General features: G+C 36.3%; 1 protein-coding gene across 1 annotated transcript; it reads right to left on the bottom strand.

Moving 5' to 3' along the window:
* Positions 1 to 17,435: 17,435 nt before the first annotated feature.
* LOC150094986 (nose resistant to fluoxetine protein 6-like) lies at positions 17,436 to 70,242 on the bottom strand. The gene is made up of 15 exons (XM_090411168.1): positions 69,909 to 70,242; positions 64,232 to 64,449; positions 61,178 to 61,292; positions 50,577 to 50,670; positions 48,764 to 48,849; positions 47,706 to 47,870; positions 45,424 to 45,517; positions 44,891 to 44,983; positions 38,050 to 38,215; positions 37,837 to 37,916; positions 36,438 to 36,560; positions 34,118 to 34,238; positions 24,657 to 24,843; positions 23,089 to 23,231; positions 17,436 to 17,753 (listed from the first exon to the last, which is right to left on the bottom strand). The coding sequence occupies exons 1-15, from the start codon at positions 70,240 to 70,242 to the stop codon at positions 17,502 to 17,504; spliced, it is 2,271 nt and encodes a 756-aa protein (XP_090267294.1). The 3' UTR covers positions 17,436 to 17,501.
* Positions 70,243 to 72,089: the final 1,847 nt, after the last annotated feature.

Raw genomic sequence — 72,089 nt, 5'->3', positions numbered from 1 at the left:
GTTCAACGCGACCTACTTTCCCAATCCTTTTCTGATATTTCACAATCAGTTTATATGATTTGCGCATTTATATTGTTCACTGAATACTTTCTGAAATTGACATTTTATTGTTTGCTTGTTTGTATGTCCTTTAATATTACAGCAGATTCAAATTTAAATTCTGAGCACATTAAACATCCGCGATATTCAGCTTCTTTTATTTCCCCCACATACACTGAGGGAGTGATCCTTTTATTAGGAACACCTCCCAGTTAGGGGAATGGTGTTCCTAATAAAGGAACACCTCCACGCAGTGTATAATTCTATTATAATTTAATTTTAATGAATTAAATTTTCAGTTTCTTTATATTTCATTGTCTTCTACGCAACTTCCTCATAATACGAACTATCATTCATTATGTTAAATAACCGCTACACTACATCTACTGAATGCACATCATCATCATCATCATCAGTGGCTTTTAACAGGCACTTAAGTGCCCATAACCTTCCAAACTGTAATACAAGGGTAAGGTGGTTACCCCCTATGCCTCGAGGTATTCTTGTCTGTAAATTGCATGGCTTTTAATGACCGGTTTGCCTGTTGCGTGGGACCAAAAACCCGAGTTTACGGGTTAGAAAACCCCTACCCTCCGTATGAGACCGACTAACTCACCTTTCGTCGAAAGAGACCAGATAAAGGTTCCTCACGTCACTGACGGGAATCGAACCCAGATGTTTCCGACCAGCTCTGAATCTACAAGATTTTCTAAAATAGAAACTAGAAAACTCATAACTCGATCTCGATCTGTCATTAACTTAGTAAGCATTTGTAGAACAAATCATAGCAATCCAATCTGGAAGTTGTGATTCTTTAGTATTAAAACAAAAAAAGTAAACCCATCAGTCGTCTTGGTTTTAATACTAACAAGAAACAAGCAAATCCAATATTTTGTCTGCTAACTGCATGTGTTCTCCAGCCGTATTGGTGATTATTTTTCCATGAATTAAAGCATATGATTTTCTAAAAGGATAAGTTGCAAGCAACATATGAAATTAATTAATTAATTTACAATCTGAAGCTCGTATAACGCTTCCTTTTGTCATTAGGTTTGAACTTAAATCTTTCCACCGAAACGACACGGGCGTTCTGATTGACTTGAGGACTTAAAAAATGGGAAATTTTGCCAAGATGTTTAAGAAAAGGAGAAAATACAAAGAATTTGTTGGTATAACTGTATACAGAAAGTACGCCGTGTTACTGAAAGTGTTGACAAAAATCTTAGAGGAGTACTGAACTGGAGAAGTTGATTTCGATGGTTTTATTCATTTTTTTTAATTTCATTTCTGACCTATTCGCAGACCGCTTTTGGAGTCGCTTCTAATTATGAATGTCATTTTAGGATGCTACAAAGTGTTCTGATTAATGTTTTTCCTTCTCTAAAATTTACAGGAATTACTCAGATTTTTCTGAATATATCTGAAAAAGGTTTTCACCATAAGTCTTCAGGTACCTTCCCACAACATCATGACTTTCAGGTGCACCGTATATTTTCACCATTTTATCATATTTATTTATGTTCATCATATATTAATCCCACGTAGGAAAGAATGCAAACTTGCGACATTCATTATCATCAGGAACTATGGCATCTGTTGCAAAGAACCAACATTCTATGATTTAAAAGAAGGATGCGAATTGAGTGCTTTGGCCATGCTGGATGACAGATGACCAGTTTGACCAAGAAAATGTTTACAAATAAAATTGACAAGAGACCACGCTGAAGGAAGAACCTAAGCACGACCGGTGGATGTCGAGATCAAACACGTTAGTCAATTGGATGAACGGTGTCCTTCAAATGTAAACTATGACAGTTGGAGAAATCAGTTGATGGGTGCATACAGTGGCAGCTCGTCAAGCGTCGAGCATAATAGACACTTCTACTCGCTAGGATACTCAACGCCTGAGCAGCACTGAAAGCAGTCCTGCAGCTCTTATGAACGAGCCGCCACTGGCAGGTTTAGACCTAAATACTCCATTAAATTGTTTGAGATAAAGAGGGCTATAGTACATAGAAACTCTGTATAATAGACAAAGCATGGAACTTTCGTCACGATATTTCAGGCATCTGGTAAGAAGAATGGTCACATTGTGCGATGATAAACTAACCAACTAAAGATATTCACCAGTATCCATGGTGTGGGATTCGAAGAGAGCCTGTTGGTTAGGAGAGTAGGTAAATCAGTTGGCCAACAGAGCGTGCAGTATAGTACTTGAGCAATACAGTGCATTTTAGTACTGTGAGCAAACTAAGTATTGAATAAATCGAAACCCCCGCCAAAATCGCTTTATGCTACTTGGGATCTCTAATGTGCAAAGGAGAGAGGTATCACATCAGACTATAAAAATTATCTTTTACTAAAGATATCAATTTACAACTATCGATGCAAAGCTGGGATTCAAATCCATAACCTCCAATTATTAGACCGATCGTTTTTCCCTCCCAGATGAGGGGATAAAACGGGGACGCCAGTGATAATTTAATGTTAGAAATAACCTTTTAAAATTAATTATATTCTCAATTATTCGAAAAATCTCTTCTTTATTCTTCAATAATTACGATTCCACACAGGAATCGTAATTATTGAAGTCCTCTGTTCAATTAGGGCATTGAACAGAGGACTTTTCTTGTCTAAAGGTTACTAGCTGGTTTTTGATGAGAACCAACGGTTCGAAACGGCTGTTAGGCCAATGAAATCTGAAAGTACTAATAAAAGGCAAATATACGGCAATATGGCCAGAGCTCGGGATTTTAAGTAGCGCAATCCAAGAGAACTCTGATGCAGAGGATTGCATGATCATAACTGCCTGGTCTAATTTCGAGGTTTATATACGAGTACAAGGTTAATATAGAAATTTAAGTTATTATAAAAATTATGATATATAACATATTATCAATAATTATTGTTGTCTCGTAAAATAATCCAGGAGAATTTGTCTAACTGGTATATATAAGGAAAGAAAAATTATGTAGGAGAAAGCAGCATTCGAACCCAATTTGGTCGAATGACTTTGTTAGTTGGAACAGGTTGCTAGTTGACCAATACGGTAACATAACGGAGGTGTTTACTGAATATTGTATGAGGGTATTTGATTCTGGTGAAACAAGTTTTACTTCTACGGGACTGGAGAGGAGTGAAGAATTAGAAATGAGCCAAATATATGTATTTAGAATATTAAGTAGACCAGATTTAGCAAAGTTGTGACATTGGATGAGACTTTGCCATGTGTTTCAAGTGAATGTGTGCTAAAAAATGTAAAATGCCACTGATCCGGCTGTTTAATGTAAATCTAGCAAATGGAGAAACCTTGAAGAGTGGAAAAATAGTACCAATGCATAAGCATGATTGCAAAACACGGGAGAGACATTTAAAGACCAGTTTGTATTTTTTTCTTTTCTTTTTCTGTGCATGTTAAGATTTTGAAGAAATTAGTATGAATAATGAAGGGGATACAAATCCTTTGATGTTTATCTGCCAGTAAGCGAAACTCTAAGAACTAGGACTAAGATCTATGAGTTTCATACCGAAAAACTATCGGTAAATCCAAGTGTAAGTAACCACTTGATAGTACAACACCAAGGCAACTCGTATCAAAGGTGGAGCGAGCCCCCTCACTATCCTTGATATTTTCTCATAATGTAAAAACACAGCCCATAGGGGATGTGATACTGTCATTACATTATGACGAAAGGTCACTACCCAGATCGGTTTCAACATTTTTTGAGGTCTCATCAGTGAGTTGGTAGACCTGGAAGATAACAAGGTTAACATTAACATAACATTAACATTTCTGGCTAGATGGATGAAGCAGAATTGCTTTTCATATTCCCCTTTGTCTTGTAATGGAAGAACTTTTAGTGGAGTGGTGAGCTATATGCTCGCCCATTGAAGGCAGTGAAGTTAGTTGTGTTCAGCTGAACTTAAAATAGATTTTGGTCTTTTATATTTGTTGATTTCTTCTTCATTATATTCCTAGGCTTCCTTGATTAACGGATTTGGATGGTTACTTGTCTTGGTAAAGAACTTCTCAGCTAGATTTATGAGAAAGAAAGATATATAAGGGATAGTAACTTCTCTATGGATCTGGGTGTTTCTTATGAACCAAGGGGCATCCAGAATCATCCTCATGCACTTATTCTGTAATTTCTGAAGTTTTAGAATGTTTGAATTTGCGGTGTGGCTCCAAGCTGGGGATGCGTAAGTGATAACCGGTCGAATTACCATCTTGTAAATTGTTAATTTTGTTTGCGTGTCCAGTTTACTTTGTCTGTTGATCATAGGGTAGAGCTGTGCTAAGACGTTGGATGTCTTTGAGGTAATGTAACTAATATGTTTGCTGAATAGGAGTTTACTATCAAGAATCACTCCAAGATATTTGACTTCAGTCTGCCATGGAATCTTTACTCCCAATAAATAAATATCCTCTATGGTATGGATTTTCTTTCTAGTAAACAACATAGCTGAGCTTTTCTGGGGGTTAACTTGGATCCCTCCAGTTTGCCATCTACTTTTCTAAAGTGCCTATGCTAGTTTGTAGTCTTTTAGTTGCCAGTTTTGGGCTCAGTGATCTTGCCATCAGTGCAGTATCATCTGCATATAATGCAGTGAATGTTGTTCTTGGGTTCAGAGGGATGTCTGTTACATAGATTGAAAACAGAAGAGGTGCCAGAAGAAATCCTTGAGGTACGCCTGCCGAGATCCTGCGTCTGGTCGAAACCGTTTCGCCTACCCTCACCTGCATATATCTATCTTTCAGGTAAGAATGTATTATTTTTATTAACTTGACTGGAAAGTTAAATTTTATCAGTTTGTAGAGAAAGCCTTGATGCCATACTTTGTCAAACGCCTTCTCTGCGTCGATGAAGATGGCAGCTGTATTAAGTTTCCTGTTAAATCCTTTAGTAATGATTTCTACCAGCCGGTGCACTTGTTGCGCTGTACTATGGGCCCTACGGAAGCCGAACTGTTCATTAGGCAAAATTCCTAACTTATCTGTTTCTGCTTGGAATCTTGAGAGGGTCACTTTCTCTGTCACCTTTCCGAGGCTGGATAATAGGCTTATGGGTCTGTAGCTTTCGGGAAGGTGAGCATTTTTTCCTGGCTTCTTCAGTGGTATGATTGTGGCTGTTTTCCATGTAGTAGGGAAATTCTGGAATCTAAAAATGGCATTTGTAATGTTGACGAGATGGACTATGGCCTTTCTTGGAAGTAGTTATACTATTCTGTTAGTTATGCCATCCGGTCTTGGAGCTTTTGTGTTGTTTAGATGGGAGATGATATTTATCATTTCTGTTGATTTGTAGGAGTGATATGTTCTGAGTTGACAGTGTTCTGTCTTAAGGTTGACCTAACATGACGATGAATCTTGTACATAAGGTTGATATTTAAATTAGTATACGATGGGTTGCACTGAGATTCTAGGTTATCTACTAGTGCTTCGGCTTTCTCTTCATCTTTGTGAACTGTTCTTTCTTGGTTTGTATAGGGGGGTATGAGTTGCTTTTTGGTGCGGATTGCTCTTAAGAATATCCATTCAGAATGATCTTCAGTATTGATGTCAGCCAATTTGGTTTCCCACTGATGGTTTCTGTGTTTTTGAAGAGCTTCTCGGACCTGCCTATTTAGATTGTTCAATACTTTTTTATCTTGTGGGGCTCTGGTATTGTGGTATCTCTTCCTGGCTCTATTTTTTGCTTTGATTAGACTCATGATTTCTTCAGGGATACGATTGGTTGGGTTGAAGACAGTGGATTGTCTGACTGATTCTATTGATTTCTGAATTTGTATGATTAAGTTATTTATTGCTGTGTCAATCTCTTCCTTTTTACTGATATTGTGCACCTGACCAGTATGATCGGGAAGAACCTTGGCAAACTTGGCCCATGGTATGAATGTGTGCAGAGGAGAGAATTGATCTGATGAACCTAGATTAAGCATTATGGGACTGTGGTCAGAAGATAATTCGTTGACTGATTCCAATTTGAATTGGGATCTTAAATTTTTAAAGATGACAATGTCCAGCACATCCGAGCCACCCGAAGGGCTGAAATGAGCGGGCTCGGTAGGGCCGGCCACAAAAACAGAGTTGAGCATTGCATAGCTGAAAAGTGTGTGGCCTTTGGTGTTAGTTGATGAGCTGTACCAAGATGTGTGTTTGGAGTTGAAATCTCCTGCTGTTATTATGTTATAGAGTTATTTGGACCAAGTATGGAGTCCAGATCTGTTGTCAGCAGAGAAATGCTTGGAGGGTTATATAAGCAAAAGCAGCATAGATCTTGAGACTCCCAGCATTAAAGGTATATACCTCCACACCGGTCACCTGCAGGTTTCCTGTTTTGGGCTTGTCTATTGTATTATGATTCAAAGATAACAAGGTGACAATTGACAATTGACATTTATGACTTTAGGGGTGAAGCAAGATGCTTTTCATATTCCCCGCTATCTGTTGTGGTTACAGTGAAGGTAAAATTTATGAGCAGAATGCTCGCCCTGATTGGGCATGGAGATTATGCATCACTGAAGGAGGCCAATATAGCTTTTGGTCTTCTATATTTGAATATGTCCGTTGGATCGTATGCTGTAGCTTGTTGAACCAAATCGTTGGGATGTGTGGACGTCTTTAGGAAAAACTTGGTGCCTAAGGATCGTAGAAAAGAGAAAATATAAGGAATATTTGTGTCTCTGTGGAGTTGAATGTTTCTAACATACCACGGGGCGTTCAAAATCATTCTCAGGCACTTGTTCTGCACTCGCTGTATTTTGATGATGTTAGCATTAGAGGTGTGGCTCCAGGCCGGAGAGGCATAGGTGATTATAGGACGAATCATCATCTGGTATAGTTGCAATTTGATTCTGTTGCTGAGCTTGCTATTTCTATTAATTAGCGGATAGATCTGTGCTATGGCTTTAGATGCCTTTGTGCATGCAGACTTGGTATGCTGATTGAAAGATAGCTTTTTGTCGAGAATCACACCCAGGTAATTTGTTTCTGACTGCCAGGGAATTTTAGTATTGAATAGTAACAAATCTCCTACAGGAGACATTAGCCTTTTTGAGAAAAGAACAGCTGAGCTTTTCTGGGGGTTGACTTCCAATCTCCACTTAGAGAACCAACCCTCCAGCTTTAGAATATTTTCTTGAAGCTTTCTGGTAATGAAAAGGGGTCTGAGCGATCTGGTTAGTATTGCCGTGTCGTCCGCATATAGGGCCAAAATGGAAGTCATCGGATTGTGCGGAATGTCTGACATGTATATAGAGAACAGCAATGGAGCCAGTAGAGATCCCTGCGGCACTCCAGCAGAGATGCGGCGCTGGGAGGATGCAGAACCGTTGATTTTTACTTGCATTGATCTGTTTTGAAGATATGAGTGGATTAAATGAACCATTTTAGGTGAGATGCCGGCTGAGATAAGCTTGTGCAGGAGTCCAAAATGCCAGATTTTGTCAAATGCTTTGGATAAGTCTAAGAAAACAGCGCCTGTGCACTGGCGCCAGTTGTAGCTGGTAGTGATGTATTCAACAATTCTGTGGATTTGCTGGGTAGTACTATGGTGTTGCCTAAAACCAAACTGTTCTTTTGGAAGGATGTTTAGGTTATTTACTGAGGTCTGAAGTCGTGAAAGGATGACCTTCTCTGCAACCTTACCCAGATTTGAGATGAGACTGATTGGACGATAATTTTGGGGTAGGTGTGAGTCTTTGCCTGGCTTATGTATGGGAATTACGTCAGCCAGTTTCCAGGTGGAAGGAAAATAGTGAAATCTTAAAATTGCATTTATTATACTGGTCAGGTACACTACTGCCCTCCGGGGCAGAAGTTTAATCACACGATTAGTAATGCCATCTGGTAGATAACAAGGTTTAAGTGAAAAGAACTTACATACCTTCACTATACGAAAGTCTTAAAGGTGTGCCTGTATATTATAATATAGAATAAAAGCCAAAAGGCTATTTTTCTGGCAACCTTAATAATAATGAAGGGGATACAAATCCTTTGATGTTTATCTGCCATAAAGCGAAACTCTAAGAACTAGGACTAAGATCTATGAGTTTCTTACCGGAAAATATCGGAAAATCCAAGTGTAAGTAGCCACTTGGTAGTACAACACCAAGGCAACTCGTATCAAAGGTGGATCAAGATCCCTCACTGTCCTTGATATTTTCTCATAATGTAAAAACACAGGCCCTAGGGGATGTAATACTGTAATTACATTATGAGGAAAGGTCACTACCCAGACCGGTTTCAAGCTTTTTGAGGTCTCATCAGTGAGTAGGTAGACCTGAAAGATAATAGACCTGGAACATAACAAGGTTCTTAAAGTTCTTAAAAGAACTGGACGATGGACTGAGTCTTTGACTCTTTATCCGGTCATCTGAATGAAGAAAATCTGTGTGGATGGGGTGTTATCGAACTAAAAAGCTCTAGTCATGGCTGGGTAACGGCAATAGCCAAGCCTCAGTTAAAACTTCATTGGCTACAGCATTGCCATTTGTTACCCTGGAAGTCCTAAAAAGGACTTTTTTATCCGCATTTCCAGATAATTCCAGATAACAAGGTAGGACGCAGGACATATATGGCGCAGAGGGTGAAGCTTGACACTTTTCATATTCCCTTTTGTCTGTTTCGGGAGCAGTGATGGGAGAGATTTGTGAGCTATTTTAGCTCGCCCTGAGTGGACAGAAGTGGTTATTCGTCGTTGGGTGTTAGGATGGCTTTCGATCTTTTATGTTTCCAGTAGTCATTACCGTCATAGTTTCCGGCTTGTTGTATCAGTTGGTTTGGATGGATGGATAGATGTCTTCATAAAGAATTTTTCTGCTAGGGAGCGTAGTAGTGGAGAGATGTACGGGATATTTATGTCCCGGTGGATCTGAGCGTTCCTGATGAACCACGGGGTGTCCAGAATCATTCGCAGGCATTTGTTCTGTAGTCTTTTTAGCTTGAGGATGTTTGTCTTGGAGGTATGGCTCCAGGCTTGGGAAGCGTATATGACTGTGGGACGGATCACTGTCTTGTACAGTAGTATTTTATTTGTTGAGCTTAGTTTGCTGTGTCTGTTGATCAAGGGGTATAGCTGGGCGATAACTTTTGAAGCTTTGGTGCATATGCTCTAGGTGTGGCTGTTGAAGCATAATCGCTTATCGAGAAGTATTCCTTGGTATTTTGCTTCAGTTTTCCAGGGAATTTTAGAGTTGAACAGGATGATGTCTCCTTTGGGGAATGCTCGTCTTCTTGTGAAGAGTATCGTTGTACTTTTCTGGGGGTTTAATTGTAGTCGCCAGTCTTTAAACCATTTTTCTAGATTCAGGATGGTGTCTTGTAGTTTTTTGGTGACGAGAAGTGGTTGACGAGATCTGGCTAGAATAGCCGTGTCATCAGCATAAAGGGCGATGGTGGATGTGAGAGGATTTTGAGGGATGTCTGCCATATAGATGTTGAACAGGATCGGGTCTAGCAGTGATTCTTGAGGAACTCCAGCGAGGATTTTCCGTTGGGTTGAGACCGTTTCATTGATTTTGACTTGCATCCTCCTGTTGGAGAGGTATGATTTGATCAGGTGTATCATGTTTAGTGGAAGGTTAGCGATGATAAGTTTGTAGAGGAGGCCTTGGTGCCAGATCTTATCGAAGGCCTTTGAGATGTCTAGGAAGGCAGTTCCAGTGTGTTGATTCCAATTGAATCCTGTGGTGATGTATTCTACCAGTCTATGGATTTGATGGGTGGTGCTGTGATTTTGACGGAAGCCGAATTGTTTTTCTGGAATGATATTTAATTGGTTGACATGATCTTGGAGTCTGATGAGGATGATTTTCTCAGCTATTTTCCCTAATTTGGATAGCAGGCTTATGGGACGGTAATTTTCAGGTAGGTGTGGGTCTTTGCCTGGTTTGTGAATTGGGATGATGTCAGCTATTTTCCATGACTGGGGGAAGTGCTGCCATTTGAGGATGGAGTTTATGATGTTTGCCAGATGTGCTATGGCTTTGCGTGGTAGTGCCTTGATGACTTGGTTAGTGATGCCATCCGGACATGGGGCTTTTTTGATCTTGAGGTGGTTGATGATGCCGATTATTTCGGTAGGTGAGGTAGGCATTATAGGACTTGGATTGACATCGGGACGATTTACTGTGAACCTGACTTTACGATGGATCTTGTATGCGTGGCTGATGTTTAGGTTATCATATGCAGGACTGCATTGTTTCTCTAGGTTTCTTGCTATGGCTTCGGCTTTGTCAGCATCTGTGTATGCAAGGTGCTGTTCTGCTTGCAGAGGGGGGAGGGATTTGCGCTTGATCATGAGGTTGTTTAGGAATTTCCATATAGAATGATCTGCTGTAGAGATAGAGGTGAGCTTGTTGTCCCATTGTTGGTTCCTGTGGTTCTGAAGAGCTTCTCGGACAGATTTGTTTAATCTGTTGAGGGCTGTTTTGTCCTGGGGAGCACGACTGTTGTGATATCTTTTTCTTTGTCTGTTTTTTTCCCTTATTAAGTTCATGATTTCTTCCGGGAGACGATTTTGTTTGTGGGTGATCATGGATACTGTGGCTGCTGTTATGGCTTTATTGATTTGATTGGTGAGGTTCTTTATTGCCGTGTCTATTTCTTCCTTGGCTTTTATATGGGGAACCGGACCAATGTGTTCTGGTAGCACTTTCTTGAGTTTCTTCGAGATGATGTAGGTTTGGGGGGGAGGTGACTGATCTTTGTTCCCTAAGTGAAGTAGGACTGGGTTGTGGTCGGATGATAATTCGTTCAGTGCTTGAATGCTGTGCTGGTATTTGATGTTGTGTAGAATGGCGATATTTAGGATGTCGGCTGTGCCAGTTGGGTTGTGGTGGGTTGGTTCACTGGGTCCTGTTACGAAAGCGTTGTTTAATCCTGTGTAGCTGAAGAGGATACGGCCATTTTTATTTGTGGTTCTTCTGTTCCAGGAGGGATGTTTGGAGTTTAAGTCCCCAGCGACGATGATGGATTCATTTGTGCCTAGTACAGCATCCAAGTCAGAAAATAGCAGGGTCTTAGCAGGGGAGTTGTAGGCGGCATAGATTTTAAGTCTTCCAGTTGAATTTGTGTGGACTTCGACACCAGTGAGTTCTAGGTTGGAGGTTGGGGGGGGGTGAGTATTCTATTGTGCCTGATGCAGTTCCTGATAAATATGGCTGTACCACCACCTCTGTAGTCCAGTCGGTCGTTTCTGTATAGTGTGTAGCCTCTCAGTTTTGGATTGTCTGCAGGTCTTAGATGAGTTTCATTAATTAGGATGACATCAGGGTTGTGTCTGTGAGAGAATTCTTGAAGTTCCAGAGTCTTGTTTTTTAGGCCATTGGCGTTCCAAGCGGCGATCTGTAGTGAGTATGGCATTAATCTAGTTTTATTCATTAACAAGCATTGATAATATGGTTTGAGTTTCTTTTAGAAATCTTTTTGTGGAGTTTGGTGAAGGGTTTGACTTACTGAAGTCTTGAAGCATGTTTGCCAATGAGGCTGTGATGACTGTTGTCATGTTTGGAAGAATTTGGTCCTGCTGGATATATTTGGATGAACGGGCTACTTCGGCATATGTCCTGCTTCGACGGTGGCTTTCCAGACAGTTGGTATTTTCCACTTGTGAGAGCTGGTATTTTGTTGTCTTTTGTTGCGTGTCAGGCAACTGGGGAGCAGTGCCTGTGGGCAGGGTTCAGAGATCTGTTTCCTTTTGTTGTCTGTTTTATTCTTAGGGTAGTGACTGCAGCCTCTGCAGTTTGCCGGGTGGGGGCCCCCGCAATTCGTGCATTTGGCTGGTGAGGTCCTGGGTTTTGAGCAGGTTGCTGTGGGATGGTTTTGCCCACATTTGAGGCATTTGTAGTCTGCTCTGCAGAGTTTCTGTGCGTGTCCGTACTTCTGACATCTGTAGCACTGGCCTGACGAGGCTCTTTTTTTTAGTGGTTCTGTTGTGATTTTCAGGCCACAGATGGTTGTTAAGTTGTTTCTTGTGTGTGTGTTAGGTATCTCTACGAGTACTAGGGGCATTGAACTCTTGTCAGCCCGTAGCATTCTGCTAACTTTGACAGGTGGGAGATCGTGGAGGCAGAGGTCTTCAGTAATTTCATCTGTGCAGATGTTTTCCGTTACTCCCCTGAGTACAACTTTTAGGTTTTTCTCTGACTTCAGTGAGTAAGTATGATATTTAATATTTGACTCGTCCATGGTTTTTATGAGGAGTCTGTAGTCGATTACTGTGGTAGGCTGGATTTTAACTCCGTCGTCTACGTTTTTTGCCCAAGAATAGGCAATTTAGTGGTTTTGCATAATAGGCCTAAGGACCGTCCAACGTTCTTTTTCCCGTAGAACAATTAGGGGAACTTTTTCGTTGTTGGGCGTGGGGAGGTCAGTGTTGGGGGCATCTTCTTCCATCCCCTCGTTTATCTGAGTCTCCGCTGTTTTACGTTTTTTCCGTGCATGGGTTTCTGTATCATGTTTTGGAGTGGGAGCAGAGATTATCAGGTTCATCTTCCCTTCTTCCCCTGATGTTGAGTTGTCCCCTTCTGTGGAGTCGTCGGTCGCTGAATATAGGTTTAGAAACCCTGGCCACTCTACCTCAAATTTCCTAAACAGTTTTTTGAGGAGGTCGAGCGCTAGCTTCTTATCCAACGATTGGATAAAGTCATCGGGACTTAAACTGGTCATGTTTGAAATATTCAAATATATGCTTACCTGAGCTGGATCTCAAGGATTTCCGTATATCCGTATAGCGTATAAACACAAAATATAACACACTAAATGACTATCGCGAGACCGCAATCACTAATTAACAACACAATCATCAGCTACTTGATTACCTTCGCTTTCCGCTTATATCAAAAATCTGATCTGAATCAACACTCCGAATTATTCATAACAACTATTTAAATCACTGATCACATATATAAACACTTGGCAACCGCTATTACGCACCAGCGCCCTCAAGATAATCCAGATAACAAGGCTCTCTGATCATGGCGGGAGGGTAGGAGCAATAGCCGAACCTCAGTTAGAACTTCATTGGCTACAGCATGTCACTCCCTACCCAGGTTTAAGTGAAAAGAACTTACATACCTTCATTATACGAATGTCTTAAAGGTGTTGCTGTATATTATAACATAGAATAAAAGCCAAAAGGCTATTTTTCGGGCAACCTTAATAATAATGAAGGAGATACAAATCCTTTGATGTTTATCTGCCATAAAGCGAAACTCTCAGAACTAGGACTAAGATCTATGAGCTTCATACCAAAAAACTATCGGCAAATCCAACCGTAAGTAACCACTTGGTAGTACAACACCAAGGCAACTCGTATCAAAGGTGGAGCAAGCTCCCTCGCTATCCTTGATATTTTCTCATAATGTAAAAACACAGCCCCTAGGGGATGTAATACTCTAATTACATTATTATGAGGAGAAGTCACTACCAGACCAGTTTCAAGCTTTTTTGAGGTCTCTTAAGTGAGTAGGTAGACCTGGAAGATAATAGAACTGGAAAATAACAAGGTCCTTATAGTCCTTATAAGGACTGGCTTAAAGGGGCGAAGCAAGAATGCTTTTCATCTTCCCCGTTATCTGTAGAGAACGGTGTAGGGATAAGGTGTTATTGAGCTATTAAAGCTCTGATCATGGCAGGAGGGTAACAGCAATAGCCGAGCCTCAGTTAGAACTTCTTTGGCTGCAGCATTGCCATCCATTACCCTCCAAGAGTATTCCTCTAAAACCTATATACATATATATCAAAATAACAAGGTGTGAAAAGAACTTACATACCTTCACTATACGAATGCCTTAAAGGTGTGCCTGTATATTATAACATAGAATAAAATCCAAAAGGCTATTTATCTGGCAACCTTAAGAATAAAATTTTTCGGTATGAAACTCATAGATCTTAGTCCTAGTTCTTAGAATTTCGCTTACTGGCAGATAAGCATCAAAGGATTTGTATCCCCTTCATTATTATTAAGGTTCCCAAAAAAATAGCCTTTTGGCTTTTATTCTAAGTTATAGTATACAGGCACACCTTTAAGGCATTCTTATAGTGAAGGTATGTAAGTTCTTTTCAACAGTTCAACAGGTCTACTTACTCACGGTTTCTGAAAGTCCTTTTTAGGACTTCCAGGGAAACAAATGGCAATGCTGTAGCCAATGAAGTTTTAACGGAGGTTCGGCTATTGCCGTTACACAGCCATGACTAGAGCTTTTTAGCTCAATAACACCCCATCCACACAAATTTACTTCATTCAGATGACGGGATAAAGAGTCAAGGACTCAGTCCATCGCCCAGTTCTTTTAAGAACTTTAAGAACTACCTACTCACGAAATCCCCGTGTGGTTGCCGGGATAAGAATAGCACCAATGTAGCTAATGTAGCTAATGCATGTCGTACGAGGCGACTAAAATTGGTATCCTTGGAGAGTAATGGATGGCAATGCAGTAGCCAATTAAGTTCTAACTGAGGCTCTGCTATTGCTGTTACCCTCTTGCCATGATCAGAGCTTTATAGCTCAATAACACCTTATCCTTACTCTGTCCTCTACAGACAACGGGGAATATGAAAAGCAATATTGCTTCGCCCCTTTAAGCCAGTCCTTATAAGGATAAGGACTACCTACTCACTGATCAGACCTCAAAAAAAGGTTGAAACCTCTCCTCATAACATAATGTAATTACAGTATTTCATCCGTTAGGGGCTGTGTTTTTACATTATGAGAAAATATCAAGGATAGCGAGGGAGCTTGCTCCACCTTTGATACGAGTTGCCTTGGTGTTGTACTACCAAGTGGTTACTTACGGTTGGATTTGCCGATAGTTTTTTGGTATGAAGCTCATAGATCTTAGTCCTAGTTCTGAGAGTTTCGCTTTATGGCAGATAAACATCAAAGGATTTGTATCCCCTTCATTATTATTAAGGTTGCCAGAAAAATAGTCTTTTGGCTTTTATTCTAAATTAGCATGAGCTCATATACGTATTTTTATAGAAGATGACAATATTATATAGGTGACGTCCTAGGTTGAGTTATTTAGTAGCCTTTTATAATAAAGTAACATGAAAGATAGACGAGAGAGACTGGAGGATGTGGAGAAGGCACTGTTATTGGAATAATGGTTAACAGAAGTTCGAAATTGAAGGTACACGTTGAAGGACACAGATCAGTAGAGAATGGTTGTGATTCCATTGTATAAAGTTCTGATTACCACATCTGAAGTATTGTGCTGATATTTCTTTACCAGTATTCGGAGGAGATGAAGCAACTTGGAAGAGAGTGTGCAGAAGCGGTTGACAACCACGATTTCAAGAATGTAGAAGGTAGCTATAAGAATTGATTGAAAGTGTGGCCTACAGAATTTGGTGTGGAAGCTGTTGAACCTGATAGATATGGAGGATAAAATGGAGATGTACTAAAACACAGGGCGTAAAGTTTTGCAAGGGAGTTGGGGATACGAAATTTTTCTCTTTCTGGATAAGAAATCGTTAGTGATTTTCATTTATTTTGGGTTATCTTTGGCTTAACAGACTTCTCTATAAGTAATGATTTTCTTTTCCCTGGCTCTAGACACAACTTTTGACATTTGGCTTCTAAATTTCTGCAATTTCAGTATTTCACAAAATAAAGATAATCCTGTTTTATAACTTTTATTCCATAAAAATACATTATATATCCATTTAAGTTTTATCGTCAGATTCGAAATTTTCCACAGAACTTATGATAATATAAGCTCATTATATGGTTTATTAGTTGCCTTTGTATGTGTTGCTTATAAAAAGACACGAACTATGCCCAGAAGCTCAATTATTAGCTTTTTTTAGTGTTTGAATTGGGTTCACTGACTTAGTATCTCCTCGTTTGGGTCTGCCTCCAACTGACGAGACCTCAATAAAGATTGAAACCGGTCTGGTCTGTCCCTTCCCTTAATGCATAGCAGTATACATGTCCGCAAGGAGATGTGCTTTGCATTATGGAAGATACTGAGATAAAGAGTGATGTGAGCTTGGTCCACCTTTGCTCGGAGTTGCCTGGTGTTGCACTACCTTACCTCAGTCCTGAAGATATTTTCAGGCGCAAACTTTGTTTGCTTACACTTGGATAAAGGATTAAACTAAATTTATTGTAAACTATTAATATTCCATGTGAGACATGGATACACGCTTTATATATCATAATGTAAAGGAAACTATCATTAAACCAGATATCAAAACTGGATATCTTAACCTCAGCTGTTTATGCAGACGATGTTATATTCTCAAAAAATCCCAGTACAAATCTAATCTTCGCAGTTATACTTACTTAATAGAGTTGTTAAGTAAGTTCTACCTACAGGCGATATGTCAAATTGCACACTCTTTGACATATATCCCTGTAGGTAGCACTTTCATTGTCAAAACGTGGCTTGAGGAATGCTGCTTACTTCCTCATTATCCTCCCACTTAAAAGGCACCTATTTGAAAGAGTCAGTGTGAGCAGGATTATGCTAGTAGATTAGTAACCTACCAATGATTTACTATTAGGTTTAATGTGTTTCCGTGTGCAACAGTAGCCAGTTTGAGGAACCACTCTACTGGTGAATCCTAGAATATAATTCTGAATTCCTGGTCAGATAGGAATATCTAGGACAAAAGTGAAGATCCGTACAGTATTATTATTATTATTATTATTTATTAACACTGTTTGTACCTTTACTTTAGATCTATGTGTTGGCTTATCAGATAAGAATTCTTTTAATTTAAATATTATATTCATGTGTATTCAGGATCGTCGTAGCATTTCTTTGGTATGCCTTTAGTATTATGTTTTGGTTTAATTTTAGATTTTTTAAGCCTTAATTTTGTCCTTTTGAGATAGCTCTATTTTGGTTGGCTTTCGTTTTAAAGCAAGGCAGAGGTTTCTAGCCTATTGACGTCTGCTTCTTCTTGTGGTAGTCTATTTATGTGGAATTCGTCTCTTCACTGTGGACTGCTTAAATTAGTGATAACTTGAGTCTGAGCGAATGGAATTTTGTCAGTAGCAGTACAGTACTTAGAAATTCGGATTCATTATCTGAAAGTGTATAATCTGACTGGCTGTGGATTACTTTGTCTGTCGGAAGTTAGAGACTGTATACATGAATGATATAACTTGTAATTCATAATACTCCAATTGAATATTATGCACTACGTTCATGCAATTTAAGTTTTTATATTTTTCATGAATGCTAAGAGACTAAAACGACGTATAGGGAAATTAAATTCAACCTATTCACCTAATTTTACCAGTGTTAATATTATTCTTAATATACTAAAATCTATATACACATCTGGATTACAATAGTATACAAACGTTACATTTTGGTTCTTACATAAAACGTTTTGTTACACTTTGCTTGATGTACTCTAAGAGATAATATAACAAAAGATGAAATAGGCTATGAGTACACCATTCGCAGCGCTTACAATTGATAATTACAGGAAAATTATTACATTAGAAAAACTTAATGGAAATGACTGGAGGTAATTTCTCTGTTTTGCTCTTTGGTTTATTACAAGTTTTAAGTGCACTGGCGACGGCCTCTTCGATATTCGTATTGTCCATTTTGCCTTTGGTTATTTTTGCCATGGGATTTCTTCCGAAGAATGCTAATCTTTCGAGGTTTGCAAAAGGGGCTTCAACAAGTAAATGACAAACAAACGCTGCAAGCAAAGTAATAGCTGTGTGACCGATGAATTCATATATCTGCAGAGAAAAAAAAAGTTCGAATAAATATATTTTCAATTATTTCGATGAAGTGCTTCCAAAATACAAAAGACAGATAAAAATGTATTTCCATTATTAAATTGAATAAAATCTTGAGTTTACGGGACGAAAAACCCGAGTTTACGGGAGAAAAAACCTGCTTTCCCGTGCCAGAGATCGACTAACTCGGGAAATTGTCGAAAAAGGCTTAAACAAAGTTACTCTACTCGGCGACTAGACTTGAACTTAAGTCTAATCTTCGGGCGGTTTAGCGATGAAGAGTGCAAACACAACTTCCACTGCGCATGGAAACTACACTATTAAAACATTAAAAATTAACATTAACACTACACTATTAGACATTAAAAATACTGAGTTATGGTCAGGGACCAAGAGATAGCGGCACTTGTTGAGTCGTCTCTTCAATGTTGGCTACTTAAATTAGTGATGTCTTCAGCCAGCTATCTCTGATTGACTACCAGTGGAAATTGAACTGCTCACTCAGTCTCCAAAATTAGATAGGACTAAAACGGCCTCACCTACTTCTTATAAGGGAACAAAAGGCGTTAGCTGACAACTGATGGAATAAAATACATTAAATGAGACTTTGAAAACTATTTAAATAATTATAAAAATGAATATTTCATTTTATGTTGTTAATAACTACCAGGTTCCCAAAAAGTACACTTAGTTCCATTAAGAAATACTAAGAACAATAACTTCAATAAGGAACTATGATGGTTCTATTGTCTATAAGACAGAGTGGAACAGAAGAGGTTTGGGGCAGGACTTTTTTTTCCAGTTTAATCCAGGAATGGTTCAAAACAAAAAGTCCGACACGATCTTTCTTCTACATCGTAATGAGATAATCATTAAAGGGTGATATTCAGAGATTGACATTTGTCTGTATCTAGACCACTGTTTGTTGATAATATTATCAGATGAGGGACTTTCAACAGACTAGTGATATATCGAAATTACTGAACCGAGAATAACTTCTACGGAGAGAGAGTCAGAGATTGAAAGCCTGTTAAAAAGTACATAATGTAGATAATATTCAATTATTAAAAACTCAAATATGTTCGTTTCTATGCTCTACTTTTTGCTGAAAGAGAATCTGTGTAATTGTAGGTTATCTTTTACAACTATTGACAAATAAGAGACTGAGGAAGCAGCTTTTGGACGAAAGTGGTGTTGAATGAGTAAATTAAAAAGAACGCAAAATTAGATGCTCGAAACGAGACCTTTTTTTGAATGGGACAGAAATAATAAAAGGGGGAAGTGCCTTCTACTGTGGCTAAACATGGACTTTTTTCAAACCACTGTAAAACCCCTATAACCGGGTGGTAGTCTCGCAAAAGGTGAAGAAATTCATTTGACATCAAAGATATTTATAGACCTTAATGTTCATGGCAGGGAGAAAGCTGTGAAATTATCAAGACGAGTAAAGAATTATGTCTCTTGTAAAGCATAGCGGGGGAAAAGGCTAGGATTACAGTTTATTGCGCATTGAGAACATGGAGAAGATGGCAAAAATAAAATTAATGAAACAGCGGAAGTGATTTAAGTGAACTGAAAAACTGTTAATTGAGATGCAAGAAATTTGGCACAGATGTTGTAAAGGATGACGAGTGTTAGGATTTTTACTTTTTTTTACTAAATAGCTTAAGGAAATCACAACCTATACTACGATATACATTAAAATAAATTTTAATACACTTCCAATATTTCGGAAACGTCACGTTTCCATTTTCATAGGACCTTAACACCAAGACACGTGCACGCAAGCACACAAACAGTAAATGAGGACGAAGCAGGAAGCTATTCTTTCTCCTAAAAGTCCTGATGGTGTCCCCTAGCAGGCAATGTTGGTATTTTAGGGCGATTGGGCTGAAGGTCTTCTGATGTAGGTTTCCCAAATTTGGGGGCAGTCTCATGCAACCAAATTTGTTGAGGTTTGGATTGTTTCTTAGTGCTGAGGCTGATTCCATGAAAAGCCTTTCGTATTTGAATTTACTACGGTGTATTATCGTAGCTTTCTTCCACCGTGTTCTATGGCAGGTATCCAGAGCATGGTCTGCAAGCCCAGAGTGGCTGTACTGGTAAAATCGGATGTAGTCCTTGTGTTCTGAGATTCTGATATTCGCTTTCTTGCCTGTTTGGCCAAAGTAGGACAGCTTACAGCAAGGGACCTGGTATACACTAGGCAGGTCTGGGGGAGGGGTTTAGTAGAGCGGATAAGGATTGTCAATTTTTTACATGGTCTGTAACAAGAAGTTAAGTCATTTTTTTTAGGATTTTTGTAATTTTTCCGAGGTGTCTCGGATATAGGGTATGGTGATGGATTTAGAGTAATCCTTGTTGTGAGGGGGGGGGGGAATTGTTGTTTATTGGTTTCAATATTTTTTGGATTTTTTTTGGGGGGAGTAGCCATTGGCTGAGAAAGTGTTGAGAATGTGGTTTAGTTCTGTGGTCAGGGCATCGTCATTTGGACAAATAATTTTAGCCCTGTTGTGTAGTATCTTAATGACTCCATATTGTTGCGAGGGGGGTGGTGGGATTGTTGGTGAATGTATCTGCCTGTATAGGTGGGTTTTCTATAGACTGAGAAAACCAAGGTTCCATCAGGCGGGTGGATGACTAGTGTGTCTAAGAAAGGAAGGCAGTTGATTTTTTCTTCTTTCAGGGTGAATTTGATTCTGGGGGTGTTGGGTGTTTGTTAAGAAGAAGAGGAGTGCATCGGAGCCATGTGGCCAAATAGCGAACACATCATCAACATAGCAAAGCCATATGGTTGGTTTTTGTGGGGCAGAGGTTAAGGCTTTCTATTCAAAGGTATCAATTTAAAAGTTGGCCAAGGGTGGGGAGAGTGGAGAACCCATGGCTGTCCCCTCTATTTGTTAGAATTTTCCTTGCCAAACAAAATAGCCTGAGTTCATTGTGAACTGAAATAGGGCTATGATAGTTGGAGGAAATTTAGTTAGGATTAGCCTCTAAGGATTCTTTGAGTGGGACATTTGTGAATAAGGAGCAGTATAGTGTGTGAAAGCTTTGCCAAATGTTCAGCAAGTTTGTATGTGGGGGAATCAATGCCATCCACTATGAGACGTAATGGCACATATTCCTTATGTATTTTTGGGAGTCCATAAATACGGGGGGGGGTATGGAGTTAAATGGTTTTAATTTGTTAGTGATTTCCACAGGGCAAGAAGTGACCTTCTTAAGGAGCCTGTGGAGTTTTCTAATTTGTGAGTTGGTGGGATTGTACTCGATAGGAAGGTAAGTAGCCCGATCTAACAATTCAGCTTACCTGTGTAATCCTTTTGGTTAACAATACTGTGGCGTTCCCTTTATCCGCTTTGGTGATTTATTATTTTCCTGTTTTTCTTTAATTCTAGTAGAGATTTTATTTCCTTACTGGTCACGTTAGTTTTTGGTGGTTTTGCTTTGGTCAGAACACAAGCCACATCCAGTCTAATATCGTTGGCGACGTGGTTTGGAAGGTGTCGTATCCCGCGTTCAATTCGTATGATAATATCTTCAGCAGGTATTCTTCTGGGCGCAATGGCGAAGTTGTGGCCATGTGAGAGAGCGTCGAGTGCTTCAGGTTTCACACTAACTGATGAAAGGATGACTACCGTTTCGGTAGGAAGATGTGGTTTCGTGTTCGAGTTCTTTTTTAAATTTTCAAAATTTTTGTGCTTTTTTAAATTCTTTCTCCGCAGAAGTGCACCAGATATCGTATAACACAGACCAAATTTCGTGGCTTAAGGTGCTTGAAAGTTTATCTTCGCGTGTCTGGATAGTTAAGTTAGCATCATTCAGGAAACGGCGAGTAGTAGCGAATTGTTCCTTGAGCAAAGCTTGGCTGGCGCGGTTATAAATACGAAGAGCCTCTTGCGAGGGGAGAAACGGTGCTTAAATTTGACACAGTTTGGGATTACCTGGTTATCCCGGCAGCGTTTTAGGAAGGCGAGACGATTCAGTTGTCTTGATAGCTTTAACTTCATTTTACCGTAATGGCGGGCCTTACGTGCGTTGGCATCTCCGTGGATTATCGTAATTCTGGGTGGAAAGGCTTAGACATTGGTTATGCATTTTTACTAAGTGTTAGGATTGTAAGGTATGTTTTGCCAAGATAAATTAGTTTGTTCATGTGTGTGTGTGTGTGACTGGGAGGTTTAGATGTGCTTGGTATAGTGAACAACTGAAAAGAAACTTGGAGAGAGAGAGAGAGAGAGAGAGAGAGAGAGAGAGAGAAGTAGAAAATGTAGAGATAAGTCGAAAGATCCATAAATCATAGCTGTTTCGAGAGTTTTATTTTCATACACCACAACACTGTTGGTCCTGACTTTGAACATGACTGCAGATGTCAAGTGGCGTGAATTGATACAACCATTTTGTTTATTCTTCTACCAATATGATAACCTATTTCTGTAGACTGGAAGGATGCACTAGGCTTACCTTCCAATTACGTTTTTAACCTCCAGACACGGTTTTTAGTGTTGAAATCGGAATTTTTTACTATCCAGTCCAATCTTGCAATACGAGCATGTTGCTTAATTAGCAGTCAGAAATAATTTGCATGTCTTCAGGGAGCATTCAAATAAATTTTGTTGGAGAGAAGGTCCTTTAGGAACATCCAAATAACATCTGTTATTCGAATGCTCCTTGAAGAGTTACATTGGTTTGTAAATTTAATTTGTAACAATTTTTGAGAAATTTTATTTTCCTCGTAACATTTGTAGCTATGCCTTTCTTGCAACTGTTATTTCTCTTTGAGTTTTTAATTATTTATTTCTTAATTATTATTATTACGTCACACCTGTAAGGAGTCGAAACACTCGTCGAGAGAGGTCACCTACTCTATAACTCTCGTCTCCACTACTCAATCGACCAACTACAGCGAACCGCATCATCTACACCAACGTCATCTGCTGCCCACCACTACCATTTGGATGTTTAATTGTTTATGCTGTTGTTTAAAACATAATTTTGAATATATATATATATATATATATATATATATATATATATATATATATATATATATATATATATATATATATATATATATATATATATATATATATATATATATATATATAATATATATATATATATATATATATATATATATATTCTGCAGTTATTAACGACTATTTTATAACCGACTTCCCCTAATAACATATTTTTTCTCATAATGCAGATCCTTAAACGTTTATGAATTAACCTCCATAAATAAATAAAAAACAACGAAACATTTATCATATATAATATAACGTTTCTTGAATATTCAATATTTTATTATGCGTCCAAGGAATGCAATACTCACCAAATTATATTTACTGAGTACAAATTTCTCTCTAATAAGTCCATATCGGATCATAATTATAGGTACATGGAGGAGGTAGGTAAAGAAAGTGAGTCTGCTTAGCACTGCCAAATAATGCATGGACAACAGCTTTGTTACTATGCCTGTAGAGAGAAATATACAGTAGTTAATCGCATCATATTTATCTGTATGTTCTAGGCCATCATTAGTTGATTTTATTTTACATGATAAAAGCTTTATTAACGAAGTAAAGGACATTTTAAAAATCCCATTATGGAGTTTACAAATTTATAAGGTCACAAAAGTTTGAGTCAGTTACACATAAATGATAACGGAAGTTAACATTTGTAATAGGTCAGGGCCTACGAACTTTTTTGAAAGAGAGCCAGAATTGCCTGTAGGTTTAACTAAAAATGGTTGCGTACCCGTGGATATTCTGAACAGCACATTATTTTTTTTCGAGGCTAATGATATTGTTTCATATGCTGTTATTAGGATTTGAAACTGCGAAAGTTCCATTTTATAGTCCAATTTTACTTCATCGTGCTACGGGGGCTGGAAGGAGATCCTTAGATACTTTACGATGAAATACATCAGCAAAGATAAAATGTCACTAGAAATAAACTAAAAAAAAATGACATAAGTCTTTTAACGTCTTTTATTTCCCAAACAGAGTAGACGGACCTTCTGGAAGCTCTGCTAACTGGTAGATCTTCCATAGAGATTGGGTCTCAGAGATGCACTTTCTTTAAGAATTGGATTCGAATCTCATTTTGACTTTAAAAAAATTGCATCTGAAGCGCGTTAGCCGGTTTCATGACATCTATGAGGTTACGAACTCTTAATAAGAGCTTTAAACTTGAATATAAATTGAACATGAGTGAGCCAATGCCATAATGAAGGTGTTTGAGTTTCTTTTTCCTTCGAGAAGTTTGCGTTTTTCATCTCGCAAAGCAGACGAACTCGTTACAAGGACACACGACAATTAGCAGGAATAATGTACTAACCTCGTAGACACTGCTGTTTCGGTTCTCATTTCAAAACAAAACAACAACAAGTATATTGGGTATTACTAACTGAAATAGTGATATTTCTTTTGCAATTTTTTCTGCACCATTCATACTTGCTTGCGATAGAAATCGACTAACCGGCATCCTCAAGAAACTCTTCGTAAAAAGTTCCTGTAATCAAACGTTGAACAGTCGTTTTTCTGATTGTCTGGCGATAAAAATCAGAAGATTTAAATCTTTTATTTAACTACAGTTCAATGTTTTATTAAGCTTTTGCTTATTTGATATACATTTTGATTTTTGAGAATTGTACATTTCTTTGATTTTTGAAACTGTCTGTTTCTTTCCGTGAAAATTTTAATTGCATAGGATGTTTAATTGATATATGTTTTCAAGCATTTTTGTGCATGCTTTTTAAAAGACGTTTTCGTCTATGATGAAGAAAATAATGGGAAAAAGTTTTCAAAATCATTTAGGAAAATTATTGATAAATGTGGCAGTACAATATACTTAGTTATTTGCAATAATTATATATAAGAAGAAAACGCGAATACCTACCTTTCGGATTTGTGACACAAACAACGCATACCCAGCATAGTCCCGCACTCCAGGCGATTCTGTGAGTCGAAGAGTAGATTGCACTTACAAGGAGAGGTGGAAAATTTCCCCTCTGTGCTTCGAATGGCCCATACAGAACACAGAAACCCACTGTTATAGCAATACAACTTCCAAAGACAATGGTACACTGTGCAAGACAGAGATAGTAATCGAATTAGGGTGGAAGACAATAGTATATTTATTTACAGTGGATTTTTTTAAATTTCAAATGAATAAATTCAGAAATCGTCAATAAAATATGATGAAAAAATATGAAGAAGTAATAGTTACAGAAACACATGTCAGTTCAATAGCAGAGATGCTGAGTTCTTTCAAGCCTTTGACACCTTATGAATTTGTATATTATTGTGCAAGACTGTGAAGATCTATTTCTGTTGGAAACAGATTAGCTCGTAGACTAGTGTCGAAGGAATTGATAAGAGTTGTGTTTTGTGATAGGCAATAATGAAAAGCATCGTCTTGATTATTTATTTCAGAGCTCCTTAGTCATTAAGATCGTTGAGGAGGCCACTTATTCTTTACTCGTTTTAATTCCATTCTCAGGAAAATTTCAACAATAGGACTTCTAATAGGTAGATGTTTGATCAACAAGATTTTGAGAAAATGGGGAAAATTTAGTAAATAATGATACAGTCTGTTAAATGTCAGTTGAGAGGATAGTGAAGGAATGTATTATGCAAATTTTATATAAGAAGAAGAGCACGAAATATGAGAGTGAGATATAAACTGATGAGAGATACTATCCGATAGAAAATTAAGTTCATAAGTTAACAGGAGCGAAAAACAAGAAGCCATTCACGAATTTATATAAAAGTGTCATAAGTAACGGCCTGAACAAATATTTTTCCATAGAGAGTACAGGAATTGGCGAACAAGATGGAGGAGTTTGAGAGTCAAGTTAAAGTACAGTAACAGAATTAAATCGGACATCCCACAATGTATCAATGATTATAAAAGATATAAATCATCACAATCTCTTTATTGTGAGCATAATGAGCTTAATATGACATCAAAGTAACGGCATGAGAGAGAGAGAGAGAGAGAGAGAGAGAGAGAGAGTCAGCTAATTATTATCCCACCTAAGTAGGTCTAGAAACAGATCATATTTCGGTATAGTGGGTTGTCTAAGCGTTTGATAATTCGAGAAGATGCTCCTAAAATCAAACTTCATACTTTTTCAAGTCATTTCAGGTTTCCTAAACTTAGTAGTACTCCATCCATAGCCATAAGTTTATAAACACCATTCGGCCATCCAAACTGGCAAAGAGACACTCATTAATGGACATAATAATTTAAAAGTAAGCACTAAAAATGGTGTGATCTAGTCACTGACTGGAATCAAAAATTCCAATTAATGTCATAAAACATTTGGATGTTTATGGCAGTTCAAGAATTGTTTGCAACCAGATAAATTTATCTGGTTGAAATATATATATATATATATATATATTTCTTGATTCTTGATTTTACGAAGTTATACAATTTGTAACTGAAGCTAACAATCTTTTATACCCGTATATAGTTAAAGAATTGAAAGAGATTTTGGTAAGTGGGAATGAGCTAGAAAAAGGTTAGCAGCCATTCTATATGTCAGTGTCTACTGTAGGGGTCCTGGCGCTCCGATACAAATTTAAGTTGAGCGCCCCTTACTTTTTTTTTCAATGTAGTTAAATTTTAAAAATTTAAAGCTCATAACACATATATTAACGACACAGCAAAAATCACAAAACATACAAAAATGCATATAGATTAGAATTAAAAATATATAAGTTATCGAATTACTGACTGTGAGCTATTATAACCGGAGAGGTACAAACTAGAAAAATTGCACAAAGACAAGAATCATCTAATTTTTAATGGAAAAAGCAATGTATGAAAAAATTACATTATTTCAAAGTTTATTTTATTGATTTTATGGAAGCAGATTCATCCAAAATTTCACTTGTTTCCAGTGAAATACTGGATCTTAGATATATTTTAATTAGTTTTAGTCTTGAAACTGATAGCGTGCCACTTGTCTAAGCTGTAACTATCCTGCATGATGTCCTTTAAAATTTCAAAAAAATCAACTAACGCCTTTTATTCCCTAATAGGGAGTAGGCTAGGCCTTTATACCTTATCTAGCTTTTGGAGACTGAGTGGTTAGTTCAATCTCCACCGGTAGCCAATCAGAGATAGCTGGCCCATGTCTATCACTAATTATAGCAGCTGCCGATGCAGAGGCTGGCAAACAAGTGCTGCCATCTCTTGGTACCTAACCCTGACAAGATATGTCACTGTCTGAAATAATGTGGGTACTAAGGTAGATTTTCTTGAGTTTACGGGACGAAAAACCCAAGTTTCCGGGAGGAAAAACCAGCTTGCCTGTGCCTTCATTATATAATTCGGCGGCACAAATATCCTTTTCTTCACCATCAGTCAGGGCAACTTGTAAATTATCATAGTGTTTTCTTAAAGCGTCCACATCCATATTAGAATTTTCCTTGAAACTGGATAAAAACTGAAATATATTAAAAGTGACTTGTAAATAGATCAAACCTTTCAGCCAAAGAATTAATAAAAGTGTCTAAAATTGGAAGGAAAAAACGTAACTTTAAAGTTAGATTGCTGATCAACTGGCGTTTCGTCCGAACATTCATAACAGAAAAATCTTTTGATACATCTGCGTAATATACTGGTTTTGAACTCTGGAGAAATTTCTAAATCTAATGCTAACTCTTTTGCCGATTCAAGTACAACATTAAAGTTTCATCCGATCTAAACTCTTCAGTAATTAGTGATGGACATTGGCCAGCTATCTCTGATTGGCTATCGGTGGAGATCGAACTGCCCACTCAGTCTCCAAAAAGCTGTATAGTGTTTAAAGGCCTCGCCTATTCCCTATAAGGAAATAAAAGGCGTTAGCTTATTATTATTATTATTATTATTATTATTATTATTATTATTATTATTATTATTATTATTATTATTATTATTTTAAGTTGCAAAGTAGATCTTTTCTTGTGAATTAAAATTTAAAGTACATCAGTGAACTCCGTTCTTCAAGACGAACATATAGATGTAAAAACTGTAAGTATCTGTTAAGTAATAAGTAAAATATAAGTATTCAAAGTTCGAAGTATACGTTGGTCAACTACGCGAGAAGAGAACAAAGGAAGTGGCCATATTAGAAAATACAGCAAGATCGTCAAACAAGAAGTATGAAGTGCTACAAATGCCAAGAAGACCTAACGGGCGAAGAAAACCACGTAACGTGTAGGAACTGCCAAAGAAACATGCATTTTTTATGTTCAGGATTGTCCGAGACTACCTGGCAGCGAAAATCAAACAAGAATCGCGACGAGTGGAAGTGTCCCCATTGCAGAGATAACAAAGGAACGTCGCCTTCGACCGCAGGCGGAAAACAGCCAACGCAGAAAACAACCGCAGGCAGTAAACAGCTATCAACAACAGAGGGAATTAAAAACAAAGAAAACAACAACAGAAACCCAGGTGAGCCATCTTTAAATGCATTACTTGAAAATAGATTACAAAACCTAAAAGACTGTTTAATCGATTTTGTTGGAGAACTATTTCAAAAACATACCGCACAAATTACAGAAAAATTTAACCAATACGAGGCATTTATTAAATTTAATAATAACTCGATAGAAGATATGTTACAGACCGTTAGAGAAATTAAAAACTGCATCAAAGAGCTAACTGAAAGACAGCATAATTTAATTAAAGAGACAACGGACCTACGGCAAGAACTAAACTCTCTAAAGCAACAGTACGAGCTCTCAAACCAACAGCAGCACAAAAATGACCTCCTCATAAATGGTCTCCCAGAAATAGCAACGGAACCTCTAAGAGACACTGTAATACAACTAAGCCAAAAAATCGGCTCCCCCATTGAACCAAGAGACATCCAGTCGGTGCATCGGTTACCACAAAAAAGGAAAAGAGAAAATAATACCCGTCCTTCTCCCGTCGTAGTGCGACTCACCAACAGCCTAACAAAAACTACACTTATAAAAGCTAGCAAGATTAAAAATCCAGTAGTAAAGGATCTAAAAGGAGACCACGACAACACCCCAATATACTTGTCTGAATACCTTACTCCACACTATCAGAAAATATTCTACCAAGCAAGGAAAGTAAAAACAGAAAACAATTAACAGTTTATATGGATAAGAGACAGCAAAATATTCCTTAGAAAGACACAAGACTCAAAACCAATCGAAATAAAATCCGTAGATGACCTCAACAGGCTGTCACATTGAAAGGAATATTGGCAACTCGTAAAGAAGGACCAGCACCCCAACCAACATGAATGCACACCATCAAGCAGACGTAATCACCCCGGAACATGATAATTGCCACATTCTGAAATCAATATCAGAATGGAAACAACTGACAATCCCCAAAAAAGGACTATCTATTCTCCACATCAACATCAGAAGCATTCAAAAATACTGGCTGACCCTGCAAGCTTATCTGAAGGAAGATATAGACGAAATAGATATTTTAATACTGACTGAAGTATCTACGACAAGCGAAGAGGCATCCTCCTACCAAATGCCACACTTTCAACAACACAAACACTGCAGACAAACAAAACGAGGCGGTGGTATAATAATATTTACCAAACATAAACTAGAAGTAACAGAAATAAACTATAAACTAGAATACGCAGAAAACATATGCATTGAAATTAAAAACATCAAACAAGAAAACTCCCTGATATTAAACGCAATATACAGACCACCCAACTTAAGCACCACAAAATTCCTAGAAGAACTAAACAGATGGCTTTCAGCCACGAAAGTAGGCACCTCAAAATACTTGATAATAATAGGAGACATTAATATAAACATTAGGAACATAAATAACAACACAGAACAATACCTAGACCTATTATCGGCATATAACATAACCCCATCCATACAGTCGTATACACGAGAAGAGATAGTCGGAAACACAACAACCTCAACCTGCATTGATCATATAAATATAAGGGCCCCTCCAAACAGCCACACAGCAGCCGTCATAACATGCAAACTAGCAGACCATTATTTCACAGCATTGCAGTTACACACTGAACCAGAACCCATAAAAATCACTGAGACTACAAAACAGTATCATAGCATTGTAAACGAAGCAACAGTGAACGATGAAATCAGAAAAACAGACTGGATGCAGATAGCATCTTTAGACTCTGCTGAAGCTGTATATAATAATCTTAAACTTGCATTTAACAAAATATACAACAAAGCATTAACAAAAATAAAAATACGCCCCCAAACGAAACAAAATCCATGGATAACAGACAACATACTAACAGACATACAAAGAAAAGATGCCCTATGGAAACAACTTAAGAAGTCACCGAACAATATCGCTTTAAAAGCTGAATACAAAAGAAAACGGAATCCCCTAACAACCCAGATTCGAACGGCAAAAAGAAACTATTACAGCAACAAATTAACAACAGCACAGAACGACATAAAGGAAACCTGGCACCTGATTAATGAAATGCTGGACAATATACACAGAACCACTGCCACAGAAACAATAAGACACAGCTTTGCCTGCGACCCCAAATCCCTCAAACAGTTGGCAAACAACTTTAATCAGCACTTCGTGAACTCTGTCCAAAAGCTACAAGAAACAACCTTTCCTCACACATGCGAACATTCTCCACTAGGTCCACGAGCAACCCAGTCGATGTGGTTCCCCACAGTAACAAAAGAAGAACTATCACTGGCAATTCAACAAATTAATCCTAACAAAGGACCGGGGATAGACGGAATCAGACCAAAAGACATCAAGAAACACTCAACCGACCTACTTCCAGTTATACAAAAACTGTTAAATAAAATCTTCGAAACGGGACACATACCTGAAACACTGAAGACTGCATTAATCACACCCATACACAAACTGGGAAAAAGAAACATAATAAGTAATTACAGACCTATCGCCACGCTGCCTGTAATCAACCAAATCATGGAGCGCATTGTACATCAGAAACTCTCCACATACGTTGAAAAATTTCAAATCATACCCAAAACACAATATGGCTTTCAAAAAAATAAAGGAACAGCAACACTCCTGAAAGATTTCACAGATCTAATAAACGCTGCATAGGATAAAAACAGAATAACATTAGTGGTATTCATTGACCTAACAAAAGCATTTGACACACTAACACATAAAACCTTGTTAACGAAACTTACCCATATCGGAATTGGAGGTCGTCTACTCCAGTGGTTTAAAGCATACACGAAAAACAGAAAGCACATCACACGTATAGGATCAGCACACAGTAAAGAGGTACATGTAACCTGTGGAGTACCGCAAGGAGCTGTCCTATCTCCCATTCTATTTAACATATACACACACGACATAAGCCAACTCCCCCTAAAAAGTAAAATCTTCCAGTATGCAGACGACACTGCCATAGTATCCATTCACAACACTGCAAAAATCGCTTACAAAAATATGCAACACGACATCAATCAAATCACCAACTGGTTAACCGAAAACGGCATATATATAAACCCTGGAAAAACAAAGCTAATGATATTCAAAAACCCCCAAACCCTGCCCATAGAAACTAAATATCTCACTATCAAACATTCATCCTCCTATACACAAAGTGCAGATCCTAAAATCACAACCATCACACAGGTGAAAACAACACGCTACCTTGGACTTCACTTCGATGCAGATCAAAGTTGAAATAGCCATACAAACTACCTACATACCAAGCTTAGGATAATAGCAAGCAAACTATACAGATTAAAAGACATTGCCCCAACCCACATAAAAATACTAATCTATAAAGCATTATGTGAAAACATTTTAAGATATGCAATCACATCATACGCATTCTGCGCAGACTACAGACTTAACAGGCTACAATGGTTGCAAGATAAAATGATAAAACTGATATTCTGGGAACAACCCACTCTTATGCAGGAAGCATGGACAAAACACAAAATATTTAAGGTGAAACACTTACGCCACTACACAGTCATGTTAAAACACTACTACAGCCCAACATATAGAGTAACCAGAACAACATATCAAATAACAAGACCACAGTCAACAAACTACATAACATATAAGTACAACAATCACGAAGGCAAAGCCACCCGAAACTTCTACATACCTGACATGATAAACAAACTGCCGTTCGACAACAGAAACCTAGGAACATACAGAGAGCTGAAACAGGCACTATATAAATATTATAGTGAGAATGAAAATTAGAGCAATTCCTGTTTCTCTCTCCCCCACCACACATACACACACACACACAAACCACGACAACCCCCCCCCTCTCAAAAAACCACCACTACAGGAACACAAAGAAACAAACACACCATGTCTAAATCCAACCCTATTTGTACAAAAAAAAAGTTAAACTGTAATAGCAGTCGAAGTCTTTCAAGCACGTACCAACAAACAGTAAAATCAACACCAGGCTTGTGACCACTATAGGAACACAACCATGAAACCACCACCCTCTGTCATCTATTATCTTCCTCAGATAAGCTCTGCTAAGCTTCGAGGAAGAAAATTACTAACTTACAAGTATCTGCTATACACACTTGTAATGCGTTATGAATATTATATATATATATAATTACAACAGCAACTATGTATGCAATTCATCTGAGACATAAAAAAAAAATTCTGTATAATCCTTATTGTAAATACTGTAAATATTATTATTGTATGTAACTTATACTGAGACATAATAAAATGTAAAAAAAAATTATTATTATTATTAATATTGAACTGTGTATGCTACATTACTGCATTGTATCGTGAATTGTGTGCACATAGGTGCCAATTCATATTTAGCTAGTTTAAAAAAATGTATATTCATATTTATAAAATGTACTCTGCATTTTGTATATCGAATTTTCGTACTGTACAGAAAAGATAATATGTTTTTCATTGTGTGTGTGCAGATACTCTGTGTGATAGTAAATCTTATCATTTTCATTGTAAAAACAAATAAGTCGTTTATAAAAAATAAAAAAAATATTATTATTATTATTATTATTATTATTATTATTATTATAATATACAAAATTCAAAAATTCTGTATAAACCTTATTGTAAATATTGTAAATATTATTATTGTATGTAATTTACACTGAGACATAATAAAATGTTTTAAAAAAATAATAATATTATTATTATTATTATTATTATAAATTCTTCAGTAATGCGTTTATACATAGATTCACTTAAATTTGTGTTTGGATTTTTTTTTATTACGTGACACCTCCAAGACGTCCAAAGACTCATCGAGGGAGGGCACCCACTCCACAACTCTCCGTCTCCACCACTCAATCCACCAACTACAGCGAACCGCAACTACCAACACCAACGACATCTACTGGCTACTACCACCACTAGTTTTCACAGACAACCACAAACATCCATGCCCACGGCGGGATTCTAAGCCGCAAGTTAGAATCCCGTAGCTTTTGGTTGGAGAGGGGATACGCTAACCACTCGGCCAACCATGCTATTTTACATTGATCCTGCACTAAATTCATACCAGATTACAAGTAAACATAAAAATCCACAATCTTTAATTTTGAAAGCTGATGTTTTTGCTTCATGTTTTATACTATTGTCGTCAGTTTGAATATTATTATAAATTTCCACAAAAGAATCCAAAACTTCTCCAGTATTATATCTAAGCGAACAAAGAGTGTCAGTCCTGGCTTCATCTGGTATCAGCAATGAGAGATTAAGGGGCGGGCTGACCAGGCAATCACCCATGCCGGCAAACGTAGGGGACGTCATAACTAAGGATTTGAGCAAATAAAAACTTATGAACAAAATTGAGGTTTTCTCTTTCATTTAACTAAAATAGACGATTTAAATGAATTGAGAAAACATTGTATGGATTTGCATTCAAGTCTTAATGATGAACATAGTAGTTATGTTCATCGATGGGGACGAACTCTTTGAAGAAATTAAATCTCTTAGCAGTTTAATTCCGGAAAATATCAAATCGCCATTAGAATCTTCATAGTTTTTAAAAAGAAATAATTTTATAATTTTCAGAATATAGTTTACAAACAGTGAGTCACAATGAGAATTTTGCTGACATTTCCAATAACGGTAGCAATATATATATATATATATATATATATATATATGAGGATCGACCTCTGAAATCTAAGAAGACATTTTTGAAGACCAGTACAGACCTATCCGTAAAGTATTTGCACCTAAGAAACTTAAGCTCTGTCTTTAGTGGTATATTCATTAAAATGAACTACACAGAATTTCATTCTGAATTTATCTAAATAAACATTATTTGGTTAAAAAGGAATCAACGTTTGAAAATTATAAATTAAATTATTGATTGCAAATTCTCTTACCCATCCTAATTTTAATTTGGAATTCTTAATGATAAAGTATCCGAATAAAATTCCTAAGAGATAGGGACCTACGTGGACATAAGTTTTAAAGTACACATCTTCGAACATTTTATAGAAATACCTGTAAGAAATTAAACATAAAAATAAAATTTTAAAATGCCATCTGAAATTTAATTTTAATATATAGTTAGCTTCGGCTATAATTTAAATTTTGGAAGGATTCTGTAATTTTTCACTTATTCTGTTATTAATAGTCAAAGTAAAAACGACATTAAAACTTATTTGAACAAAATACAAAACCAAGTTGTTAACTGGGAAAGAGAGACACATCACCTCAAATCTGACTCATCTGTTTTGGTAGAGAAAATTCCAGGAGAACAGAATTTACCAGAATGTGCAGTTTTCACATGGAATAGATTTTTAATAATAATAATCATCCCGACCAGGAAATGAACTTCGTTCACATCAATATTGTTGGAAGTTTGGATAACAATATTGAGAACCATGCTCTATTGACTAAACACAGAGCTTTCTTTCGGAGATATTTTAAGCATTCAGTAATGACGGTGATGGTGGTCTCCCCAAGAGCACGAAAATCATCTATCATCTGAAGACAAATATTTGTTTCTCTCTGTTTCTCTCCCATCTGTTGGATGTCGGTTTGAACTTAGATCCCTTTGACTGGCAGTAATGCCTGAAGAAATGGACAGTGAACAATATAATAACATTCTGGATATTTCTTTGTTGCCTCAGCTGCAGAAGGTAGAAATCACCCAGGTATGTGTATGGTTGATTATTCACGATAATAAACCTCAAAGACTATAACGAATATTCCGAGTATAATATAGATAAGCATAGTGCTGTTGTGAATCGATGGAGGACATTTGGAAAAGCTGGAAGGTCTTTTCTGGCAAGACCAATATGCCCATCTTTGGTATAGCAACCGACTGGAATTCAGTAGATGACTTGTCCGAAATAACTCTACCAGTATCTACCAGAAATATCTCTACCAATATCTTTACCTTCATCAACAAGAGTGGCATCTGTACGTGCTGTCAAAATTGTGTGAAAGATATACTGAGGTTAATGAAAAGCTGAAGTATGTAACTTTTGGAAAATAAGATCAGAGTATTATCTAGGATATGGATATATCCTATATGAACAACTAGATTCGTGCATTACAGATAGTAGTCATCCTTTGACAGTACAAGAGTACGACCTTGTTTCTTGCATAATTCTGAAATCAGTTAAACTTAAACAACACTCTCTCTCTCTCTCTCTCTCTTACTCTCTTCACTCTTGTCGATTTATATGAAAGCAGCGAATTCTGAATAATAATTACTAGTCATTTTCTAGGGCACTGCATGCATAACGTAGTGACCCGTGGCATTTTTACTCTTCATATTCAACACCTCCACATGACTCTACTGGAGCATTTGTTTCCGCTTCTGAAATCGACTTCGATACTGGGAAGCATCAACAGGAAAGGGATACATTCTTCGCAAACAAATGGTCTGAGTTGTGACATCTGTCACAACTCAGACCATTTGTTTAATGTTTAATGTAAAACAAATGTGACAGCTGTTTTACATTAAAGATGAATTCCGATGAGAGTTAGACTTTATGTTCTGGATGAGTAAGATGTGCATTTAAGTTCTGAAATCTGATGGGCATCTTATACACCCAGATCATAAAGCCCAACTCTCAAGAAAATCAATTTTTTTCCCCCAGTAAACTTTGTGTTAACTTGTCTTCAGCTTTCTGCCAGTTTGTTTTCTGTTCAGACGCTTGAGAGGTATTTCTTTTGTTTTGAGTTCACCTCTTTTTTAAGGACCGTCAACCTGAACTTCCTTTGTCATTAACATTTCCGTTAAGAAGGCAAGTGGAAACCCAAAATTTATAATTTGTTTAGTTAAACCTAAGTTCGAATCTCTTCTAAAACGCAACACACCTTTTCAAATAGCCATTATATTCTAAGGGATCAGAATTGTTTTTTTCGAAAAGTCGAAGTTTTACTCCTTCAGAACAAAAAAGTCAAAGAAAGGCATAAATAGTTAACAGACATAGCATAATAGTGATCGTATAGCTGTATTTGATCCAATCTCATTTCCCCCAAATCGCGATCATGCTTGTTATATGTAGTTTAGAACTACTAAAATACCTCAAAATTATTAGTATTGGAGTAGAAAGGCTCTTCTAGGTAGTATTGAACTTTAAAATAGGAATTTATGTTTGTCTTTTTGACCTTCATATTCCATTAATTTTTCAAAAAAAAAACATACTGAAATTAATAATTACTATGAAACAAATGTATACTTACTCTTCGCTTGGGATAGCTGTCGTGGGAATAGGCGGATAATGGTTCACATAAGTTACCACTCCAACTGCTATACTTCCTGCCAAACTAAGAAGAACTGCGATTGTTATGCCCCATAATGGTTTCCTGGAAGAAAAGTTACTGTTCAGAGATATTTGAAAAACAAGTAATAAAACTGAGACGAAGGACCATTAAAAAATCAGCTAACGCCTTTTATTCCTATATAGGGAGTACGCGAGAACATTTTAGCCCTATCTAACTTTTTGGAGACTGAGGGGACCTTCGAATTCCACCGGTAGCCAATGAAAGATAGCTGACACAAGGCTATCACTGATTACACATGGCATTCGGTAAAGAGAGGCAGCTGACAATTGCCACCATCTCGTGGTCCCTAATCTTAACACCCTACTATCTAAAAATAGTGTGGATTCAACATTCGATTTCCTTGAGTTATCGGGACGAAAAACCCGATTTTCAGGGAGCAAAAACCCGCTTGCCACACCAGAAATCGATTAACACAGAAAGCGGTTGAAAAAAAGGCTTAGTAAAACTTTCTGTTGTCAAGAATTGGACTGTGATGCTCTTTCCTCAGACAATCTAGTACCATGAATGGTACAGTCCATTTTTACTGAGCTACACAGACCATTAATGTTATTTTCCCCCTGTAAACTATAGTTGTATAATTTATGTTATAAGGCATATGGGTAGCAACAATTAAAAATTCAAGTCTTATAAAATGAAGACTATACAAGCTTGTCCACTCATGACTTTTATAAACATTTTTACCTTAAGCTAGATTCTGTCGCTTTTACAGTAAGCAAGCAGTGGGTTTTACTTAAATTAACAGCTTATGGGTGCATAATAATCACTTCAATACTATCATATTCTTTTATTCATTGATGGAACGTTAAAAGATGAAGAAAATGGTACAAGAGGATATCTCTAGCTCTGGCAAGTGAAGATGATGTAAGGATAAAATGTCTTTCCATTTCTGGAAACTATCACATTTATGAATATGATATCATCATCACATTTATAAATCTGGTAGAGTCAGGTAATAAATTAAAAAAAAATATTTTATAAGATATAAAATAAGCAATTAAGTCACTTTTCGTATCACCCATCCTCTCTCTTCGTTGCTTGTTTAGGTGGTTCGACCTGGTGCATAATCAGGTTTATATAATTTGGAAGCAAAGCATATTAATTTTTAGTGAAATTATGTTAATTATTCTATTTACTTGTAAAAACTAGCAAAATATGCAAAAAATATTTCAAAAACTGAAAATAAATATTTTTAATAAAACATAAACAATCATTAAAATTAAAAAAATGGACACACTTTTTTACGTGTTTTTTTCCTTTTTTATATTTTAACTTATTTTCTAATATGAGTTTTACGTACCAATACAGAGGAATGATAACCAGTAGAGCAAGAACGTGAAGTTGAAAATCAGCACTCAGATACCAAGTGTGAATCATGCACTAAAAACAAAAACAAAAACAAAATTATTCGTTGTATTTTGCCTTTCACTTAAGGAGAATAATGTAATCAAGAAAGGTTATTAATATATACTTGGAAATTTATGTAACGTTAAATAACTAAAATGTAACTTACAATTTCGGGCACCTTGAGCCAGTTGCTATAAAACAGCAAATTCACCCACCAGTTCTTATAACAAGCTTTCAAATCGGTGTCTATCTGGTTGTGCCAGTTTGGACCACTTCCTATCAATGGAAGCAAGAAAAACGCTCCAGTTGTAAACATCAATGGTGGAAGTAGCCTATTCAATTAATAATAATAATAATCCTGTTAGTCGTGTAAAGCCAAATTAATGGCCGAAATCTTATAATAATAATAATAATAATAATAATTTAAAATACGTAGTGAACCTGAAACAAACAATTCAACATGGTGTTCAATGTTTATCTGTAGTTCATACACATTTATTTCTTTTACTTTTTATAATATATTATATCACTTTTTATGGGTTATATTTACCGGCCTGGTTGGCCAAGTGGTTAGCGTGTTCCCTTTCCAGACAAAAGGCTGTGGGTTCGAATCCCGCAGTGGGCATGGATGTTGTAATTGTCTGTGAAAATACGACTTGCGGTAGTTGGAGTTGTGTAGATGACGATGATAGCTGCGGTTTGTTGTAGTTGGTGGAGACAGAAAGTTGTAGAATAGGTACCCTACACCGATGCGTCTTTAGACTGCCTGGGAGTGTCATGTCGTCGTCTGAGCAATTGAGTTATAGGCTTTTTTATGTCCTGCTCTGCAGATGAAGTTGGTCTTTCCATCTGAGTTTTGGACGTCCAAGGTTCCTTCTTCCTGTAGGTTTATATTTATATGCTAGTTTGGGAATACTCTTGTTATCCATCCTTTCTATGTTGGTGTAGCCAATATTGCTGATATTCTTCTATTTCTTGGATGTTTTTTTGTATCAGATCGTTCTCTTATTTCTGTGTTTTTCTTTTTATCTAATCTAGTGAGTCCCAGGAGGGGTCTTAGAAACTTCATCTGTGCTGCTTTTAGTCTTTGTTTGTTTCTTTGTTTTAGAATTCAAGTTTCACTTCCAAATTTGAGAGATGGTTTAGAGGTCATGTTATGTAATTTTAATTGAGTTTCTTTAGTTTTTTTCCCAAAATTTCCTTTAGTTATGCCAATAATTCTATTGTAAATTTGTATTCTTGCTTCAAATTGTGAATCAGTATTGTATTGTATTGCGAGATTATATTTCCTAAGTATTTGAATTCTGTAACTTGTTCTGTTATTTTATTGTTAAGCATAATTTTGTCTTTTTGAATGGTGTTTCCACTTTCATTTAAATTTTTTTTTTTGCTATTTCATTTAGATGGTTAGTTGCAATTAGCTGTTGATATTAGTTGTTTATTATTTGTTAGTTTAATTCCATCTTTGAAAGTTGTTTTCCATTCTTTTAGGATTCTGTTTATATAAATGTTGAATAGGATTGTGGATAAGCCACAAACATTTCTTACTCCTTTGTTTATAGTTATAGGTTGTGATAATGCTCCATCTGCAAATCGGATGCAAATTTGTGTTTCTCTGTATTGACTTTTATTAATTTAGGAGGTATTTTATCTCATTACAATGTTTTCCAGAGTAGATTTATGTTCAAGTTATCATACGCTTTTTCGTAGTCAATAAATAGAAGAAAAGTGGGCAATTAAATTCTTTTCATTTTTCCATGATCTTTGCAAAAGAGGCATCTGTGCATCCTCTCCCTCTTCTACAACCTCACTGTTCTTCTTGTAAAAAAATTTCTGTATATTTTCTTTGTGGTCCGATGATATCTTGCTCTAATGATTTAACATATTTACTGTAATCTTCTCTGCGTATAATTCTGGAAAGCTTTCTGACTTCAGCCCGTAATTTCTTATATTGTATATAATCAGCAGTTGTTTTACTTTGCAGATAGATTTTAAAAGCCTTCGATTAATTCCTTTAAGCCATCATTCCAAGTTCTGAGCCATTTTGATTTTTCTTGATTTATATCCAAACTTTCTTCTGCTGGATTTAATATGATTTCTTCTATATTTTCCCAGTCAGTTTGAATATTGTTTGTGGTTGGTTTTCTATTATCTCGTATTCTACTTTTAAAAAAGTTTCTAATATTCTTCTGTTCTAGGAAGTGAATTTTAAACTGTTTATTAGATGTCGGTTCGTTATCTTTTTTCCTTTTGAAGTATTTGGTTCTTTTTATGAATTCAAATCTGCTTTCAACTAACCTGTGATCACTATTAATTTCACTCCCTCTAAAAACCCTTGTATCCTTGATATTATTATTTAGTTTGTTGTTAATAATAACGTAATCTATTATTGATTTTGTTCCTCTTGCTTTCCATGTGTACTTATGTATATATTTATGCCTGAAGAAAGTATTGCTGATTTTTAGATTGTTAACTATGCAGAAGTCTCTTATTAAAATTCCATTCTTATTGATCACCGATTCTCCCTCTGATCCAATGCATCCTGTTATTGGGTTAATTGCCACTCTAGCGTTGAAATCTACCATCATTTGTATTTGTTTCTTCAATACATTCCTGAAGTTTTCCATAAAATTCTTCTGTCTCTTCCTCTTTTCCATCTGCTGGTGCATAAATTCCGAAAATATTGAAGGTTTGATTCATAATTTTCATTATAACTTTGATTATTCTATCTGATACGCAAGTATAATCCGAAATTTTGTTTTTCCATTTTTGTCATGTAATAATAATAATAATTTAAACCTGTTGCCATCGATGACATTCCTTGTCCAGCTGTTTTCCTCTGTTTCTACGATTTGGCCCACAAATTCTGAATCCCTTCTATCTTCGTGAATGTAACAAACTTGTTATCACCGTCCATTTCTCGTTCTTTCTTTTTAACTTCCTGGCCATTTACACTTTCACTGGTTCTGTACGTAACACCAACAGTTTTGTTGTCTGCTGAAGGTTTATATTTTTAACCTTCACCACCCTTGCAGTTTTCAAAATATTTATTAAGATGTGTTTACATTTTTAATTAAAGGTTTATGTTAAAAGTCAATTGGACATCCCTAACTTCTTAATTACCTATACTATACACAGATTATACCACTGCTACAATATAGATTTCCTAAACCTTAGCATTTTCAAAGCTGCAAGTATTTACAACACTCTACGATTATTATAGATCTTTTAGACTTTAGTTAATTCCCTTATCATTCACCCTTATTTGCTTCTTTCTAAGGAAATTTCCATCACATCATATTAGATCTTATCATCTTCAAATGTATTAAGTACTGGTAATAACAGCTCTCCCTCTGACGTATGACATCTATCTGATCTTTGCAAACTTTGTTATTTCGATATACTTAATGCGTCACCGCTTTATTTATTTATTTATTTTTATTCTGGAGGATTTTAATATGAGATCTATTAATTTTTTTATCATTCCAACTTTGTATAATGAGTTAAAGTAGTCTCCGCAATAAATCACGCTACAGTCATTGAGTTGCCCATAAAAAAAAAAAAAAAAAAAAAAAATATATATATATATATATATATATATATATACATATATATATACCGGGTGATTGTAAAATAACGTCAAGTGTTCAGAGCCCTCTAGAGAGTAATGTATTGGACGAAACACACCAATATTCGGTAGACGTACACAGTGGAATATAGGATTCGATTTAACGGAAAAAAAGTACCAAAAATCGCCAACAGGGGAAATTTTCGCTGTTTACAGAGTAAAATGCGATAATTTGCGTTATCGGGTTCTTGTGAGCGATCATGCAATAATAGGAAAGCCTGTGAGATTTCTTATCATTCGTAGACGAACTGCTTTTCGATGCCTCTTACCTTACGTGAGCGTGCTTTGTTAGTCAAACCCTATTATCAGCGGAACAATAATGCCAGCGCTTGTCTTCGCGATTTTCGGCGTATGAAAAATTTACGAAAAGGACCGATTAGCGTAACAAACTTACGAAAACTGATTCGGCGATTTGAAACTACTGGAACTCTAGCAGTGCAGGTAGGCAGGGGACGCAAATCAATCAATCAATCACCAACAAGTTGAAACCTCTATTGTGGAACAGGAGATGACGAATGTGCAGGGTACCGGCAGTGCACGAGCAATATCCCGGCAAACGGATATCATATACACAACGGTGTGGAAAATCCTACATCAGATGTTGAAGTAGTTTTACCCCTATAAAATCAGTCATGTTCAAGAATTGCGCCCTCGTGATGCGACCACACGAATCGACTTATCTTTTAGATTCTTAGCACGCATGGAAGTGGATGATGCATGGCCGTGGCAGATTTTATGGAGTGACGAAGCGCACTTTTATTTGAACAACGATATTAACACACGCAACTGTCGCATTTGGGCTGCAACTAATCCGTAAGTGTGTCTGTAGATGCCTATCCACTCTCCCAAAGTCACAGGGTGGTGCGCATTCACAGCATCTTTTATCATCGGTCCATACTTTTAAGACGAAAATCGCCCAAATGGACTAGTGACCTGTTCCGTCAATTCTAACATGTATGCCCATATGCTACAGAACTTTGTGGTTCCACAACTGCAGCAAAGAGGATGTCTCGATTCGACCATCTTCATGCAGGATGCTACAACACCTCACATTGGACTTCAGATACAGTGTGTTTTGCGACAACATTTATCTGACAGAAGAATCATTAGTCGTGCATTTCCCACGCCATGGCCACCGAGAGCGCCTGATCTCAATCCTTGTGGCTTTTGGCCGTGGGGATTTCTTAAAAGCATTGTGTATCAAGGACATGTACCCGATATTCCAACTTTGAAAGATCGAATAACGTTACACGTGAGACAAATCAATTCCGATATGTTGCGAGCCATTGTGGAAAATGTCGTGCACCATATGCAGTTCCTGGAACATCAGAATGGTGGTCATATTGAACCTCATTTGTAATTAACAATAAACGTCATGAAATTGATGTGTGCTGTCTCTCATTTGCCATTTAGTCATTCATTAGTCACACCTACTAAAATTAATTTGGCCGCGCCAAAATTTCCAGTCTGCCGAATATTGGTGTATTTCGTCCAATACATTACTCGCTAGAGGGTTCTGAACACTTGACGTTATTTTATAATCACCCGGTATATAAAAGAATGCGAATTTGTCATAACCGATCTTCTGTTAAATAAACTGTCTTGTATACAGTGCTAATGATTCCCATTCGCATACTCGATAGGACTGCTATTTTTTTATAATACTAAGAATATTCAAGGATCTTCATTTTATGTGTTGCATCATCCATATGAAATGCAATAACCTTTCAAATATCCAATCAGAAGGAATTATTCCACAATAAAGGTTGTCGAACAAGAATTAACCCCAAGAGATCTGTTAACTATCATGGGAGAGATGCCATCACTACCTGCAACATTATAAACTACGCAGTGATTTAAGATATCAAATATCTCTCTCTTTTCCTCCTGTGTTATGTCATTAAATAAATCATATACTATTACTATTATTAGGTAATAATATTTTTGAACTGCTTATATTTATTCTGCCTTCTTCCGTATTATTATTATTATTATTATTATTATTATTATTATTTGTATTTTGTTAATTTTCTCTGTATTTTTTGTTAGTTCTTTGGGCTTTCGCATGTTTTTCATTTTTTGTGCAAAGCCAAACTGGAAGAACGAGTAGTGTATTTCAACAACAAACATTGAAATATCAGACAACTGGTTCTTCCAGTTGTCTGGTATTTCAACGTTTGTTCAACACTGAAATACTCAGTCATTGAGTTATCTATTTCTCTCACTATTTAATAAAAGAAAGCAAGCAAATTCTTCCTAACCGATCCAGTGCAGTATAGTACTCTTAATATCAGAAATTCAATGCTTAGTGAACAACAACAACAACAACAACAACAAACACTGACATATCACACAACTGGTTCTTCCTGTTTAGCTTTGCATGAAAAATGAAAAGCATGTGCAAAACCAAAGAACTAACAAAAATACAGAGAAAATTAACGTAATACAAATAACAATAATAATAATAATAATTCTTTCTTTCTGCATTGACAGTGTTCCAGATTTTCAAAAAGAAATATAAAATACTAATAGGTAATACTAATATCTTGGAACAAGATATTAGTATTACCTATTACATTAGTGCTAGGGTCAGGGACCACGAGATGGCGGCACTTGTTTAGCCATCTCTTCACTACGTGCCGCTTAAATGAGTGATAGCCTTGGGCCAGCTTCTGTCTGATTAGCTACCAGCGGAGATTTAACTGCCCACTCAGTCTCCTAAATTTAGATAGGGCTAAAACAGCTTCGCTCACGGGAATAAAAGGTTAGCTGATTTTTTTACCTGTTGTTTATTTTCAAATTAAAAATGAAAAAAAAAATTAAAAAGTCGCAATTTTTCTAAAATCATCTTTTAGAAAAGATGATTTTCTAAATTTCTAAAATCAAATTCTTCTAAAATTCAATAAAATGGTTGCAAAGGTTATTACAATCAGTTGACGTTAGTGATACCACGCTCATTCTCACCTTTACAGGTTTATGATATTTATTGTTATGTTTTTATGATATCCTCTGCTTAATGCGCTGGCGTGGAAGGTACTTAGAAAGAAAAACACAGAAAATAGTGGCCTTTGTTTTAAATATGTCACACTGACAAAAACACATCACATCTACCGTGTGGATGACTTTGATGTTGGTAATGAGAGTGATTGCAACTTTTACAAAAAAAAAAAAAGGAAGAAATGAGAAAACCTTCGGAGTTGTTTAAAATTTTCCTTTTTGAAAATCTTGAGCACTGTAAATGCAGAAATAATTTTCTCTCATGAATGCACAATGCAACAAAAGAAGAAGAACGAATCTTTAATGATTTTAAAACCATTAAAATTTCGTTTTAATAACACAGTGTTGAACTAACTTGGCCAGTTTTAAATGGTAATCCTACCTTAGATATCGCCGAACAATAAACATAAATATATTCAGCCGACCATTTCTGAATGACATATATCCGAGGGTCGTCACGGATGTAAGCAAGCCACTGGAATAAATTACAAAAATAATGATTAGAATAGCACATTATTCATTGTGAGATAAAGTTTTACAATATTGGGAAATTAATAATATTTTAGAGAACGGTGAATAACTTCATAAGCATTGATTGATATTAAGTCAGCTCATACATGAAAAATGTTGGATTTATTATTTATAGTCAATATAAATACGTTTGACTCAGCTGAGAATTTCAGATTGTAGTTTGACCAAGAATCTGAGTGCTCAGTCACAGTATGGTTTGCCCTGGTTTTTCGGAGAACGCAAAAAACTTTTTTTAAGGTCTATCTTGAAAGAAACAAACAAAAAAGAGATCATAGTGTTCTTGAATTGATAAAGTTAGGCACTTAGTTATGAATGCATCTGCCCTGCACTGTATCTTTAAAAGTAAGAAACGCCTATATATGTATATGCAAAGCTTTTACTTACGTCATGAAAATAAAGCTGTCCACCACTGGAAAATTGCACCAAATGTTGCTGTTAGTAATATCATTGAACCATTTGTTGAGGATAAGCAAGTTTTCTGTCAAAAAATAAAACTGATCCGATTAATATCTTTATGTCAATTATCCCTATAGAATTAATTTAGAATTCAATTTCCGTTTTCTTTTTTTTTTCTTTAACAAAATAAATATTCAGTTGAATAAGAATATAAACAAAACCGATAGCATATTTTTGGTTATGAATCAATTTATATTATCTGAAATGACTTACTATTCAGAGGAACAGTAAGTAAGCCATTTCAGATAGTAGAAAGGGAAGTATCTTTTTTCCGCAAACTACTAATATGTCGACATACTGTTCACGCATAGATTTTCAAAGAAAGTCTTTTGAGTACAGGTTTGGTTTCGTTAGTAATTGAAGATCAGTGCATGAGATTATTCTTTTGGAAGCTTTGCATGGTGAAAGCTAAGATTCTTTGTTATTTCTTGTTATTTTAATCACGTATTTTTATTATTTTTATATAAGGTAGACATAAAAAGGAAATGTTTCAAGTAATAAGTAATGCTAGTGGCGAACGTTCTTTTTTGGTCTTAAAAAGAATAAAAAATTATTTACGAAATAGTTTAGGGCAGACTCGTTTAAATGATTTATCTATTGAGTTTATAGAAAATGATATAATCAATATGCTAAATTATGATAACATTTTCGATCAATTTGCAGATTTAAAAGCACGAAAGTAACATTGCAAGTTGTAATACTAACTAACAAATTAAATAAATAATTATAAATAAATAAAAAACTTATTATTTAAGGATTTTATTGTCTTTTTATTATAAAAAAAAACACACTTTTACATAAAGGGCCTTATAACAAAATTGCGCCTCAAAGGAATATAATCCGCTACCAGTCCTTGTGGAAGGCTGTGTAGCTCGAGTTTATAGACTTTTATTAATTTTATTTTCAGTAATGAAAGGATTGTGACTTCTTGTACATACTCCCAGAATTTGAAAACCGAAATGCGATGCATTATATCTGTTAAATGCAAGTTCTCCAACAAATTTGAATAGATTACGGCAATTAAGAGTTTAAGATCCGTAATATTGTTTCTTACACTATGCTTATGTTTGGATCCTAGCCAATGAAGGTAGGGTCAGCCATATATGACAAGTATATTGTCTACTAATCGCAAATCTTCGTAGGCTGGTTTCCTATATTGCGGGAGTGAAAAACTACCATCATCGTATGAGACTGGGGAACTCGTCTTCAGTCAAAAAAAAAAAAAGAAAAGAAAGAATGTTTTTTAATGTCATACAAGGGATTTCAACCCAAGTCTTTCTGAAACTGATAGTGACTGATTTATAAGAAGCAAAAAACAATATTGATAAGATATATTCACTATTACTGAATTATGCCCAATACAGCACATTATGTCCCGTAATTTCAAGTTTAGTTGTAATGAGTAAGTGCGAATATTATTGTTGTATTCTTTCAAAGTGTGATAATTAGCTACCTTTTAGGAATATATGAGGGGTAAGCCGTTATTCGAACTAGGCTGGTTCGAAGGAGTTAACAATATAAATCAGAATAAGGTGCTTTGTTCTATGCCTTTTGAGTGTATTTTGTCTCAAATATTCTGCTGGCTGATATGCCTGTTTTGTGGGGTGAAAAAACCCGAGTTTGTGAGAGCAAAACACTCAGCCACCTCCGTATGAGTTTTTACCTGAGACGAAGAACGTGAAGGTCGTCTAGAACATACAAGAAGAACCTCACATGAAGATTCTTCATGTTCTAGACGGGGTTTGAATCCAGGTTCTGTTTAAGGGAATCATCAATACCGATTGAGCTTTAGAACAAGATAGCAAGGGAATTTCCTCTGTGTTGCTTCAGGAGACAACACATTGAGCGAATTACAGAAGTTAGAGCTATATCTGAAACGCAATACTGCACTTACGTTTGTGATATGTGGCTATGAAACTTAACAGAGCTTAAGTTGAGTAGCTATGTTAAGTGCTATTCGCTTGCTAAGAGGACCAGTTAGCCATAAAACAGAATGATGTAGGTGAACGTCAGAAAAATATAAGGAATATTAAAAACATTCAAACTCAATAGAAAAATAAATGGAATTATAAAAGGGAATAATAGAACTGGTCAATAAGTTCAGATTCTTTATAAATATAAAATAATTATAATACAGTACTTAGAATGATCACATACAATAAATGATAAATTAGCTGTATGAGATAAAAATTCAAATAAATAAATCTTACTTGCTGGTTGGAAGCGAAACCATATATAAGTATGTGCAAAAATGATCCAACACATACTGACGAATCTCACACCGCATATAAATTGAAATCTTTGTGAAGGTGGACTTACTAACTTCTCATAGTTTTTCACTGCGGAAAATGCTGATAAGATTAGGCTAACGCTTCCTAAATAGAAAAAAACGAAAACATGTTAGATGTAATATCATAGTCAATGGTTGATCAACAAACAGTTAGTTTAGTAATAAAGAGCCAAGAGGTTATTTTTCCGGCGACATAAATTAAGTTAAGGGGGATAGATCTCCGAGTTTCGTACCCGGATGTAAAATAATACGGGATTTACTATCCCCCTTAACTTAAACAGTTCAGTAATTAAATATAATTATGTTAAAATTCGTCTGACACCATGTCCAATTAATTTTAAACAGCTGAAATAAATGAGTATAAAATTATCTATGAACGATAAAATAGGAAAGAAAATATTGGAATCTCCGTGAGCTAGGCAAGCACAACAAGTCCTAGACGTATGGACAAGTCTATCAAAAAAAGAATTTCACGAATAAAATACGGTAAAATGGAACACTACGTGAGAATAGAATATCTCCTATTGTCTACATAAGAGAATTTTGTAAATTTCCAGTAAATTTACAGGCATCATAAATTACAATAGTGCGTACGGAGAAAAATTACTTTGGAACAGTGGGTATATACTTTTCAGATTTACTTTGTACTACGAATGTAGTTAGCATGGATTCCGTCCTAAACCGCATGCTCTTATGTGTGTCTTGGATAAAGTTCCAAAACTCAGTGGAGGGAACAGTTTACTGGCGTCAGGAGGAGGATTGTGGTGTTATTATGAAGCACGTTTTAAGGACATATGAAGAACCATTTTAAAATCCCTCTTTTCATGTCTATTCTCATTTTTACAGTGATTTGAAGTTTACGCTTATGCGTAAACTTCAAATTACAAACTACATTATATTTGCTTATTAATTTTAGTGACAACTGCTTTGTTTAAATATGAGGAATATCTATTTGATACTGACTTGAAGCAAACTCACCTTGAACATCAGAACTATTCTTCCTGTGTTGTAAATCAGCCACGGTTCCTAATATCGCTAGTAAAACAAGTATTCCAACAACCGACCTAAAATGGATATTAAAAAATTAGTATTTGAATTATCGTGGCTAATCTATCAAATGAAACACGCCTTATTCTACCTTAGAATAATTAGTTATTATATCAACAATAACCTAATATTTTATTCGTATTAAAGCTAGAGAGTGAAAAAAATGTTTAACTTACATTTTTTTAAGGATACAAATTAAGGATACAAATAAGGGTAATTAGTTCGAATAATTTCTGTGAGAACTACTGTGATAGAGACCACTAGGTGGCAGCACTTGTCCGCCATACTCTTTTCACATGATTCCATTTAAAATCAGTGATAGGCTTGAGTCAGTTCTCTCACTGATTGGTTAAAGATGAAAATTCACAACCCCGCAGTCTTATGTAAGATATGAGTAAAAGGGCCTTGGTTACTTCCTTTGGAGAACAAAAAATTTTTTTATCAAATTTATTTTTATTCATTTCTAGAACTAACTTCATGCCACAATTGTTCCGGCATTATGTTGATGATATGAAGGACACAAAAAGTGTCGAAGATAATATAAGCTTTATATATAACGGCTACTCAGAAATAGCAGAAGTAAATCAAAGGTTGCAATAAAAAGAAATAACTCTGGAACAGTGCATCGTACTGTAGTACTCTGGACTTATTATTTGTATTGGATTAGTTACACTACATTATTTGTACTGAGTGATGTATGTATGGGGAATGTTTCCCTCAAAACATACTTATTTGGAAGTCAAAGATAACAGTGGCTGAATTATCTAGAGGATGAATAAATTTAGTAGAAGACGATTGACAGACGGCAAGCATTCCGAGAGCGAAAGCGATAAATCGAGGGTAGATAATTTCAATCACAGTTCGAATGAACTTATCTGCATTTTGATGAATCTGGCTTTGGGGGACATTGGACAAAGATTCTGCTGTACATGTTTGCGTGTACCTGTTGTTTAAGATTTATCGCATTTCTATGGAAAAGAGAATGGGAAGCTATGTGTAGATTAGGCCAAGGTTATTATGGTTGGCTTGCGTGTTTAATGGGAATACATAAACGGAGTTTCTGAGGGAAAAAACTGGCTAATTAATGCCCTTATAAGCACTGCTGTAACTAGCTTTTTTCATGGGCCTTGTGTGACATGTTATATTTGGCCCCCTTTTTTTTTTGAAAAAAATAAAAATAAAAAACAAATACGATAGAAATAGATCGATTAATTTTTAACTTGAACCAAAAATGCATCTGGCTAGTTACGACACTGCTTATAAGGGTCCTCATCGAACATGGGATTTGAACCATTGTCTTTTTGACAGAAGGTAAAATGCTATTGATTTAACTCAATGCATATTGTTTAGATTTTGTTCATGTATTTGCTGAGAGCAACAAACAAGATCTTCATAATATGTGCCATAAAACTTGAGCCAAAAATGAAGACTCCTCTCTAGAGCTGATGATGATATCAACAATGGAGAAAGTACTCAAGGCGAATACTAACGATTCCCCTCCTTCTAGAGGTCACACAAGAATGACCTTCCAAATTACAAATTGTTTAATTTTGTAATTCGGAATTTTCACGGAAGCTAACGACAAAAGAAATGTAAATATCACGCGGAAATATTTCGATTGTAAAATTTGCATTGTCAGAATGAAAAAAAAAAAAAAAACTAATTGAAAGTAAATAAATTAATAAATAAAAATCCTAAATAGTGTGAAATATAAAACAGAATATAAAGACAAGGAATTCCTTACAGAAAGATGATATGTACGGTTTCTATTCTGATTGGCTCATCCACGAGGCATTGAGACACTGATGCACTTAGGGATTCATTCAAGTTCTTGAAAGCTATGAAATATACAAAAATGCTATTTGAACTTCATATCACCATTAATATCTAATGTTATAATCTCTTAAAATGTTATACATAAATCTACGAAAGCACCCATGTTTTATTAGAGTGATTATTAATCTGACCTTGCCACTCTGTAAATAACACAAGAAACAATCCTATCTTAATAAAATGGCAAACTTCAAATTTTGTATTTGAGCTTGTGGAACAGCTTTTTCCATAGTCACCGCAGAAGTTTATCGCCTTTTAGGCAACAAGTACCGTTGCTCTGTAAGTAGGCGTTATGGTAAGTCTACATTTATTAAAGGGATGGAAAAAGGCTTATTTCTTAGTCCTAATAGAAGTTTAGTAGTCTTTAAAATAATTTCCTAAAAGTATCTTCCTAAAGACAAAACTTCCTAAAGTTGTTGATAAGCTAGCAGACAAATCTGCTAACTTATCAACAACTCTTTTAGTAGCTGGAAAACAAATTATAACTAAACCTCGACAACTTCTTTTAGTAATGGTGCATAAAATATGAATCTCTAAATCAGTGATTCTTAACCAGTGGGCCGGGGCCACCTAGGGGGCTGCGAAAAATTTATAGAACGTTTCTAGTTTTTAAAATTTTGAAATCTCTTAAAATAATTATATTTTGCACCTCATTTTACTTTGTTTCAAACTTGTATCGTTTTGTATTAGTAATCTAAATTATGCAGTTTAATGCAATCGTTTCTTTTTTTTTGGCAGCGCTATAAGTCGACTTTTCGCTGCTGGCAACACTGCAAGTCATGAAATCTGCCTACTGCACGTGTGATAGAAGTGATTCTTTGAAGTTTTAAACATTACTCGTACGAATGCATAGAACTTAACGTTGTTAAGTGTTACTTAAGTGTGATTACTTTTCGAAACTTTCAGTGCTGTAATACTGATTTGTTATTTCTTAAAATTTATCCTCTTATAAAATAAACAAATAAAGAACATTATTTGATTTCTTAAATATAAATACAGTAACGTTTTTACAGTAATCTTTAAGTAAAGTTGATTTCTGTTTTCTGATTTTTTTTCATTATAATCAGAAAGTAAAACCACTATTTTAAAAAAGTTTTATTATTAATATTATTATTATTATTATTATTATGTTACAACAAACTAGGGGGGCCGCGAAAGGCTTTTCAGGATACTTATTTCAGGATACTTAGGGGGCCGCGACTAATAAAAGGTTAAGAACCACTGCTCTAAGTGACTACGAAAGTTTATAATTTTTTAGATTATTTCGTGTGTCCAATCCAATCCATAAACGGATCCTATACGTTTTACTCGGCTGGCACTCCATCCGATGTAGTGTGAGTCGTTGAGTTTTTTATAATCCGGACGCCATGAGATTTGACATGGCGATTTTTTCAAAAGGTAGGAGATGAGTTTCATTGCCCTGTGTGATACCACTGCCCAAGATATTGAAAGCTTGTATGGCTTGAAAAAGTTCCATGTTTGGTCTCTAAAGGGTTACTGGACCATGTTATATATATATATATATATATATATATATATATATATATATATATATATATATATATATATATATATATATATATATATAGAGAGAGAGAGAGAGAGAGAGAGAGAGAGAGAGAGAGAGAGAGAGAGAGAGAGAGAGAGAATTTTGCTGATGTATTTCCTGTACTGAGTTCGGGTCTGCCTCTTTTTCTTTTCCCATCTGTAGGGGTGTAAATGACCAGACCATCAAAAGGTGCAGAGGGTGGATGTCTGAATCGGTGGCCGAGCCATTTTATTTCGTTGCTTTGAACAGTGCTGACTAGAGGACCTTGCTGGGTTTCAACTAATATAGTAGAGTTGGGAAAGTGGTCTTGCCAGGATATTTCTTAAACAAGTAGTTCCAAAAGCTATTTTTAATATTGGTTGCTGCTTTTGTTGAAATGTTCCAGGTCTGGGAGCAGTACAGAAAGATAGACTGGCTGGTGCACTTGTAAAGACGAATCTTCATCTCCTTTGAGATGAGGCGCGACTTCCATACTTTATTAAGACTTCTGTGGAACTTCAGTGCTTTCTGTTTTCTTGTCTTAATGTCTGTTAAGGGATCTGAGATGTGTGATCCTAGGTATACAAAATCCTCTACTTCGTCAAGGTAATCGTTTTGATTTATATAGATGTGCCCCTCTATCTGATTTTTTAATATAATCGTTTTTTTTGAGAGTTCATCTTTAGTGTAAATATTTCTGCAGTTTCTCTTAACGCTGTTAAAGTGATTTTGGGCATTTGTGTTGTTAGTCAGTGAGAACTATATCATCTGCAAAACTCGGGTCAGCAAGGTGCATTTGTGTACATTGGTTTTGGATGAGAATTTCAGATTTAACTTAGATCAATTTAAAAATATAATCAATCACTATGATGAATAGATATGGGACCAGAGTACCTCCCTGTAGGACACCTGTAGTGATGGGAAAACTCTCTGTTTTGTCTCCATTTGCTAGTACGCCTTAATAAGCCTGGTAGGATGCATTGATTGCCCTGATTAATACTTTTTGGTGGAATACCATAAAGTTTGAGTATTTCCCAAAGTATTTGAGTATTTTGAGTATTTTCCCTATCAACAGAATCAAATGCTTTGCTAAAGTCAATAAAGTTCAAAAGCAGTAGTAAGATCTTGCCCTTTGAACCCTCTATTAGTCTTCTGATACGTTGAGTGTGTTAGAGAGCACCATGAATTTTGAAGAATACAGCGTGGTTTGTACGAAGTAATGGAATTATGTGTTGTTCAATTCTATTTAATATCATTCTATTGTAAATGTTTAGTGTGATAGACAAGAATGTGATTCCTCTGTAGTTTTCAGGCCTGTTCCGGTTACATTTGTTTTTGGAATTGGGATTATTAAACCCTTTTTCCGATATTCAGGAAACTTTCCTGTGAGGAAAGGGGCTAAGTTATATATATGTAGGAGTTGTTCTTTGATGCCTGTAGACCAGTGCTTTAAAGCCTCAACTATGACACCGTCTGCTCCTGTGTTTTCCTGCTTTTTGTTGTTGAAGAGCCGTTGTGAATTCCTGCATGGTGAAATCGTCACAGTAGATGTTAAGAGTTTCCGGTATTATAGTTTCCGAGATGAAATAGATGTTTGAGGTTGGTGTGTATTAAGAGAGCTTGGATCTGCAGATGAGTGTACAAAGGTCCATTTATGATTTGGAGACCTAAATTTATTGAATGTCAGGTGGGTTTTCCATCTGTGCTCCTGTATACAGATTACGTCCACGTTTTCTGCCTCTGCTCCTCTGTAAAGTTTGTAAAATTTTCTGGGTTTTAGAAGGGTGCGAACATTATATGTTGAAATGATTATAGGTTTCTTCCAGAAACAATGTTTAGAACGCTCTTTCCCTCGTCGAGCTGAAGGCTTTGACCTCCAGCCGTTATAGGGGAAGGATTGAAATATGTTCTGTAGCATATTTCAATCCTTCGTTTTGGATTGTTATTTCCTTTCATAATCTAGAATTATCATATATATATATATATATATATATATATATATATATATATATATATATATATATATATATATATATATATATATATATATATATATATATATATATATATATATTATGTGTGTGTGTGTGTGTGTGTGTGTGTTAAAGATACCAAGCAATTTTATAAACTTGGTTTAAATCCTTTTTTCCAAGTAAGTCAAGTTTGCGCTTGAAGTATTTTCAGGTCTGAGGCAACTCATGGTAAAGGTGGAGTAAGCTCTGATCACTTTCCTTAGTATCTCCCATAATGCAAAGCACATATATATATATAGTATCTCCCATAATGCAAAGCATATATACAGGGTGTTCGGGATAAATTTGACAGTTTCGCAAGGAAAAAGAAAATCTTCTTTGTATCTATTAAATTTAATGAATTGACAAAAAAAATTACAGGCAGAGTTAATTACAATACTATCAACAAGATTTACTCAAAATAACCACCATTAGCATCGATCACAGCTTCAATTCTGCTTCGGAACCTCGAACAAGCTGATGCTACAGTCTCCCTGGGAAGGGCCGCAAAAACTGTTTTAATTTTATCCATTAAGTGGGCTTTTGTATTACTGGAAGTGCGATCGGTGTCTTTTTCAACTGCGCCCCATACAAAATAATCCATGGGGTTAAGGTCTGGGGAGTTTGGAGGCCAAACATTTGGACTGGTGAAGTCGTAGAAATTTTCAGACAACCATTTTTGACTTTTCCCAGAGGTGTGGCAAGGGGCCGAATCCTGCTGCCATACATACGGCCTACCATTGGCTACCCTTGTTATCCAGGGCTTGACTACAGTTAGCAACTCCACGAACAAAGCCCGAATTCCAATGCCAGGGTTCTTCAACACCTGTTCCTGCAGATTTGCGAGGAATTCTGCTGTACGAACGCAATCAGATCGTCTGCTAGGGATCTTTCTTCTTGCTACATCCTCGTAGTCACCATTGCAAGTCTCTAGTTCATGCCTGATTGTTTTTACTGTATTCAGGGAGCATTGGGCAGCAGTCGTAATATCCTTATTTTGATGGCGGGCACGAATCATCATGATACAAGTTATTCTCTTCCATGATTCAGGTGGGTTCCAGCTATCCATCCTTTCTGACATCTTGTATATGAATGAAGAAGGGTCCAAACTTTTAAACGAAGAGAAGTGTGTGTTAATACATGTAACTTACGGAAAAATATAATTAATTATAAATATGTCAAATTTATCCCGAACACCCTGTATATAGAAATTATATATTTAGATTAAATTTATTTAAATTAAATATATAGATTATATATATATATATATATATATACATACAGGGTGTTCGGGATAAATTATATATAGAAATATATTTAGATTAAATTTATTTAAATTAAATATATAGATTATATATATATATATATATATATATATATATATATATATATATATATATATATATATATATATATATATATATATATATAGGGTGTTCGGGATAAATTTGACATATTTATAATTAATTATATTTTTCCGTAAGTTACATGTATTAACACACACTTTTCTTCATTTAAAAGTTTGGACCCTTCTTCATTCATATACAAGATGTCAGAAAGGATGGATAGCTGGAACCCACCTGAATCATGGAAGAGAATAACTTGTATCATGATGATTCGTGCCCGCCATCAAAATAAGGATATTACGACTGCTGCCCAATGCTCCCTGAATACAGTAAAAACAATCAGGCATGAACTAGAGACTTGCAATGGTGACTACGAGGATGTAGCAAGAAGAAAGATCCCTAGCAGACGATCTGATTGCGTTCGTACAGCAGAATTCCTCGCAAATCTGCAGGAACAGGTGTTGAAGAACCCTGGCATTGGAATTCGGGCTTTGTTCGTGGAGTTGCTAACTGTAGTCAAGCCCTGGATAACAAGGGTAGCCAATGGTAGGCCGTATGTATGGCAGCAGGATTCGGCCCCTTGCCACACCTCTGGGAAAAGTCAAAAATGGTTGTCTGAAAATTTCTACGACTTCACCAGTCCAAATGTTTGGCCTCCAAACTCCCCAGACCTTAACCCCATGGATTATTTTGTATGGGGCGCAGTTGAAAAAGACACCAATCGCACTTCCAGTAATACAAAAGCCCAGTTAATGGATAAAATTAAAACAGTTTTTGCGGCCCTTCCCAGGGAGACCGTAGCATCAGCTTGTTCAAGGTTCCGAAGCAGAATTGAAGCTGTGATCGATGCTAATGGTGGTTATTTTGAGTAAATCTTGTTGATAGTATTGTAATTAACTCTGCCTGTAATGTTTTTTTGTCAAGTCATTAAATTTAATAGATACAAAGAAGATTTTCTTTTTCCTTACGAAACTGTCAAATTTATCCCGAATACCCTGTATATATAATCACACACACACACATACTGGGAACATAGAACTTAACTTTTTTTTTTTTTATCAGAGATTAATAGACCACTCATGTTACGAATGTATTAGAGGTTAACAAAAACATCCGTGGATGATAACCACCTAAATAAAATAAAGAAAAAACTAGGCAATTAAATTCGTTTGGTCAATTAGAATTCTTATCCATGACATGGAGGTTGAAAATGCTATCCTCTTGATCAAACTGAAAAATTCCTTTTGCATTACTCCTGATACACTAAGAATCGTTTAAAATGTACAGAAATGTATAATCTATTTTAATTTCCAGTGTTTTATTCAGTTAATATATATATATATATATATATATATATGTTTACCCTATATAACTGAATGTTTAACATATAAGCATGTAAATATGCTATGCTGCTAATATGAGTTTCATCCATTAAAGCTCTTGAAGCAAACCTTGCTAAAACTGTACGCAAATAGAAAGAAGTAGTCCCTTGGTGAAGAATGACGTTGAGATATTGCTCAGATAAATATATGCAAATAAATGAAATAAAGAGCCGAAAGGCTTCACTTCGGCGATGTTAAAATTATTTAAATTAAGGGGATATTTAATCCCACATTATTTCAAAGCCGAATAAGAAAACTCTAAGATAGAAATCAAAGAGTTTCATGCCGAATATAGCAAACTATAAAAGTTCGGCGAGTGCGTGAGCAAACACCTGGGTGGTGCAATACCGGGCAACTCGTTGTAAAGGTGGATAAAGATAGGATCACTATTCTTAGTATTTGCCCTGTAAAACTCATCCCCTAGGAGATGAATGTTGTTTTACATTAAGAGAGATAAGTCACTACCCAGACCGGTTTCAACCTTTATTGAGGTCTCATCAGTGAGTAAGTAGACCAAAAAAATACCAAGATTATAGTAATAATAGCTTTAATACTTTACAGTACGAGTTGTCAAAAAGGTTCACAGATAAATTAACGAAATAAAGAGTCAATCGTCTTTTCTTCTTTCACTATGCGTTATTCCCGCTTCCTATGCAGGGTCTGTGTTACTTAGATGCGACTTTTTGTTAGTACCACTCCCAACCGACTTGTCGCCTAGCTGCCGCTGGGTGGAATATATTTTTGACTATAGAAGCGTATGTTTACGGGGCCGGTTTGTCGGCTTGCAGGCTATGCCAGAGGAAGATCCCCAAACTCCTCACCTCTTCGACGGGAACCGAGCCTGGGACACTCCTTCCCCAGGCATATGGTTGCGAAGCGCAACGCCACTAGGCTAACAGCGAAATAAAGAGCCAATAATCCCCTTAATTTAAATAATTTTGACATCGCCGAAGTGAAGCATTTTGGCTCTTCATTTCATTAATTTATCTGTGCACCTTTTTGTGCACAGATAAATTAATGACAACTCGTACTGTAAAGTGTTAAAGCTATTTTCGCTATAATCTTGGTATTATTTGGTCTACCTACTCACTGATGAGACTTCAATAAAGGTTGAAACTGGTCTGGGTAGTGACCTATCTCCCTTAATGTAAAACAACATACATCTCCTAAGGGATGAGTTTTACAGGGCAAATACTAAGAATAGCGATCCTAGCTTTATCCACATTTACAACGAGTGCCAGGTATTGCACCACCCCGGTGTTTGCTCAGGCTTCGAGTCGCCGAACTTTTATAGTTTGCTATATTCGGCATGAAACTCTTTGATTTCTATCTTGGAGTTTTTTTATTCGGCTTTGAAATAATGTAGGATTAAATATTCCCTTAATTTAAATATATGCAAATAATCTGTAATTTTCATAAAAGATATAGAAGATAATTTTGCGATTGTATGATTTTATAGTTATTTAAAGCACTTTACATACACTTAGTTTTATATAGGGGTGCATAAGTACAAATAGATAAAATGTAATGTTCCAACCCCTTTTATTGCTAAAAGGGAGCAGGCAGAACACTTCAGCCCTAAGTAACGTTTTGCTTTTCCCTGTATAATTCTATACCTCTCAGTGGCATAGACTACAAGCAGTTATCATAGCATCTGCGAAAAACCACATCAATAAACAAGAAGAAAGAAAGAAAAACCAATGGGTAACACAAGAAATAATCAACCTTATCAATGAAAGAAGACCACAGAAAAGAGGAGCAAATAAAGAAGAAAAATTAAGATATAAAACACTGAATAAAAGAATCAAACAGTTATGCAGAAGATTGAAAGAAAACTGGATAAATAAGCTGCGTACCAAGATAGAAGAATTGCAAAATGGATACAAAACCAAGAAGCCTTCTTGAAAGTGAAAGAACTTAATGGAAAAGCAAAACGTGCACAGTCTAATAACATCAAGGACAAAGGTGGAAACATAATCATTGATAAGGAAAATATAAATGGAAGATGGGTGGAGTGCTTATCAGATCTCTATGATGATGATAATAGTAACATGATAGATGATTCACGACACCCTAAGTTAAACGTAACAACAGATCCACTCTATGACAAGAAAGGAGGTACAACACACAATTAAGAATCTTCCTAATAATAAATCCCCTGGGTGCGATAATATCCCGGCTTAGCTGATGAAAGCTTTGACTGGCAATAATAACAACTATTTAGTGGAATCCATTCAGGACATCTATAAAACAATAGAATTACCTGAAGTTTTTACAACATCTATCTGGTAACCAATTTTAAAGAAACATAATGCACAAAATTACGAGGATTACAGAACTGTGAGCCTAATATCCCATGTATCTAAAATTATTTTAAGCAATGTTAACAAACAATTGAAAGAGCCTTAATCAGCCTTCGGTGAATTGAGTGAACAACAGAAGAGGAATGGGAACCAATAATGCTATTCTTGGAACTAAAAATACTAATAGAAAGATTACTTGAAAGAAATGGGAACATTTACATATGCTTCATAGACTTTCAGAAGGCCTTTGACCGTGTAAAAGATAATAAAATGTTCAATATATTAGATAAATTAGACGTAGAGGATCATCAACTTAAGATTATAAAAATGATTTATACCAAACAGAAAATGCAGCTGTTTAACTCTAAGGCTTCTGTAGTGAAAATAAAAAGAGGAGTTAGAGAAAGGTTGTATCCTTTCACCAAATGTATTTAATATCTATAGTGAGACAGTGATAAAAAAGATTGAAAAACAAAAAATAGGAATTAGTATCAATGGTATAAAATACGACAATCTTAGATATGCTGATGATACCATTCTAATAGCAGAAAACAGAAACAAAAAGATATGCTCATAAGGGTATCGAGACACAGAAAAGAATGATAAGAACATTAGTGTGGCCAGTTTTCACGTATGGAATTGAGACCTGGATATTCAAGAAGAGAGTAAGACAGCAGATAATGGCTTTTGAAATGTGGTGCTAAAGGAGAGGTCTGAAAATCCCATGGACAACACATGTGACAAATACAAATATAAATAAAGACAAGTATAAATGAGCAGTGAATGTTCTATAGAAAATGAGAACACAGAGATCTTTATTACAGGAAATGATACAGAGAAATATGAGACTGGCGGGACATGTACTGAGAGGTTCAGCAGGACACAGGATATTAACAGTTTTAGAAGGAAAAATTGTGGGAAAAGGACCAAGACGCAAAAAACGAAGGACATGTCTTGAAGATATAAGATCATGGACAGGATCACTGTCCATGAACTTATATCATGGACAGTAATCATGGCTATGCAGAAACAAAAAGGAAAGCCCAAGAGTAAGAATTGGAAGGACGTGGTGATGAACCCTCTCATGGAAGGACATGGTGATAAATCCTCTCATTGAGGAAGCTACATGAAGAAGAAAAAGAAGGAGAAGGAATTCGCATGCAATAATTCGATTGACTACTAAGCTAAAGCTATCAAAAAGAAGGAGCTATTTTTATGAAGCAAGAGTTCTGTGCAGAAGAAGATAGATAGAGTAGAATAAGCCCCTACTTTCACCGTCCTCTATCTTTAGACACTACTGTATTCGAAGGAAACAATCCCTGAGATAGATTTACGCATTGGGTTTCATTAAGAGAGCACATTTCAATTTAAATATAAAAGCATTTGATACCGACAAGCGGTCGTATATATTTCAAGATGTAAGTGGGCTTTATATCGCTTATTTCAAAATTCGTTACGCATTAGATTTAATGTTAAAGAGATCCTTAAAGGACCACTGCATTCTGAGAGAATTCAGAGATTGTTAACTAGCCTATGATTTTTAACAGACATTTGCCTACTCGTACATGCAGGCTACTCCAAAAAATGGACTCCTATATTAATCAGAGCACTTCAAAAGTTTATCTATCTGCGATATATCCATTACTTAGATACCAGCTCTGTAGCTACTATAAGATACATTTTGTCCACCTTAACGTGCTTAACTATTCCGCTGGACTCTGGCTCTATCTAGACTGATTTTGCTGAAATATCGTATTTGCGAACGTTATTAAAATTCCACGACTTGCTACTTTTATATCTAGTTCCTTAACTCCCCAATATCTACCCACAACTCGAACCAATGTTTTGTTACTTAATTCTAACAATAGAATCTTCAACAAGCCACTCAATAACATTTCACACTTACGATAATACTAACAAGGAATAATAAGTAACTCTTACCTCCATTTGCCATTTTCTCCACGTCTTTCGGTGAGCAAGCAGAAGGTAAACAAATTCCAAGTTGCGTTTTCAAGCCAAACATAACAGCATTGCTTTTCAATACTGTTTCGAATAACTGCAATTTAGAAAAAGTATAATATATATATTTATCCTGGTTTGATCACAGTCTGTGCTTTGTTTGTATGTGGGGAGGGGGGTGGGAAGAAGCAGTTGAGGTTCAAGAGTTTTCCAGGTAGATTTTATTTTTACATTTATTTTTGAACAAAGTTCATGCCCTAAGAATAACTTTCAGTAAAACAAGGTCATGAAATATTAAGACATTCAAAGATTATGATTGTTTATATCAATTCCATACAAAATAAATTGCAAAGACTATAACGCTATTGCCGTGTGGCATGGGTTAACAGAAAAACAACCACCGATATTCATCTTGAACAGGTGGCCTTTGCAGTTCTCAGAGAATACTTGGTAAGGACACTCTAGTTTAGAAGCTAGAATGCGGATAATCACTCATTACAGGCTTTAGTGTGGAAAGTAGAGAAAGGTGTTTTTTTTTATATTATTCTCACACATGAACAAACACTTGTCCTTTATCATCTCTTTCTGCATGGGCTGAACGTGCATGGTTTGCACGAAAGCCAGTACAGAGTTGATCCGAAAAAAAAAGGGGGATGTGCCATTAAACTCTTTACCTATTGTTCTCATTTAGTACTGTCAAACGTAATAAAGAAGTTAATTAACAGTCAATTGCTTTAACACCCAGAAAACTAACTAACAAGTGATTACCAATATGCGTTCTGCAAGTCAGTTAACCTCCAAAACCCATCTATTCTCTTACTTCATCCATCCATCTTTTTACGAACCTTTCATAAGTCTACTCTTCAAATTCGTAAACAACAGAAACAAGAGAAACGAGTGAAAGATAGAATAAAAAAATAATCGTACTTATGTTCAGTTGAACACAACGACATTATTTCACATATAAACTAGTCAAATGTCCCTAAAACGCCGCTGGAAATAGACTGTTGACATTTGATGAACAATTCAGCCAAACATAGAACTTTATGTCTACTTCATAAATTAATCGGTTCTGAGTTCAGCTGAAATTGGTTAACATTGGATGAGATGAAATATGGAACTTTTGAAAGTTTCAAACGTTTCCATTCAAGTTTCCAATAAGCAAAAAGTAGATGTGCTTCTACATTTGGCCCAAGTACTATCTTGTGTCCACTGAGCCGTATGTTGGACACTGTCATTGATGGATTATATAAAAAAGAACGAGACCACTGACGATAATCTGAATATTTTAAATTTACTCCTTGAGTTATACAAAACTCTTTCTCAGTCTCATCCAATGGCCTTTCTTTTGCATTTTACAACTAAGGAATCTCCAGTATCTTTTATTCAGCTGATTTTTCTCCTGAAAGCTCTTGTTTATACATTCGCAAAACAAATAGAACGATCCGAAATTAAGAGACAGAATATAACGTCCCTTTCACTTAACCATGTTGCAAATATGATGTACTCACACTACTTTCAAGAATCCTTTATTTATCTTAATGTATATTTGGTTTGCATTGGGTTGCTAATTGGGTGTTGATAAACAAGTATAAATAGCACGATAATTACGTCCCTTGTGTGGTATGACCACAGCCATATGATTTTAGGAATACAGAAGAGAAATTGCTAGATGTCTCTATTAAAATGTCTGCAAATTTCTCCTTACGCGAATTTAGAGACATTTTTAATTTAGGTTGATGGAAAAAGTGGAAAACACACACACAGAGAGAGAGAGAGAGAGAGAGAGAGAGAGAGTAATTGTGTTTCGAGGCATTTTAGGGATCGTAGTCCCCATAAAGAGAAATATCCGCACATCACAATAACATCAATCCAATTAACAGATAGGATATACTCTATTAAGTATTGGTTTTAAATCAGCCACCACATTCCAATATTTTTTATTTTTATGAAAAAGATTGTGGATATCGCGATTCCGTGATCCTAAAATAGCCTTCCGAATATCTGTTGCCAATTTCCAGACAAGTAGAACCACAAGTTTTTAAATCATGTTTGGCTTTTCGTAATCCTTCCATGCAAACTAAGTAAATGAAGTTTAGCATGCATTGCGGTTCTACAGGAGAAGTGTTCGCTTTCGTTTTGTTCTAGTTTAAGTGGTTTCCAGTTTCGGTAGTTTCTTCTCCATAGTACTTCTATATATTAATACAATGACGACTATTATAGAAAGGTCTAATTCCAATGTAGAGAGCTGATCGATGTCTAATATGCCTATGGATCTTGTGGATCCAATTCAATTAACTCTAAACCATCTTCTTTTTTCTGTATTGAACACAACTTCATACTTAAGCATACCTCTTGGATTGTCTTTGGACTCCTGTATCTCGATATTGACGATGTCCTGTCGGTGGGAAAGTCTAAATTCGAATCCTGATCATGACGGGAGAAGTCTATATAATCGTATTTTCATGTGAAGGTGCAGTAGCCATTCTCAAATGGAAGTAACTGGCTTTTTTTCCTATGTGAAAATCCATTGTTTGTACTGGTCACCAGGCTAACAGGCCAGAGGAACAAACTCAATTAAAGGACAGATTACATTGGTCTCACAGCCATAGTTGCTTTGGAGATAATTCCAAACAACCATGACCAAAGATTTGTTCTCTCAAGTAGTCTTTGAGTGATACAAAGTAGTGGAAAAAATGTCGCCGTTTTAAGCAAAATGCTATACCTTAAAAAGTTTCCTTTTGCGAGGGAAAACTATTTTTATGTTTTAAAGCATCGTTCATTCCAGCAAAATCTTCGAACACGTACTACGACTGTGTTTCTGAAGCTTTGTTCCTAATGCGAATGGTTGCACCTCAGTTAGCTTATGGCCAGCGGCCTCAACATCTGGTTTTAAAAATATGAAATTTTCTCATGATAATTCTCAATTTAAACCGATTTCATTAAAAAATATATGTTTATTTCATGAACTTTTATTATTTGAAAAACGAACTGCTAAACATAGCTAAACAATTTTAATTTATTTTGCACATTTACCTGCTCTTCAGGATTGAACACCACCAATTTTCCAAGAGTTATATTTGGTGTGAAAGGAGGAAGTGGATAGTGCATATTCACTGTACAGTACTGACCACGAAAATCTTCTCTTGTGTCTCTTTTTGGAACTTTAATGCTGATGCACTCGTCGTAGGATCCGTATTCACTTAAAGAACCTGACATGAATCCAACCGGAAATTTTGCTGATGCATCTATCACTGCAATATAGAAAAAAAATGCTGACTTGACACGATATCTTTGTCTATATATTAATAATTTGCAATCAGATTTAGTTTGAGTTTTAATATTCTTACTTGGCTACATTATGGCGTTAAATCTGTGATAAATGCAAGTCCTTCTATCGAACCATTGCCATATGGTCTCTTTGTTCATAAAATAAGTATATTTTGCATTCTGCAGGTGATAGCAGTGACTCTCCGAAATTGTCAAAGATTTCGTTATCTACTTGTAGTAGTATTCGATACTTTTGGGTCAAGGTTCGGCATTTCTATAACGTATAACGCTCTTTACTGTCGTTGTGGTGACGAATTCATTGCCCTTACTTTCTTAATCGTATTCATTACCAGAAATGGTAAACAGTTAGACCAGTAAACAGTAAACGAAATACAAATGATACTGCCTGACCTTATATTGTGCATGTTTGCACGTACGTAGAGAAGTTATTTACTGCTGATATTAATGTTTGTCATTCAACACGCCCCACGTTTAACTTGGGGACATTATAAACTTCTCTGCCTAACGTAGCGTAGCTAAAATATAATCGACCACTGCTTTAAACAGTAGTTGAGTATATTGAATAGACGAGCAAGAATTCACTGATGGTTTATGAGTATTAAATTCACAAGGAAGAAGTAAAAATGGTAATTTATCTCATTATTGTCTACGTGCAAAACACGCTAATTCATGTGTTTCTGGCCAACTTTGCTAATTCCAGTATAATTAATTATCTTCCTGTGTTGCATGAATAATATCTTGGCGCAAGAGAATAGAGGTTTTGTTGTAGGAAGTAACTTGAATGTTTTTAATCATGCAACCTATCTGCGACATCGACCACGCAGAACACATGAAGCAATACTAGTTAGTATTTGAAACATCGCCTTTTAGGTAGCATGATGTGGTGAGAAGTGAAAATGTCTGATTACTGATTTCCATGAAAGTTAAGGAAGGAACACTTTCTGTTTCTTTTGAATAACGAAAAGGCATGAGAGGATTTATTTAATTATTTTGGTAAACAAGAAAAGTTTAATCTTATCATAAGCACAGTAAGAATTAACTGAGTTGTTACTGAATAATTAGCTGCGTCGTGATCAATTATTTTCAAGTTAAACATAACGTTTTTCTATTTTTATAGTATAGTCAACCGAATATATGTAAAACTGCAATAGCGCCCTCTGTACAAATCTCCATTCGTTATCAAAATGCATTTCTCTCCCTTTCTGCTGATAGAACATCATCTGCTAGGAATAGTAAAACTATTTGGGATTCGTATTTTTATATTAATTAAAATATGCCCCGTCATGCAGGCTGAGATTGACGTATACGTTTTGAATAAGAAGTTGAATAAGTGCACACACATGAAACATATGAAAGGTATTTCATGTGTGTACAGTCTGCGCGGTTAGCCTAATGTATGCGCTTCGCAACCATATGCCTGGGGAAGGAGTGTCCTAGGTTCGATTTCCGTCGACGCGAGGAGCTTAAGCATCTCCCTCAGCCATAGCCAAGTTATCCAGTCTTGGGCGTGGATAGCAGGGTTTTTCCCCCAGTTTATCTGGAGTTTTTCATCCCGCAAGCAGGCAAACCTCTCTCGTGAACACACACATGGATTACAGTCAGGAATACCGACCCAGCCATAGGTCTGATTCGTCAGCCTATGCTGGTTCCGGAGCCCGGATAAAATTTTGGGGGAATTAGATGGTGGCGTCCCTCCTCGTGAAGGGGAATCACGGCCGTGTACCATCACACGGAAAGGAAGGATGTGTGTACAATGATACATAAAGTCATAAACAACATTTTCTTGTTTTTCTTACCTTTCAAGCTTACGTCCAATGGTTTGTGTCCATTAAGTAATTTGGCTAATGAAAATTATGACAGGGAGTTACTCCAACTGCATAACTTGCCATATAAATATATATACCAATGTTTATGCTCCGTAGATAGTTTATCTGACTTGCGGGATGAAAAACTCGAGAGGGAGGAAAAAATCCAGCCGAATGGTATAAAATATAATTTCTTATTTTTAATTTAAAATCCTCTTCTAAAAGTCCAAGTACCACATGGAATTCGAACTAGCTCTTTTAAAGCAACGAGTATGTCATTCAGATCATCGTGCTCTTTAATTAGATTGGTACACGCTCGATAGATTCGAACATGTACACTGGTGTCCAAAATCTAAGTAGGAACAATATTTCTGAAGATTACAGCCGTGAATTCAGACGAATCACCTTGTGGCAGTTTGTATAACTGACCATGTGAAGTAGAAAGTGAGTACACATTCGAATTTTTGAATCGCGCTCAAAGGGGTCACGTGGTAGCACTCAACAGGATAAAAGGCAAAAGGTTGCACTAAGTGACACTTGCGCTGGAAGGAATCTCTTTTCGTGAAGGAATGAAGTTGCAAACTTGGATTTCTTGTAATATCTCGAAGACATCATCTAGATGATTTCACGCGTGGAAGAATTATTGGGAGCTTGAAGAAAGCCGCGGAATTACTGATATTGTCAGAGAGTTTCTAATCTCAGATTGCATTGTAATCAGAGGTTGAACAAACACAGAGATTTGGCGTTTGGTTATAACGGCAAAACCTAATCGATACACCACGGCATGTCAGCTTGCAAATCGGTTTCATTCAAGCACAGATACACGGATATCTCGACAAACTGTGGCAAGTCATCTGCGACAAACAGTCCTATACGCCCGAAGTCTTTGGTCCCTTTATCCACATCTCATCATAGAGCACGTTTTCAGTGGTGTTGTATTCCATAAAAGTTGGACACCAATGGGCTAATGTATTCTTTTCGGACGAGAGGACGTTTTATTCTTTCCTCCAATTCTAGATGACACGTGATCAGTCGTAAAAGTGGTAATGCTTACTATCGCAAGAATGTTCTTGAAATGGATAGATACGTCGGTGCTGGGATCATAGTTTGGGGAGGCATTATACATTAAGGAGGCACCGAGATACAAGTGCTGGAAAAAGGAATGACTGGTGAACGATCTCGTAATGAAGTTCTTCAACGTCGTGGTGTGGTAAGCGAACAATTCTTTATTATTATTATTGTAAATTATTATTATGATTGTTATATAAAAAAAACTGTTATCATCGTTACTGTTTAAATCTCATTATATGCAGCACAAAGTGCTGAACCTTGTAAAAGAATATACTGAATAGATGATCATTGTACATATGTAAATATTTGAAAGCACAATAAAAAAAATAAAAAAAAAATTAAGAGAGACCTCCACGGAGTCAGAGACTCATCGAGGAGGCCACATACTACACACCAGCTATCATGCTTATTCTTGAATTCATTCCCTCTGCTTGCACTCACAACATCCAATGGCAATCCATTCCACTCACGCATCGTCCTAAGAGACAAAAATCTAGCCCTCATCCCCTTCTTAGCGACATTCATTCTTAGCTTTCAAGAATGCACTTTTTATGGATGACAATGCCACACCATATGGTACACAAGCAGTGGAGATACTTCTGAAGACCGAGGGTAATACTGGAATTGAGTGCCCAGCACGCTGTCCAGATCTCAACCCCCCATAGAACACATTTGGGATGCAACAGGAGATGCATTTATGCTCGAAATTTCCCTCCAGAAAACAATCAAGCCTTATTCTTGCTCTGAAGAAGGAATGGGCCAATTTGCCTCAAGAACTCATGAATCACTTGGTTCTAAGTGTTATCAGATTACCTCTTGAAAGATTTCCTATACATCTGGAAGTCAGTGGATGAAGGTAGGTTGTTTAATGAGAATAACTGAATTTAAAAATAAATTACATTTTTAAATAACTTCAAATTAATTATATGTAGAAGTTTATTATAAAATTACTTTCAATTTTTTTCAAGTCCAACAATCGGAAGCCTTGATGTCTCACAGCTCCGCACGTACCTTTTGACAGGGCACTGATTATGTAGTCAGCACTCTTCGTATTTTGCAAATATAACTTTTTTAAAAAAATATTTTGAGCGTGATAACAATGATAATGGAAATGTTTTCAAATTTTTATTCTTCATTTGTTTTTGTCAAATGTAATCCATGTATCAAGGATAGATTGTCTTAGATATGCAATTCTTAGCAATTAAAATAACACTAGGCGCTTTCTGTGACAACCAACGCTCTCACCGAAAAAAAAACACATAAAAAAAACGACACAGATTTTAAAGCATGTGCCAAACTTAAAAGCAAAACAGATAAAGAAATGATTGCTAATGATAATAAAAGCGCGCTTTTCATGGTAATAGTGGACTGTCTTGATTCTGAAAAGAAATACGAGTAAGGAAATAAATGTCAACAGTAATAGGGAAAAAGTTGAGTTCCATGATCGTGTTTGTTTTTCTCTGATATCTTAGCAACGACGTGCAATAGTCACATAGCTCACCCACCAGTACAACAGCGGGGCAATTCGACCCATTTCCACATGCATCATGCACTGTACCTTCGTATGGGGGTTACACACCCAGAAACTAACAAGAGTAACAATGATGACGGCCAGGCATCGCAAACAACGCCTCGAATGGGTAAAGGAACGTCGGCAAGTGGACCATCGACAGATAGAAGGAGGTCATCCGGAGTGATGAGTCCCGTTTCCTGCTGCACCATACTGATGGCCACATATTGATATTCGCATTTAACATAAACAGAATGAAGCGCTATCGACTGGTTGCACAGGGGTTCAACAGGCCGGTGGAGATGGTGCTATATCTTGGGAAGCTTTTTTTCTGGCACGTCCTAGGTTCACTGGTTATGGACCTAAGACGCTACAGTGACCTGGTAGCCGACTGTCTCCATTCATATCTGCAGGAGGTCTCTCTCCAGAGCAAAGTGCCATCTTTCAACAGGACAACGCACCTTGCAGCCTCGTACAACTATTGAATGGTTGGCAGCGAATTCGCAACATTGCCTTGGTCTCTTAGCCCCCCCCCCGTGACTGTAACCCAATTGAACATGTGTGGAATATGCTAGAATGGGGTGTGAGAATTGCTGATTCTCCTTCACGCAATGAGAGTAAACTGACGCAGTTGCTACAGCGAACATGAGTCGAGTTCGACACGTTGCGCAATCTGTTCCTATGGGTCCGCGAGCTGTGATTGCACAGAGAGGTGGACCAACGCGCTATTAGGTGTCCTAATGCAAAGCTAAATCAGTATACATATTCGTACCCTTTTTATTTAACTATTAAATTCATTCCATTTCACCCATGTTGTTGATTAATCGCTAATATATAATATGTATATGATAATCATACATTTCATAGAGATGTGCGTATCTTTCTGGCACTCATTATTCTTAATTTTACGTAGCAGTGGTCTTTCAAATTTAAACAACAAAAGTTATACGGAAGAAGTCATCTCTGAGAATTCTTCAATCACAAGTAACGATTAAAAACAGCTCCCCCCCCAAAAAAATGGAAATTTCAGACTTACTTCGAACAGCCCAGGTTTTCAGCTCGCGTAATGCTGTGGCCATTTTCACCATAGCATGCATGCATGAAGATGATACTTCGTGTGTTACGATGATTCTCATGAGTTGGGGAAACCACGTGTCGGATATAAGGTAGACAACTTTCTTGATTATTCCAGTTATTATTTGAGCACTGGCATACATATCGGGAACCTTGTGAGCTGTAGAGTGGATTAAAGTATCATTCTGTTCATATAAATCCAATTGATTATCGTTAGTAGGTTCCGTAACATTTTCTTCACTACCAATCAATACACCACAACAAAGCAAACAGACGGCACATAAAATCCACTTCATATTTACCTCCCGAATTTTCAATCAAAAAGTATTCAATATCTCTAAAGAATTACCTTATATATCCGCCGGAATGTATGCGCATGCTCATATCTACCTACATTCGTATTTCCTGATATTGACCTTGCGATTTTGAAATTATAAAGTGCGTGTAAATCGACTTGTCATTATTAGCAATCGGAACACGTTTTCTTATGCAAAAAAAAGTAAGTAGCCTACCTTGAAGAGATAGGAAATTCGCCTCTAAGCTGCGTAAGAGCGAAGCTCATGTTCTCGTAAAAATCTACGATTTTCAAGCACAGATCGCTTCGCGCAGCATACAAATATAGAAGTAAGATACTGAAAATATCGTACATTCATTGTCTGTAAGTGCATAAATGCATACTGAGGAATTTATATGCTAAATGGAGTGCATTTCTAGCTCGCCTCCTCGTGGTGCACCCTGGGTCATGCTAAAGAGCTAGAGCGACTGGCGGCCAGACCATTGGCAATCTCCTGACCATACTTACACATGGAAACTCAAAACCTTCACAACGGTTCTTCTTCGAACCAGCTGATAAGGAATATTAGACATAATATCTTCCAGTTAAATGTTGAGGATATTAGCTGATCAAAATGTCAATGTGTTTCTAAACTTTTACGAGAAAAAAAACGTCGAATTATTTCTCATTCAAAAATCACGTATCGAAACTGAAGATCAAGTGAGAGCAATAATCCCTGGCTACGACATTCTCGGGATTACTTACATTCGTAGCTGCGGCAACATAACATATGTCCGAAATGGTATTGAGAATGCTGTGCTGATATCTTCTTCGAGTGATGACGAAATCCATAAGATCGCTGTTAAAATAGCGGTTACGATTGTGAATGTATACAAATCACCTGCAACTGTTTGGCCAAAAGATGTTCTACAGACATACTCCCACCCAACGGTGTACTCTGGGGACTTCAACAGTCATTATACTTCTTGTAAATACGACCGGAATGATCAAAACGGGGAAATTTTAGCTGAATGGGCAAATCAACACCGTCTTCACTTTACTTTTGATGCCAAGGAAAAAGGCACCTTTGAATCAAGAGCCTTGAATAAGGAATATAACCCAGATTTGACATTCGTCTCCACTGATAGTGAAAATCAGCCTCACAGACTTTCAGACATATTCTTGAGGTTTTTCCAAATAGCCAGCACCGTCCCATCTTTATGGAATTAGGAGCCCAAATTCCAGTGATAACATCATTTCCTAGACCAAGATGGAATTTCCAAAAAGCCGATTGGCAAAACATCACTGCGGATCTAGACGCACGCCTTAGAAGAATTAGTTCAAGCCCCTATGTAACCAAAGAAATCTCCTCTTGTCGATCCGAATCAGAAAGCTGCTCATATTGTTTCGCTTTCTAGAGCTCCGATAGATAAAGAACATACTAAAGAGGTAAAACGCAAACTAAAGGCTATGAAGTCTGTAACTCAAAAGAATCCACAATTCTCTTTACCTTTTTCCCGTGAGGAAATATCCTCGGCGCTTCAGAATATCAAAATGGGGAAGGCTCCTGGATTTGACACTGTTCATAATGAATTCCTGACGCACTGTGGACGTTATGCAAGATCGTGACTGGCTAAGTTCTTTAACGATATACTTGAAAGTGGCTGCGTTCCTAAAGAATTTAAAAGGACAAAAATCATTGCTGTGTTAAAACCAGGTAAGCCAGCAGACAGAACTGAAAGCCTTCGTCCCATAGCCCTTTTAAGGGCAACCTACAAATTATTGGAGAGACTAATATTGAACAGGATCAGTGATAAAATTTTGGAACGTGTTCCAATAGAACAAGCCAGGTTCAGAAGAGATGGCATC

Source organism: Typopeltis vanoorti, chromosome 21 (assembly GCF_054136105.1).
Source record: "Typopeltis vanoorti isolate ZY-2024b chromosome 21, IOZ_Tvanoo_1.0, whole genome shotgun sequence".
Taxonomy (NCBI): Eukaryota; Metazoa; Arthropoda; class Arachnida; order Uropygi; family Thelyphonidae; genus Typopeltis; species Typopeltis vanoorti.
The sequence above is the reverse complement of the archived record's forward strand: the minus strand, read 5'-3'. Positions and strand labels throughout refer to the sequence as shown.

Bases quoted from the DNA above. Each gene is read 5' to 3' on its own strand.
- LOC150094986 (XM_090411168.1), bottom strand. From the start codon at position 70,242: ATGAAGTGGATTTTATGTGCCGTCTGTTTGCTTTGTTGTGGTGTATTG. The intron at 47,871-48,763 runs GTGAGTTTGCTT...TTTTCTATTTAG, and splicing joins GAATAGTTCTGATGTTCAAG to GAAGCGTTAGCCTAATCTTA. The intron at 38,216-44,890 runs GTAGGATTACCA...TTAATTGAATAG, and splicing joins ATTGTTCGGCGATATCTAAG to GCTACTTCCACCATTGATGT.